Below are 63,983 nucleotides of genomic sequence, written 5' to 3' on the forward strand. Positions count from 1 at the left end.
AACACAGACGTTTTGGGTCTGATCCCGTACCCCAAAAGTGAAACATGCCCCTGTAAAACACTCATTTTAAAATATTTTAATATTTAAACACGAATTTGGACATCGTTAAAACTGTTTCAAGCAATTTTTACATATACCGGTATGAAAAAATTTACCACTTTATACCACCAATTAGTCTCAATAAAGTTACTTAATGGTTTATCGTTGTAACAAATGTCCAATTCGTATTTAATAAATATTAAAATAATTTTGATACAGTGTTTACAGACGCGTATCACGTTAGGGGCAGGATGTAACCCGCCAGCATCTGTGCTTGAGCCTGCCAGGGCTCGCGCTGGCAGGAGCCAATGAGCAAATTGGCTCCAAAATTATTAAATTGGCTCAAGAAAATCATGATTGGCTCCAACTTACGAAAAGTATGACTTTTGGAATATCCAGTCTAAATTTAGCATTTGCTATTTTAAGAATGGAAAAGTACACATTTGGTTTCCCATTTACATCTTCCGCTTTACCGCTTCTAATCACAAAACACTGCGACACAGTCTGCTTTTTGTGGGGTCATTGACTGGTCTATATTTGTTACTTCCCTTCCAAATAAAATATCGTTATAAACAGTAACACAGTCTAATACACTGACCTCATGGTATGTTTACATGTTTATCAGCTGATAAATATGACACTAATTGGTGTGAATTGTTGAATGTGCACTGGATAATTGGTCTTTATATTCGATATGAAACAATAACTAGCGGCATCTTAAGATTATCGCCAATCATATCAACAGCTTGGTTATGAAATGGACGACTTTACGGTAAGTTTGCAATATATAATTTTATTGTTGTTGATAAAAAGATCAAAGGAAATTATGAGTTATAGAATAGAAGTTTTTTTTTTTTAAATTGCAAATTAAATCTGACCTAATAATGCTCCAAAAAGCATAAATTTGACAAAAGTATATTTGACAATTAGTATTCCTGAAAAAAAAAATTGACCTTACTTTGTACATAACTCTATTGGAGCATTCATTACAAATGGCATACATGGCTGTGAAATGTTTATGGAAAATTCAAGCAGCATTCAACATATTTTTAGGAAACTTATGCTAATTACTTTACTCTTATAATGAATATTTGGTTTTTTTTTTCCTGAATTAATGTTTAGTTTAGACCTTTTCAATATTTTTTCTTCATTAAATACATTAATTATTCTTCTTACTCTCAAATGTTTTCTGTTTTTAATATAATTTCAGATACAGATAGTCCTCAAAACCAAATCTTTGGCATTAACCAAAGCAAGCTGAAGCAGCACATTGGAATGTGGTTCTGAATGTCACTGTCATGCCACAACTTAGATTTTTATGAAAACATTGCTGACCAAATTAGCCTGGAAAATGTTATTCTTATAGCTACTGAGCTGCAAGCTTTTATGATCAGTTTTAAAGTGGATTAAAATGTAGCTACCAAAATAAAAGTTGGATATACATGTAGTTTATGGTTTTTTTCTCTAAATATCTCATGCCTTTTTAAGGTGTTCCATATATGAACTAATGCTATAAATTAGTCTGACAACTGAATTCTGGTTATTTGACTGTACCATTGCCTTCTTGAAAATAAAATACAGGCACGCAATTTTTGCCGCGAAAAATTGGCTCAAAGAAAAAATCTGCCAGTGCTAGCCCTGCCCTGCCTTATAACGTGTTGCAGCTATAGATCTGTTTGTGCAGCTTAAGTCAGAAATTGATGGCATAATAAACACTTGATTAGTCATATATAAGTGAACATTATTGGGTAAAGATTGAAAATAAAAGAACTTGAAAACAAAAATTTCTTTTTTTAGGCAATAAAATGTGTTTTTTTCCAAGTTTTTGCCCCAGGGCCCCTCATTTTAGTGTACGAACACATAGTATCAAAAAAATAAAACTTTTGGTACATCAAACCCGGGGTTTTTGTCTTTGCACTTAAGCAATAGGCGCTTTTTTTGGCTTTGTAAAATTTTGAGATCACATGTTTTTTGTGCCAAAAATTTGCTTTTGGTTTTAAAATTTTTTGAAATTGGTAAACCCCTTTTTCCATTTTTTCATATTGTCAATTTTACATCTATCATGTGACCTTTGCCCATGATCATACCTTTTGGGTAAAAATGGACAAAGCCTTTGGAATTTTTGTGTAGCATGCCCCTATTTAATTTTATTTGAAGTTACAGAGTTGCAAAAAAGAAAAAGAGAATGACAAAAAACAAAGGCTTCTCAGTACAATACATTGGTGACCTTAACATTTCAGTATATAACGGGCACAGCTTCTTCATGTACATGTACTTTGTATGCATGCTTTGTGACGCAAAGTTTATGCAAAGTTGCAGTAAGATGCATGAATCAGCAAAAGTAACAGAGATATGACAGAAAAAAACAAGTTACCAAGAAACCAATACATTGGTGGGTAGAACAGCATCCCTATTCTCTGAATAGTGGAGCTAAAACTGAAACTCAAGATAATTAAAAAAACAACTACTTTCTGAAACTGAATTTATTTTTTTCGAAATTGATTAAAATGTATCCATCTGTCTTTCTACCTATATTCTAGGTAATGATGGATTGATCCTAATTGTCACAAGTTATAATTAACAAAACTTTATAAACATAATAACATGATATAGGTTCATGAGCTTGAAATAAAGACTACAAAGACTTTAGCATAAAAATATATATATTTAAGCAAATAAGCAATTAGCAAATAAGCAAATTGGCAAATCAGCAAATAAGCAATTCAATTCAATTCAATTATTTTATTAGCATATAAACATAAACATGTTCATCGCCATACATTCAATTGCGGCGGTTACATACAACATGAGAAGAGCATGAGTATTAATACATCTATATCATGTGTATATTAGTAGTATTATTCTATCAACATATATTAACATTAATACATCAATAGCATGTGTACATAGTAGTATCGTTATATCGACATATATCCCACACAATGTGTATATAAAACATAAACCAGTAACGAAAAAAACACAACACCAAAAACCAAAAAATAACAGGAAAAAATTGATTTGATACACTGACCTACATTATCGTGTTGATTGTCGATTGGTGGATACTTTACTGTCATATGCATGATATACATGTTAGTTTTGATTTTGCACGTGAATTCAGTGCCATATAATGGTATCATTTTTTTCTTGTTATAAAAAGGCCAATGTATGAGATCAATTAGTTTCATGTGGCTACATTGTAAAATACAAATACATGATCATTGAAATAGGTAACTAACACATATTTCTAAATAAAGTATATCATCCGGTACGTTTCTTATTTGCTATATAAATAAATTTTGCAAGTTTACACAGAATACTTGTTTGATTTGAAGCTAACAATCCTTTAAATTTTTTGTAAAGATGGCCAATTGCAATAATATTTTGGAAGGCATTCTTTTCTTTCATCTCTATAAAACGGACAGACCAATACAAAGTGATATTCGTCTTCTACTACCTTCATATTACAATACACACATTTTCTATTACAACGTTCTATATTTCGAAATCTACCTTCCTCAATAGCTAATTTATGTGCTGAACAGCGTAATCTTGAGAGAGCAATACGATGATTATTATTAACAACACAAGATAAATATTTTTCCTGACATATGTTTGTTTTAATTTTCTTATATGTACTTAGTTTAAGCATATTATCTAACATACTATAAAAAAACTTGATAATATTGATCATATAATCTCTCAACAACTTTATCTATTTGAACTCTAGTGACAGACATATCATTCCATAAATAACTAAAACCTAGTTCATCAAGCAGATTTTTCACACCCGAAGCCCAAGATCCCAATGAATTAGTATTAACTTGATTGATGAAGCATTTATATATCAATGTATCTTGGGAGTTCAAAATTCTATACCAATATTTCAATATTCTCCCTTTACGAACCACAATCTAATGGAACTTTACCCAGTTCACCAAGAACAGCTATATTTGTAGTTTGAGACCTTACACATAATAATTGTTTACAAAATTTAATATATACCCTCTCAATATCAAGGGCCTTATGGAATCCCCATATTTCGCATCCATAATTTAATATTGGTAAAATCATTGAATCAAATAGTTTAATCTTCTCGTTAACACCAAGTGGTACAACATCAAATAAGGAGTTCAATGTAAATATGGCACGAAGTGCTTGTTCTGATAAAGCTTTTTGAGCATTATAAAATTTACCATTTCCTGTCAAAACTACACCTAAATAACAAAATTTACTAACAACATTTAACCTTACATCATCATAATATAAATCAACTTGCTCAAACCTATTTCCTAATTTAAAAATCATAGCAACTGTTTTTGTAGTATTTACAGTGACATTCCACTTTAAACAATATGACTTTAATTTATTCAATAATATTTGCAAGCCATTTGACGAATATGAAAACAACACAGTATCATCTGCGAACATCAGCATAAATATTTGCAATTCTTCTAAAGTTATTGTATCAGCCCTATTATCAGCAATATACCTTTCCATGTCATTTACAAGAAAAGCATTGATGCAAAGCATCAAAGGGCGACGCCAAAAGAATTTGATCCAGATTTGCACCTAAATACTTAACAAAAGATGTGTACTTTATAGCAGTACCATTACATGTGACCTGGAGGCTAGGGCCAGGTTAAGTTGAAACTTAAACCAAAAAAGAATATACTCTGTCTTGCCAAGATGCAAAGGCAATTTGTAGTCAATTAAGCAATCTTATAAGACTCATGTTATAAGAAAGAATTTCTTCAGATTTAATTTATGAGACACAAGGATTCCTGAGTCATCAGCATATAATCACAGGCACGAGTATCGGACCTGGGAAGACAAAATATGACCAGATGACCAGATTGATAAAAAAAAAACTGTGTTTATAAAAACCAAAACAAAAAATGTAAATAATGATCCCCTTTAAAAATATACTTTCAACTTGAAGTATATTTTTAAAGGGGGTCATTATTTACATTTTATTTTGGTTGTTGACACTTTTAAGATGAACACAGGTTTTTTTATCAATTTGGCCTTATTTTTTCATCCAAGGTCTGATACTTGTGCCTGTGCATTATAATAAAAGCTTATTGCTTAGGGTTGAAGACATGTAATTGACATATATTAGACATAAAAGAGGACCTAAAATGAACATCAGGGGGACAGCATAGGTACTCAGAGCAGTAGTAGAATAAGTACCAGCCACATCAACCAGCTACTATCAGAGATAAGACTTAAACCATGTAAGAATGTCATTATATATGGCAGATGCTTGAAGTTTCATGAAGAAGAAGAAAAACAACTTCTTCATGTGCAGGATAGTGTGTTCAACTGTATCAAATGCCCTTTGTAGATCTAAAAGTATCATGCAATACTGCCTTTGTCCATTTCAAATAATGCAATCTGTTAAATGAATCAAACATGTGTCAATTGAAAAACCACTTCTAAACCCTGACTGAAACTGCCTGACCATGACTCAAACCCATGACTTTCAGAAGACCAACTGAGCTATCCGTCCTGCTACACATTTTCTCTTTAATAATGAAACAGTTCTAAACCACAACATATTTCCCCAATATATCGATTTGTGTTCGTGAATTTCTTATGTTACAGAGCATAGGAAATTGAACTCATGCTTATATGCAGTCATAGGATGAGAAAAACTTTGAGCTTGACCAGAACTCATTAACCTGTGACCAACATAAGAAGAAATTTTATGAAGGCTGATTTGTATTTTGCATCAAGGGCACTGGGCAAAAACATGAAAATGCAACAAACAAACCACTTTGTGGTAGATTGTATTTTCATGTTTTCATCTGGCGCCCAGTTACTTTTTGTACTATGTTGGTTTTCATGTGGCACAAATCACCCACTATAAATTTAGTGCACAAATTTATTCAAGGGCAAGTAAAAATCTACTCTATGTACAGTCTGTTGTCGGGTTGACTCAGGAGACCTGGAGGTTGAGACCGGTGTCTCTTCATTACAAATAGATAAGACAGAAGCTGTCCTTTTCAAACTATGCACATGTTAGAAAAAAATAGAATAACTATTCAGAATATGATTTTTTGAGACTTTATTAATTATATTGCTTGATCCAAGTTTAAGGACATTTTCAATCAATACATGTTTTATCATTTATAACTTTAAATGAAAGTCTCATCCCTTTAATAATAATGATATAACTGTATCTCTTTAAATGCAGAAAAATTATAAGTCTCAACATATCAATATACTACTGTCTAAGATATACATGTACATGCACATAACATTAATAATTCCCAGTTTATATTAAATAAATATGAAATCCTAACATTAACATTAACATGCTTTTGATGACCTTACAACTGGTGAATTATATACAACAAAAATAGTATTATAAGTAATACCTAAGATAGACAGAAAAGAACAAATAATTTAGTAAACATAAGTTACTTCCCCTTAAAATAAAGAAAACCTGAAACCTAAAAGAACACGATAAACAGCAAAATTATGAAATAAAACAGTATAAAAAGCAAGGGAGACAATGTTTCGCCTTGCTTAACGCCCATATAACTATCAAAATAATCAGTAACATTACCTCGCACCCTTACACAAATTTTCACAGAGTTATACATAGACTTTAACATAGTAATAAATTTAGAAGAAAAATTATATTGCATTAGTTTATACCAAATACCATTCCTATATACCATATCAAAAGCTTTTTTAAAGTCTACAAATGCACAGTACAATTTTTTACGTTCCTGGTGGATTATTTTATCAATTAATGTCTGCAATACAAAAATACAATCAATTGTGCTTCGTTTTTGTCTAAAACCAAATTGACAATCTGTTAATATGTTATTTTCTTCGGCAAATTTTCGGGCTCTATTATCTAACAAATATGAAAATATTTTTGAAAAGATGCTTGTTAACATTATTCCCCTATAATTGTCAACATTGCTAAGATCACCTTTCTTTGGAACAGGTACTAATATTCCCTTTGTCCTAGTCCAATATATTAGACGTTACAGGCTTGTTATAGTTTTTGTCGGTCAAGCCTGACGTCTAATAGTTATTGCTCAAAAACGCATAGCATCATAAAAAATTCCAAAAATGTCTATTGTCCTGCCTTGCAAGCTTTATTCAAAAGATTATCATATTTTCTTTCAATTTCATGCTCAATCATACACAAAAACTGTCAAACGATGTACTTATCAATTTAAAATAAAATATAAACATCAATCTGTTTTTGTCTATCAGCCATACTGGTTAAACAAGGTGCTTTACAGATTGATTCCAAATTTTTGAACGGAAAAATATATTCAAACACACTGACGGTGCATGGGCAATTATTTCGTTAAAAAAATATTCCGCTAGATTGTTCTGACTCAGTTAAACGCTTGCATTTGAATTAGCCAATCAGATTTCGCGCACTTTACGGCCGCCATTTGTTTATCGGCTGTAAAAGGAATTGAAATACATGAGAGGATTTAATCATGATTTTTCGGATGTGACAGTTTAATTATTTTGACAAAAGGTATTTATTTTTTAGTTTTGTTCATAAATAGGTCAAAAAATATGTAAATACACGCTGTCTTCATTGTTTTTCTTTCCGCCCGATTTTCTGGCGGAACATGCTATGGGTTTTTGAGCAATTTCGATATGACGTTGCTTTGCCCAGAAGCAAAAATATCTCAAAGCGACGTCATATTTATAGGACTACTTTGTCCATGATTCGGGATAAACACCCTTACTATATAAAAAGTTAAAAAGTTTACATAATATTGGTGCAAATTGGCAAATCAGCAATTAGCAAATAAGCAATTAAGTAGTTGGCAAATAAGCAAAGTGGCATATCCCTACCGGCATTCCATATTTAGTGCATGAGATTTTGTAAAATTGTAAAAAAAAATCTTACATCCCGTGCTACTTTCACTTTGTGCTATAAAGGTATAATAAATTCCGTAAGTACGGTATTTGCCGGGTTTAGGTGTAATGCCACTAAATGATATATTAGTTATGTTACACGTTTTCATTATGTTTACTATAAATTTCGATCTTCAGCACTGATATAGTCAAATCAATTTCAATAGATATTAGCATACATGTACGTAACCCGGGGTTCTATGATATTACGGTACTTAACGTTTATCAGAAAATTTTTCAATATAGAAATCGTACATCATGGAGCTGTAGTGTATGTGTCATACATGAATGAGATTTTTCATCTATTTAATAAGTGATCCTTTTCCAAGACTGTCTGTCTTAAATTTATTTCTGAAGATCCAATTTAAATGTCATTTTTAACAATTTCCACTGTCTGCCAATTGGGGTGATTTCAGAGGAGGTTGCTATGGTATCACGGTTATCCACAAAAATGAAGATATTGAGTACAGTACACGAGTCATAATCTTCAAATTAAGTTATGAAAATCTTACAACAGTTAACTTACATACTAAATGATTCATGCTCTATGAACAGTCAATGCGCCAGAATATTGTATTATAACATATTTCAATTGACTATGTAAAAACAATTAAGGGAAATAGTAGTCAAATATGAAGATTTTAGAAAATATAGCTTTCTTACAAAGAATTTATTCATTATTCACACGCTAAATTATTGGCAGATGCTGTGACAGTTTTAAGAAAAGTATCATCAACATGTGTTGCTTTAACATGCAGTCACAGAAAATGTAATACCGTGATATCATATAGATACCGTGATATGATGGAATCTGAGTATAAGCTTTGCATGTTTAACTGTTTGACATAAACCACGGATTTATATTACACATATACATCCGTGACATAAACAGAAGGAAAGGAAACTTTGGGAAGACTGTTTAATATTTTCTTTTGCCCAGGTACAATGAAATAATATTAACAGGTACTGATGTAATTATATCATCGATTGCATAAATGAATCAATTAAAATAATGCAGATATATAATTACTTAAAAAGAAAAAAGATTGAAAGACACGACTCAACATATATTATGTGTTATATATTTAGTTATCATCTAGATTACATTTATTTTAATCAAATGGTATCTAATATCTATCCCTATAAACTTGAAATGAATAAAACGATTTCCTGAAATTACATTCATGTAGAATCAGTATTAAATTTATTGAACTCGTTAAATAAAACAAACGACAGATATTTTATTCAACCAGTTCAATAAATTTAGTATTAAATCTACACTCATCCAATACTGGTTGGAGAGATAACTCCGACGCATAGATAACCCCGACACTTGATAAATATAATTGTTATAACTTTGTTTTTCAACAAACAAGCACATGGTCACCTAAAAGTATAGGAGCAGGACAGAATGGATGATTTTTTTTATAATTTGGTAAACTTTTTAATGTTTTTCAAATAACCTAAATTTTTCGTAGGCAAAACTGCTTCAAAACGTTCTTTTTACGAAATTACAATTAGGTAGTTAGAATTGTATTGACCACAGGTCAATGACTTGGGAAAGATTTTTGAAAAACTGTTAAAATATTCACAAAACATAGATAAAACATATAAGATGTAAAAATAAATTATTGATGCAGATTTTCCAGTCATTTTTTACTTAAAAAATTAAGTGTCGACTTTATCTACTGTTGTGGGGTTAAAAGACCATGTTTTGTATACCTCATTCAGGACCTTAAAGAAGTACCAGATTCCATTTTCATACATAACTTTTGTAGTGTAATGTAAAGTCTTTGAACTGAACTTTGTTTAGGTGGTTCAATATTTAAAACATACAGGAAGATAATTAAGATATTGCAAAAAATATGTGATTTAGTGTCGGAGTTATCTCTCCAACCAGTACCCTCTATATTTATTAAACTCCTGTTTATGTGACAAATTAAATTTCCACATTTATATGCAGATGTATTCCATGCAATATCTTATGGGGTATATATGTATGTGTCTCGGTTAATTAGATTCGCTAGGGCATATGTAGCCTTGTAAACGATTTTAACAAACGGAGTATTTTTATTACTAACAAGCTTCTCAAACAGGACTACCGCTATTATAAATTAAGGAAATATTTTACTGAATTTTAGATTCGTAATTTCGATTTATTTCAAAATAATATAGCGATTTGAAGATATCGCTAATGTTTGTAAGAACTTGCCCAGCAAACACAAGACGTCATACTGACGTCAGATTTAAGTCAGGTTCTGACGTCGGATGACGGTCGGAAAAACGGTTGGATTTGAAAGTTTTTTTGACGTAATAATCTGACGTCAGGTAGACGTCAGAATCTAACCATTATTTAGCCTTTTTCTGACCAAAATCTGACCATTATCTAACCATTTTCCGACCTCAATCTGACCATTTTCCGACCTAAATCTAACCAGTTTCTAACCATTTTCCGACCTCAATCAGACCATTTTCCGACCTAAATATTACCCCTTTTCTGCCCTAAATCTGATCATTTTCTGACCTTCATTTTATCATTCCCCTAATCTTTTTTGTTTCACCACGTCATAAATATTTTCTTGCTAATCCTGATTTGATCGAATTTAATTTAACTCATTCTATTAAGTAACTTTCCCTCAAATGAAATGTATAACAGAAAACTAAAAGCAAAAATATGTTTCATGCTCTTTTAATTTAAAATAAAAGTTGCAATTTTAAGCTGATATATACAATTTAAGTAAATTCTGCAAGGTTAAATAATTTTCATAAATTAAACAAAATAAAACATAAAATAAGTTAATTACAAAACAAAAAGTATTACAAAAACAATGACATAAATGAAACTAAGAAAACATGTACAAATATTAAAGAACAAAACAATGTATGCACATTTCTATCAAAGTTTGCCTTATCAAATAAAATAATGAAAATATTATAATTTTAAGAAAAGTTAAAAGATTCTAATAATAATGTTTCAAGCAATTTATGACAGATTTTCAGTAGATCTACTTTAACAATATTTCTACAGCATTTCTAAAACATTTAGTGCCATTTTGCATATTTTGACCTCCTTTGATTATTGTCAGTAATGTGTAAATTGCTGCCGTTTAGTTACTTCACAAAATAGATAAATACAGAATCCCTAAAGAAAGCCCAACACGGCAAAATTGAAAAACAAAGTTATACTTTTAGATATCCATGAGAATTAGCACGAATTTTGAGGTGTGATGCTTTAATTTATGACCTTCTTCAGCACCCTTCGTCTGTCCGGAGGATATGTGGCGTTTGTAGCGCCCAATAGCGTATGTGACATCATTTTCACTGAAAAAAAGAAGTTTATGAAACATGTAAAAATAACAAGCAAAAATGTTTTCATGGTTATCTTAACTTAATGAACAATTTTGCCAACTTTTTATAAGAGAGCTTTAACAAAAATTAAAAGTAAACATAAATGCTGAACATTTAAAAAGCCGCTTTTAAACTCCAGTTTAGTATGGATTAAAGTATGTAATAGAATTTACAAAAATCTTACTTTCATATGTTTCTTTTAAAATATTCACGTGTTTCCGTCCCTCCGACCTTTGAGAGCATGTCAAACACTTTAACTACCTGAAAAGAAAATTATATTATAACTTATGTACTGTATATATTCTACGTTTGAAATAGAACAGTTAAGGAAGTCTTAAATATTTCATAGTTTTAAATTAAAGATTTAATGCCGAAATGTCTGGAACCAAAACGTCTTTGGTAATTTGGGACCGGAACGTTTTGGGTTATTTGGGACCGAAACGTCCCTGTCCGAAATGCTCGAAATCGTACAAATTCATTCTCAATTCTCAGATTTTAACTGACAAAAACATCACAGTTTAAGAAAAATATGAAAACTAAGCATTCTCTTTGGTAGTACTGAAAGGCATATTATAAACTCTTCACAAGCAGAGTTAAAACATGTCAATTTTAAAAAGATTTATTATTAGACATTATCGCGAATTTGTGTGACATTTTACTTCAACTGTTCAAATAATGATAATTAAATTTAAGAGTGCTTGCAATCATGCAATTATTTATCAAATACAAAGTAGAAATAAATCTAAATAAATTGAACTGACCTTTTTGTTCAAGAAAGTCTATCACTTATCAATGCATCCCGATTCCTGACCGACAGCCAAAACGTAACGCCTACGAATTTGAATTTCCATCCACGTGACTTTAGATTCGAATTATAGGTTAATTATGTTTCCTTTCCCTTTTCTGTCACTATGATTAAATGTTAAAGCACTATTAAAAACTCGTAATTTTGATACATATAATGTACCACAAATGATAATATTACAACGTTAAATGATTGGAACTTGTAAACAGGTCTGTGGCTATAAATAGATTTCATAACAATAACACATGTAACTTGCCTATATACAGCACCACCTATATGTTTTATTAGGTTGCAGCGCCGCGATCTTGGTCTGTATTTATATAAGAACACTTCATTTGTAATCCAAAATAACATTTGAAAAAATGTTTAAATGATTACAACAGCGAATAAGGATTATTTTTTGTTATTTTTTTTACCTACCGTCAGGACACTGACCAGAACCAGACGTTAGTACGACGTAAAAAAGAAACGTTTATTAGACATCGGTATTTTAACGTCAGATTTACGTCGTATTTTGGTCGCCGACGTCGTGACCAAAATCTAACATTAATCCGACGTTATTTTAACGTCATGTGTTTGCTGGGTGGGCCCAACCCGTTTGCTTTTGCTGTTTAGAATACATATGGATTTTGTATCTGTATTGTATATACATGTATATAGCAATAAAAATACATGTATGATTAAATTAAACGGACGAAGCGGGAGACTATAATAGCAGCTCTTAAAACCCATCCTAATTTTCGTCGTCTGCCAAGGTTCTTCGCCATTGTTGGTGTTATTCATGCTGCTCTGTCTTCCTGTAAGACAATTACTGCTTTTGTCAATTTTTGTGCTTTAGTTTGGATCTTAGTAATGAAAATAATATAAAACATTAAATAAGAAAAAGATATAAGAAAATGTAAATAAAAGTAACTGTACTGTAAATTAATTTTTAAAATTAATATTTGTAGGTAGCTAAATCTACAGATCTAAATTTATATAAGATTACTAAATTGAAAATAGTTGTTGGATAAATCAGTGTCTTTTAAAAGACCCTTGGTAATTTTAGTTAAGCATTTTACTTACTAGAAGAGTAAAACATTTAATCTAATATTGAAAATAGGCTGGAAATTTCTGAAATGGATCCATATGGGACACCTTTGATCTGTTCTGTTCTGATTAAAGGTGTATTTAAATTGCGGGCACATATCTATTTTCATCAAGAGCCCCATTTCCAATCCTCAGTTATATATTCAAAAAATGATCTGGTCTAAAAGTTGATGTGCAAGAAGTTGCAACGTTTGTTAAAAATTCTGTCTGTTATGTATTGCTTAATTTTTAATAATGGGAAGAATGCTGACCCGAGATATCTTTTTTCTATGGGATCTCTTTCTATGACCATTTACTTTATTTCTAAACGCATGACGAAGACCAAAGAAGCTGCTTATGTTTTCTAAGGAGGTACAAAGACAAAAAAAGCTGTTCGTGTACATTGTAAAAATTGAAAATAATCAAAGATAAGGAGTGATGTTTATTTATTATAATTTCATCATAATAGTATGCCACTCCTTTATTTTACTACTTTTAGAATTCAAATAAGCTTCCAGGATTCAGTTGTGAATTATACTCGAAGTCAATGTGGAAATAGACGACATACGGCCGAAAGAAAGGAAGATGGAGAAGAAAAAAGAAAGTGACAAGCTTTTAAAAGAATGTTAACACAATGCAATATGTCGCCTTTTCTAAGCCTAGAAGTATTTATTTTGTGATTTTGAAGGAAGCAGTTTGTTTGAAAGACCAGACATACTTACTACTTTACAGCAGACGACAATTAAATACTTTCTTGATAAAGTGCATATAAGCTCTGATTATTCACGAAGTCTTCCATTGCATACCTTGCAGGAATTTAACGTACTTTTGATCGATTACGTTATCCAATGTTCACATTTGTAACAGTATGCACAAATGTAGTTTTACATGAGAAGATAAAGCCTGAATTGTTTTGGTTGCATTGTAGTTTAAGAATGAAGACCATATAATGTTTTAGTTTACAATGAACTAAAAATTATCAATTTTAACTTTACAATGATTTCCCAATGGTTGTTTTGACTGGATGTACTTTGTTACATTCCACTTCTAATGCCTTAGAAATATATCAATCAATACTATTTTACATGTTTTCATTATAGTGTATTCACACATAACATAATTTGTTTTACATAACCGTTTACTTTGTATAGAAAACCAAATGATTCTATCTGTTATTGCAAAAACGTATATATATGTACAAATGTAATAACGCCTTTTGATAACTTTATTGACGCCATGACACGCCATATATTGACGATTCTATGATAACCGCTGAATAAAATCGCAAATCGTGGGCTAAGTGCAAAACAGAAGTGCAAGACAGTAGTTACTTGAGACATTGTGAGCATTTGTATTTAGATATACATTTTAAATGTTTTGGAAATTTTTACTGGACAATTTTTGCATATGTATAATTTTGAGAGATATTGAGAAGCTTTTTTATATCTTTAAACGTTTTATCATTCGGAAGCCAAAGCGCAGAAAACTTAATCATAGCGACAGATATTAACTGACAACAACAACAACAACAAAACAAAAACAATTATTGCTAGCACTGGTCAATTGGTTAATATTAGATACAAGTGATGAGAACTGTGTGAGTACCATATGTGGTTTTCACTTTTTATTAAATTATCATAACCACTTAATAGTACGTTAATTATAGGAATGTTACATGCTATTATGCGTTTCTGTTTAATTGAAGACTTCTATATATAATTGATATTTCTATATTGCAATTCCACTTTAATTTCAAATTGTGATTCTTTTTTTTTTCATTATCATTTCATAATATAAACAGACACCATTAAAATTTACAATTTTCTTGAAATACAATACCATAATGTATAACATAAGTTAAATCGATGTGAACACTATAGATACATGAACTTTTCCCATGTCATTTGCTACGTGCCTACGCTTTATAAAACAATTCACTGAGACAAAGATTAAATTCAGACGGTTTATACATTATAGAATTAGATTATTTGCAATCTTGTTTATGCACTACAAATTGAACATACATACTCGCTAAGTAAACTATTTTACTCTTAATTATCATTATTTGGACTTAAAAGGTAAACACAAAGGGCAAAGATTAATTTTTATGGTCATAAAAGGAATTTTAAAGGCCATTTGTGAGTGTTGTTGAACTACATTTTAAGCATACAAGGTTGTTCAGATGAGTGATATAGTCGCAAATGTGGCTAATGTAACAAAGAACGTGTTAATAAAAGTAGCAATTACCAAACAGTTTATTTCATTATCACGTCTTTATAATTATATAAATTTACATTTGATATATTATTCCAAAATATCTCAGTGGATCATAAGCTATTGAATGTTGAACTCAAGACAAAAATCTGGTTTATATATTTTTAATTGTAGCTAAGTTCAAACTAAAATGTCACCAAATATTTTCATAAATGACGGAGTAAGATATTTTCTTGTGAAACAGTTCACTCAAACTTGTTATATGTTTCATAGTTAACGGTAGTTTTGACCAAGCTGATCATTATTCATATTTACATACCATTATAATCAAAAATACAATCAAAAACATAGGCATGCCCTCACAAAACTTAGACTTTATCTCATAAGTTAAATATAGAAAAAGGGAGACATAGAAATATTAGTAGGGAGGAGAGAAATGTTTAATGTGTTCAAGAAATGACTTAGAAGATGAATATCATTTTTTGCTTGTACGAGTATGTGACGCTTATAAAAGTTTAAGGAAAAAATATTTATCAGAAATATATACAAAAAGACCGAGTATAAGTTTGCTAAAAACCGAGAATAAATACATTATGCATAGACTTTCCATTTTTATTGTGAAGGCTTTTCAATTAGGGGATTCTAACACAAATACTCAAAATTAAATATCATTATACAGATGTGTACTCTCTCATGTGCAACAAATTAAAAAATACATTTATATCTAACCATAATGATGTATATAATTCAATCCATGGTTTTTGTATGCTTCTTATTTATTTGTAAGTATTGTATATGTATGTACTTAATGGTTGATGATGATAAGCTGTAATGCTTAAATCTAAAAAAAAAAATGTTCTGTTCTGTTCTGTTCTGTATAATCAAGCGCGCCTCAGAATTTATTTTAAGTGTTGTAGGATTTTAATTTATTTTCGATTAATTGTTGTAATGTTACAAATTACTTTCGATCAGTTGTTGTAGTCTCAGTGTCGACGAACTGACGTATTCGACCAATATTCGACAAACTGACGTATTCGACCAATATTCGACAAACTGTCGTATTCGACCAATATTCGACGAACTGACGTATTCGACCAATATTCGACAAACTGTCGTATTCGACCAATATTCGACGAACTGACGTATTCGACCAATATTCGACAAACTGACGTATTCGACCAATATTCGACAAACTGACGTATTCGACCAATATTCGACAAACTGCATATTCGACCAATATTCGACAAACTGTCGTATTCGACGAGATGTCTTTCGACGAAATGACGTGCAGAATTACAGTTTTGCACATTCTAACATAAAATTATCTAATAATTTTGAATGAATTTGAGTTTGAAATAACAACAAGTATAATAATCAGATGAATTTGAGACATGTAGTTGTATCAAGTTACAAATGCACATACCTAATTTTTTTCACGGTGTATAGTATTATTGCATTTTTTAATTTTCAAAAAATCTTTTTTTTTTTTTATAGATTCTCTAAAAACACAAAAAACTAATATATTAACAAGTTTTCAAGTTTTTTTTTCAAGTTTTTATTTCAACTAGGCCCATATATGGGCATCAGTTTTATACACAGTAAAATTTCACAAACAAATGAGCATTAACAAAATAATACAGATGTGTAAATAAAGCTTGAGACAAAATAATTTGCATGATAAATACAAAAATAAGACTAGAGATACTTAAATTATGAATGACTTTACAAATGAGTGACTAGAATGAGACATAATGCAACCGCACAATGAAAGTTCCTGACCAAAACGCAAATGAAGTGATGCAGCGACATGGTGTAACCACAACATGGGGCCCATGAAGCCCCACACTGCAACCACACCACGCCGGTACAATTAGTTCCACAAAAATTAAATAGGAAGTGTCACAATGCGATTACAAATGTCATGAGACCTTAAAGATGAAAAAATAACAAAAAATTAAATAAAATACATAAAAATAGATAAAAGTAAATAATGAAAATAAAGACAATACTTGGCAATAGATACTGACTAGAAGGTGGTAAACATTATTTCACAATAGACATTATTCTTTGTGTAAAAACAGACAGTTTGATTAATACAGTTCTATCAGTATTTTGAAATAATTGCTGTAAATTAAACATGTTACCTCTTCGTAAATTAGTGGGCAAGTACTTTCTACGATAAATGTTAAAATAAGGACATTGAAAAATATAATGAAACTCATCACCTAATAAAGAATTATTTGGACAGAGATGGCAATATCTTAAATCATGATCCAAATTTATATAACGACCCTTTTCAATAGGGAGTTTATGGTTACTACATCTAAACCTACACAGCGATAAGGCTAGATTTCTAGGTAAAAGTTTAAAATAGGGTTCTAACTCAAATGAGGATTTAAAAATTCTGTAAGTGATACATTTGCTAGAGTTAAACACCTGTTCATGCCACATTTGAACATATTGGTCTTTGATTCTAGATTTGACAATATTTTTAAAATAAGAAGGTGATAACACAGATTGGTTTATCCAGTATTCAGCAAAACCAAGCTCTTGCAATGATTTTTTAACATAAACTATCCATGGGGAGTGATATACGTTTTGACGGTCCAATTCAAACATTAGTTTGTACATAATATTACATACTTTATCAGGTTTCGAATTAATGATTTTGCACCAAAAATTTAGGACTCTACATTTTATGACACAATCAATTGGAAGAGTACCAAGCTCCCCAAATACCATAACACTAGGAGTGGACTTTTTGACATTCATTATGAGTTTAAGATATTTCAACTGAAATTGCTTTACAATATCAATGTTACCTACACCCCACACTTCTACACCATATAACAAAATAGGAGTGACCATGGAGTCAAAAAGTTGTAACTGTAAATCTATATCAAGACAAAGAGTTCTGGATTTTTTAAGTACAGCAAACATAGCTTTTCTAGCTTGGTCACACAGGTATTTAGTAGTTTTATTGAACTTACCATTATAATTAAACTTAACACCTAAGTAGCTAAAATCCTCAACAATATCAAGTATGGCATTGTTAAAGTAAAAAGAAGGAGTATTTCTACATTTCCCTTTTGAAAAAATCACCACTTTAGTTTTGGCTGTATTTACTTGAAGTTTCCATAACTCGCAATAAGTAGACATAGCATCTAGTGCTAATTGAAAATCAGATGCAGATTCTGCAAAAATTACAGTATCATCAGCATAAAGCAGTAAAAACAATTTAAAGTAAACCTCTACTATATCATCACTTAGTACATTTTTAATAGACTGCGAAAGTAAATCTAAACCTTTATACGTATTTGAGATATGTTCTACAAGATCATTCAGGAAGACAGAAAAAAGAATGGGTGATATGTTTTCACCTTGACGGACACCTGTTGCACTTGTAAAATATGTTGATAAACCCTGAGTGCTTTTTACCCAGGATTTAGCTTTGTCGTAAATACTATAAATTACCCTTAGCATTTTACCATCTACATTGTGCTTTAAAAGTTTCATCCATAAAAAAGTTCTATTTACAGAATCGAAAGCTTTTTTATAATCCACAAATGCACAATATAATTTCTTATTCTTACTTAGATAAAAATCAACTAACCAATTGATACATTACCTTTTAAATGTGGACGGAAGTTAGTGCTTTTGCATAATGTGCATTAATTATATTAAGAGAACTTGACAAAAATTACGAAAAGGCGCATGAAAATACCGGCATGGTTCTAGATCTAATTGATAGTACCATTTCATTAAGATTTTTGAAAGTAATGGACTACTTTACACTACTTTAATATATTTGAAAATTTGACTTCTGGAAATGGAGACCTTTAAATCAAACACATCACATTTTTAATGATATGACAAATTACCATTATACTAAATGTGTGTTTTTATCAGAGCAAAGCAGGGCTAAAATTCAGTTTCTTCTTGTTTTTATTTGATATATTTGAATTATATATACATGTATATGTTAAGAACAGCATAGCCTTCATTGTACATCAACACTTCAGACATTCAATCAAAATTTTGTGATAAAATACTTAAACACCTGACACACGTTTATGTTTTTATATTATAGTCAACTCAATGGCTTTATACTAAACACTATACAGTGTATGTACCGGGTAAACAAATTCTGACGGAAGGAAATCCCTCAATAACAACGTTAAAAAAACTATTACCGGGTAATTGAAATTGCAGACTCGGAATGGTCTTACAAATAACAATGTATTCTTAAAACGTGTAAAAGCAGCAGTCTGTCCAGAAACGATGCGGTAGCTGAGCTGTGCATAGATAAATTCAATGTGGCTTATTGCCGTGATCCGGAGGGTGAACAACCACCACCACAACATGAAGACCAGCATACTAGTATATATGATACATTTAATAACCAAAATATATATATTGTGTGACAATGTGCCGAAATAAAGCGGCGGGGATAGCTAATCTTTTAAACGAATATTTTATAGAAGCAAGTGATATTTTGTCTGGACATATAACAGAGCTATTTAACAATATTTTAGAATCTGGCATTTTTCCCGAAATCTGGACAATAGGTTGTATTATACTATTACATAAAAGGGAAATAAAGAAAATGTACAAAATTACAGAGGAATAACTTTATTAAGTCATCTTGGTTAATTGTTTACTAGTATTTTAAATCAAAGAATAACTAAATGGTGTGATGAAAATTATATTATCTCTGATGCTCAGTTTGGTTTTAAAAAAAGGTAGTTCGACTACAGAAGCTGTTTTTATATTGCATTCTATAATTGAAAAATATTTGAACCAGAATAAAAGATTGTATTGTGCTTTTATTGATTTATGTACGAGTATACAGGAGATGCACTTTGGTTTAAGATGTATTATGCTGGTTTGAATGGTAAATTATTAAGAATAATAAGAAGTATGTATAGCTCTGTTAAATCTTGTGTGAAGTCCTGTGGTAACTATTCTGATGTTTTTGATATTTCGATTGGATTATGTCAAGGGGAGATAATTTCCCCAATTATGTTTTCCTTGTTTATTGAAGATCTAGAACTTTATTTGCAAAATAACTTAAATTCTGGTATAGATCTTCAAGATATTTGCCTAATTTTACTTTTGTTTGCTGATGATATGGTATTAATTGATAAAAATCCTCTAGATCTCCAAAATTCATTAAATAAACTTCATGAATACTGTAATAAATGGGGATTAGAAGTTAATGTAAACAAAACTAAAATCGTAGTTTTTCGTAAGAGAGGTGGTTTAAGAGCAGGAGAAAACTGGTTATATGGTCAAGATAATATAGAAATTGCAAATGATTTAATTATCTAGGTGTCACATTGAATTATACAGGAAATTTTAACTTAAATACTCAAACTTTGTATGGTAAAAGTTGAAAAGCCCTAAACAATTTAGTGGCAAATTTGAAAAAATATGAAACAAAACCAAAAATAGCCCTACAGTTGTTCGACTCTTTTATTAGTTCTATTTAAATGTATGCAAGTGAAGTATGGGGTTTTACAAATCAAAAAAGTTAGAAAATATTCATTTGAAATTTTGTAAAACTATTCTTGGTGTTAGAAAATCTACTAGTAACGTAGCTGTGTATGGTGAACTTGGAAGATATCCGTTGTATGTAAACAGATATGTCCGAATTGTAAAATTTTGGTTTAAGATAATAAGTTCAAGTAACATTATTATTAATACAATTGTTAATTCATGTATGTCTGATATAAATATAGGGTATACAAACCGGTTTGCAAATGTACAAAGTCTTTTAGAAAAATACGTTTGTTTGATGTATGGTTGAACCTTATAAAGCGTTAATCAAAATTGTTTTATTGTCGTTTTTAAAAAATAGATTAATAGATGAATATTTACAAGAATGGAGAGCTAGTATAAATTGTAATGATGTATTATTTTTATATAAATCAGTGAAGGACAGTTTTAATGTGTCACCTTATTCAGAAAATATTGTATCAAGAAGACTAAGAATAGCTTTGACAAAACTGCGTATTTCAGCTCATAATCTTAGAATACAGACAGGTAGATATTCACGTGAAATAGTAGAGCGTAATTTAATTAAGATATTGTTTAATTTGCAATACAAATGAAATTGAGGATGAGTTCCATTTTGTGTTTAAGTGTGCTGCATATGAAAATTTAAGAAATATATATATTAAGAATTATTATAGTAATAGACCAAGTATGTTTAAGTTTACTCAATCAAAGTGATAAAAATGAAGAAACAATAATTATGCTTTGTCAATATATTAATGAAGCATTCAAATTACGATACCAGATTATTAATGCTTAGATATGTATTTCAACCTACTTTTATGTATACCTAACAGGTCCAATCTAATGAAAGGTTTTAATGTGTATAGACTACTGTGTATGTAATAGCCATAATGCTTTAATATTTGTGTCATCTCTATTTTGTTTCGTCCATCCAATATATTATGTTTACTTTCATGTCATTGTATTTTTCATGTCATTATATATGTATGCTTGTATATATGTTAATCACGAGAAACTTGTAGTTTAAGTGAAATAAACGTTCTTCATAACTAACTTTGTTGTTCGTAGTGTTGCTAATAGACCGTTATCGATAAAACAGATTGTCAATATTCATTAAGAATCTCGTGTTTTCTACGCTGTTCTGTGCTATATGCCTCAAGTACAACAGAAACAACCTGTAGCTCGCTACAGCAATTGATCTCAGACAAAACGGAAAATATAAAACGTAAAATCAGGATTTATGTGTCTGATTTAAATATGGAAAACAGAAGATACTGTAAGTTTAAAACTGTATTATCATTTAGTATAACATTAGAAAGTGTTATTTATTCAGCATGTTAGATTGTTAATAATCTAATAATCATTTTAACTTATAAACATACAACATGATTTCAGTATGAAGGCTGATAGAAAAGTTAACAATATAAAGGTTGAAGTAATGCCTAGATGTGTGAAAAATGTTTTTTTACTATGTCATATGTACAACTGTGATACCATACTTTAATAAAATTTAAAATCATTTTAATATAACAATATTCTTGTTATTTTCAGACCATTTGTACATATTTGATTATATCGCCACCATACTAACTTTTGTGATGACGTGCATTTAAATAGAAGTACTATGTTGAAATTCATTGGTATAATATACATGACAAATAGGTTTATTTGACTTTCATGTAAGTTCACTGGTTTTTGCATTTTCATTGAGAAAATGGTACCAAATTATTCTTGTTTAAGATGGAGAATGAATAACATAAGGTGTCACATTATGCAACAAGAAATGTTGGTTAAGAAAATTTAATAAAGGTTTTATATTTCTATCATAAAGCAATTTAACATATATTTCAGTCCATAATTACAAAAGTACCTTACTAGAGACTTCTAATATATCGCCCAAAACGACAAAACTGAAAAGGCAAGAAAATCTGTATATATAACTGATCCACAATTATTTTTTAAATTTTCAGATTAAAGGATTGATTTTACCAATTTATTTCCCGGAGAAAAACAAAATATGGCAAAGGTAATTAAACTATTTTTACATCTTAGAATTTACCGGTATACTTATAATATATGATAATAAAGTTTCAAAGTTTTATTCAACATTCCATTAGGCTAAAAAGCCCATGAGGATAAACATAGCACAAATATCTACATACAACGAACAGTGCATGAATTTAACAAAAAGCAATGTGACACCCATACATTCCCAAAAAAGAATCTATATGGGAGGAGGTAACATATATAAACTTGTATTTAATTTAGATACATATAAAAGAAATGTAATTTTATACATATAATGACTGCACGTATAAATCATTTTACATCTTAACATATTGCTCTGTAATATATATACATCATTATTTTCTCTACCCTACCTTACACGAAAATGAAATGCAAGGTAATGATATACATGTATATATCCTTTCATAATACAGGTTGAAAAATATTTTTACCAATAAACATCTTCTAACCTTTAGAAAAATGCGAAAACAAAGGTTATAAGACAAAGGTAAATAATCTCACAGACGCTTGGGGTTTGGAGCTCAAAACGCCTTTAAAATCCAAATAAAATGCATATTTGTCAATCCCAGGACATGTACTGATCATATATATCAAAAAATCTTAATATATGCCGTTTTGAAAAAAAATCAATATTTCAACATCTATAATAATACACAAGATAAAAATGTTCGCCGGAAAAAATCCGCACCCCTACCGTCATAATCACCATGTATTTTAATCCATTTCCCAATATTTTCACATAATCCTTTGGTCCATCGACACAGTAAGATATAATTCTTCACGATTGATGGTCAATTTTAAACTTCAACGGTAAATATAAACAACGCAACAGCCGAAATAAACATCAATATTCTCGCCCGTTTTTTTCAACGAAAAAAAACTTTCGATAAATTCAATGGACAAGCCGGCTATGAACGAACTATCCGATTATGTGGGTTCCCAAAACTTAAAAGCGCTGCGCATTTTGCACACGGCAAAGCTTGGGGCCACATAATCGGATAGCTTCGTTCATAGCCGTCTGGTCCATTGAATTTATCGAAAGTTTTTGTCGTTGAAAAAAAAAACGGCGAGAGAATATTGATGTTTATTTTCGGCTGTTGCGTTGTTTATATTACCGTTGAAGTTTAAAATTGACCATGCATCGTGAAGAATTATATCTTCTGTGGTCGATGGACCAAAGGATTATGTGAAAATATTGGAAATGGATTAAAATACATGGTGATTATGACGGTAGGGGTGCGGATTTTTTCCGGCGAACATTTTTATTTCTTGTGTGTATTATTATAGATGTTGAAATATGATTTTTTTTCAAAACGGCATATATTAAGATTTTTTGATATATATGATCAGTACATGTCCTGGGATTGACAAATATGCATTTTATTTGGATTTTAAAGGCGTTTTGAGCTCCAAACCCCAAGCGTCTGTGAATAGTCTTACATGAATAATTTTTACAAACATTAATTATATTCTACCATGTGTATATTAAATTCATTTTCTTTATTAGTTACTGAAAAAATATTCATTTCTGAGTATGAAAGCCTTGTGAATAAATAACCCTAATTTTTGTACAACTTTTTTGTCTTCAGATTTTAACAATTCAATAAACTTTATCATATTTGGGCGTTTCCAGAACTTTTTATTAATATATTGTTTTCTTAGATCAATAAATAAGGGACATTCCATGATAAAATGATACTCATCTTCCAGGGAATTACAAACACTACATTTTCTTTCATTAACTGGTGTTTTTGATTGGCCTTGTCCACCTTCCTGCTTCTATATTTAATCTATGAGATGATACTCTTAATCTGGTCATTGATTGACAAAATTTGTTAACATTGAAAAATTCTAAATAAGGCTGAAATTGAAAACAAGCTATGTTTCTATAAAATAAGGCTCTGCTTGATTCATTAATTCTACTATACCAGTTTTGTATAAATTGATCATTTATTCTTTGTTTTACAAAATACAAAAATAAATCAAAGTTGCCAACACTTTGCTGTAGCCAAGCATCAAAAGAAACCAAGAGTACATAGTAATTCTTTTAATGATGAACACCAGTTTAATCTATTTGGAAAATTCTCATAATCATTCTTTTAACATATGATAAACTCTATGAACATATTTGTTTTCATGTGAATGAATAATTTTTATCCAAAATTTGATAATATTTAAAAAATGTGTACATTTTAAGCTTGTTCTACCTAATTCCCCGTATACAAAATCATTTTGTGTTGTTTTCTTTACCGCTAAGATTCTTTTACAAAACTGAAGGTGAATTCTTTCAATTGCCACATTATTAGTAAAACCACATACTTCGCTGCAGTAATTTAAAATAGGGGTAACAAGTTTGTCAAATAAATCCAATTTATGTTTAGGAGATATAAAAGTGAATTTATACAAATATCTATTTAATCTAAATATCGCTTTTTGTGCTTGACCTGCTAATGTATCTTGTGCTGTTGAAAGTGATCCACCACATGTAAACACGATACCTAAATACGAAAATTTATTTACAATTTCTACTTGCTCACCATCGAAATAGAACTCTAAATTTCTTGGTAAAATTACCGCCCTTTTTGAAAATCATTACTTTAGTTTTTGAAACATTAACTTTCATCTTCCAAGTTTTACAATAATCATTTAGTAGATTCATACACTTTTGTAATTCTTCAGCTGTGAATTTGCAAATATAACAATGTCATCAGCATATTAACAATAAAAATATCTTAAACATATTAACATCAATACCATTTTCTCCATTTTGCAGAAAAATGTCTTCTATATCATTTATAAATAATGAAAATAAAAAAGGAGATAAACATTCTCCCTGTCTAACGCCTAATGTACATGTGAATTCATCACTTAACTCACTTTAAATATTTAACTCTTGACTTAACAGACTTATACATCTAAAATTCTACCCCTGATTCCTAATTTAATCATTTTATACCATAAGTTATCTCTTGTAACATAATCAAAAGCTTTGCTAAAATCTACAAACAATGTATACAGTTTTTTACCTTGATTTAATACATGATTTATTAACCCACTCAAAACAAAAACATTATCAGTAGTACTCATATTAGAACGAAATCCAGCTTGGGCTTCGACATACACATTATACTTTTCCGCCCAACATTTTAGCCTGTTATTTAAAATACGAGTAAAGAGTTTACCCAAACAACTAAGTAATGTAACACCTCTATAATTATCTACATTATTAATACTGCCCTTTTTATGCAAAGGAATAATATAACCTTGAGACCATTTTTCTGGAAAATATCCTAATTCAAAAATTTAATTGAATAAAATAGATAACACGGGAGCAAGTATTTCTTTACCAGCAATAAAAAATTCGTTTAAAATATGATCCGGACCACCCGATCTATTATTTTTAAGTTATTTCATTCCTAAATAAATTTCATCTATTGAAATGATGGCATTTAATTCTTCGAACATAATTTTAAACTCATTATCACGATATCTTTCATTAAAATATAAAATATCTTCGTCAGGATTAAAAAATACATCATTTGGATTATTAACAGCTTTAAAATAATTCTCAAAAGACGATAATTGTATATTTGATCTTTTTATACCTGCAGACTCTTTCAACATAGACCAATAAAGACGTGCATTTTTAAATCTGCTATCTAAAAGCTTACATGTTTTCTCCTTATCATAATTGTATCTTTCTTTCTCAAACATGATTTATATTCTTTTCTAGCAGTTACCATATTTTTCTCTATTCTCATCCGAATGAAATAATCTATATTCATTAAGAGTATGCAAAAATTTATTTCTCTTTTCATAACACTCTTCATTAAACCATGGACTATCATTCTCACAATTATAAACAATCTCGTCCGACTGTGGTTTTCATTTCTTTTTTAAAATAGGTGATGCTACTTTATCTAATATATTTTCAAAATTAGTAAGACAATTATCAATACTATCATACGTACAACAATTTGAAATTTCATTTGACAACAAATCAATACTTTGTGATACTTCATTATCACTCAAACTATCAATAAATTCCATTTTCAAACTATTTTTCCATATGTATTTTGATTCAACAAAATTTTGTACTTGATTGTGTATTTTAACATTCTGTAATGTACAAATTCTATTAAATTTAAAGCAACATGATAAAATACAGTGATCCGATAAAAATATTTGGATCATCAACTTTGAAAACTGTCAATTAACGTAAACATTTCTTTCCTGCATAATACATAATCTATCAAACTGCAACCCCGATGATTAACAAATGTATATTTGCTTAAATTTAAATCTTCATCTATTCGACCATTTAAAATTCTTAAAACCAGTCTGTCGGCAAAAATCTAATAATAGCCGTCCATTATTATTAACATGACCTTGATCTTGAGACGACCGCGGCATTTCTGTATCAACTATATAATCTTCTGGTAGCATAGTCATGTGATCGCATATGTCATGTGACACTTAGTCGGGAAGGGTAGATGTTCGCGAGTTAAAATCACCAAATAAGGCCAAATAGCAATCATTTTCACAGTTATTTTCTCCATATACTACGGAATCTAATAATCGATCAAAAATACAGTTTTCGACTACCGATTGTCGGCTGCTGTCGTCGGGCAAAACGTAACATAACCCGACCAAAAGATCTTTTTCAATAATATATGTGCTACGATGAATAGACTTACACCGGAATAAAAGTATTTTGTTTTTTCCCACGGGGGGGGGGGGGGGATAATATCAAACTTTTACAGTTAAAGCTTCGGATCGAAATTGCTTATCTATTGAGAACGGCAGTGCACCGTGAAGTTAAAACGGTAAAAGATTATTTGTACCGGGGGATTATCTTGGAAAAAACATCACTTGCACAATCATGATTTTATGTTTTGTGATAAATGTGTCGTTTTCCTGTAGTATTTACTGCTATTTGAGAGTAATTCAAATTTAAAAGGATTGAGGCCCCAGTTAAAAATCGTTTAATGCCCCATGATTCAGGGGCCTATTGTTTTTGTCTGTCTGTCTGTTAAGTCATGTTTAAAGTTCGGGCGTGGCAAGAACCAAAGCATGTCCGGGGAGTCAAACTTGGCATGGACGAAAAATTATGCATGACTTTATTGTGGAAGATGTAGACAGTGGCTAAGAAACACACTTAAAATCTCCTACATACGACATACATAACTGTTGTGTTTAGTTTTCTTCTACATAAAAATGTACATGTTTTAATTTGAGCAAACCATTTTTAGCTCATCTGTCACAAAGTGACAGGGTGAGCTTTTGTGATCGCTTTTCGTCCGGCGTCCGTCCGTCCGTCGTCCGTCCGGCGTCCGTAAACTTTTACTTTAAATGACATCTCCTCATAAACCACTAAGCCAATTTCATCCAAACTTCACAGGAATGTTCCTTTGGTGGTCACCTTTGAAAATTGTTCAAAGAATTTAATTCCATGCAGAACTCTGGTTGCCATGGCAACCAAAAGAAAAAACTTAAAACATCTACTTCTACAAAACCCAAAGAGCTAGAGCTTAGATTTTTTGCATGAAACATCTTCTTGTGAGTGTCTACCAAGTTTGTTCAAATAAAAGCCATTGGGTCGAAATTGGCTCCGCCCCAGGGGGTCATTGATTTTCCCTATATGCATATTGTAAAAACTTAAAAATCTTCTTTTAAAGAACCCAAAGAGCTAGAGCTAAGATATTTAGCATGAAACATCTTCTAATGGGTGTCTACCAAGTTTGTTCAAATAAAAGCCCTGGGGTCAAAATTGGCCCCGCCCCAGGGGGTCATTGATTTTCCCTATGTACATATAGTAAAATTTTAAAAAATCTTCTTTTAAAGAACCAAAAGAGCTAGAGCTAAGATATTTAGCATGAAACATCTTCTAATAGATGTCTACCAAGTTTGTTCAAATAAAAGCCCTGGGGTCAAAATTGGCCCCGCCCCAGGGGGTCATTGATTTTCCCTATATACATATAGTAAAAACTTAAAAAAATCTTCTTTTAAAGAACCAAAAAAGCTAGAGCTAAGATATTTAGCATGGAACATCTTCTAATGGATGTCTACCAAGATTGTTCAAATAAAAGCCCTGGGGTCAAAGTTGGCCCCACCCCAGGGGGTCATTGATTTTCCATTTATACATATAGTAAAAACTTAAAAAATCTTCTTTTAAAGAACCCAAAGAGCTAGAGCTCAGATATTTAGCATGAAACATCTTCTAATGGGTGTCTACCAAGTTTGTTCAAATAAAAGGCCCGGGGTCAAAATTTGCCCGGCCCTGGGGGTCATTGATTTTCCAAATTTCCTTATATGTGTATAGGAAAAACTTAAAAAATCTTCTTTGGAAAAAACCAAATAGCTAGAGTTTAGATATTAAGCATGAAACATCTTCTAGTGATTGTCTACAAAGTTTATTCAAATAAAAGCCCTGGGGTCAAAATTGGCCCCACTCCGGAGGTCATTCATTTTCGCTATATGTGTAAAACTATAGCAAAAATTGAAAAAATCTTCTTTGAAAAAACTCAAATAGCAAGAGTTTAGATATTAAGCACAAAGCATCTTCTAGTGAGTGTCTTCAAAGTTTGTTCAAATAAAAGCCCTGGAGTCAAAATTGGCCCCGCCCCGGGGGACATTGATTTTCCTTTTACGAGTATAGCAAAAACTTAAAAATCTTCTTTTAAAAAACCAAATAGCTAGAGTTTAGATATTAAGCATGAAACATTTTCTAGTAAGTGTCTACAAAGATTGTTCAAATAAAAGCCCTGGGGTCAAAACTGGCCCTGCCCCAGGTGTGTCATTGTTTTTAACTATATGTGTAAAGAAAAAACTTTAAAAAATCTTCTTTTAAAAATCCCAACGAGTTAGACCTTTGATGTTTAGCATAAAACATCTTCTAATGGTTGTCTACAAAGTTTGTTCAAATAAAAGCCCCGGGCTTTAAACTGGCCCTGCTCCGGGGTCCTATGTACAGGTGAGCGACTTCAGGGCCATCATGGCCCTCTTGTTTGTGATTTCCATTGTACATGACACACCATAAACCTTTCTGTTGATAAAATAGATATAAACTTTTGGTTAAACCATATGTCGGGGCCTTGCTCTTTATTGGTATAAGGGATTACTCGGTTAACAGTTCGTTTCCGCCCATTTACAGTTGTAAGTCATGATGTATAGAACCACAATGATGTCTTTAAATTCAGTGAAATGATTACAATTTATGACCTATACTGTGTCAATGTGACGTAAAACCCAATTAAAACAAAAAAAAAACAAACAAAGAAAAACAACAATATATGATAATATGTATAATACTTTACATGTATGTGCTGCAATAAAATATGTTTTAACTTTTATAATAATAATATTTTTGATAAATTCATTCTGTATTCTAAATGTGATTATACGTGTACATGAATATGTAAAGATGAGCTATAATGAAAAAAGAGGACCGAGTATCTAAAATGTTTTATTTCACCTTTAATCAAAGTCGATATAGGAAAAATATTTTTTTCAGTATCGTACGATGGAGGCAACTCGGAACATGCGTTTCCGTGTCCAGGCAACTAATAATGAAACCTTTGTGGCAATTTTAGACACACATGAAACGGAATATGACAATGACGGAGCTGTTTATTACGTTGTGGTAGTTGTTCTTATATATGGACTGTCTATCATTATGATGATTGCTTCACATATCAGGAGAAACAATCAAGATGGGCAGTTGAGATCCTACTTGAAAGAAATGGCAATTCTTAGAAAGAAGAATAGGCGTGAAAAGTTACTGGAGAAAATGACGGATCTAGCACATAAGTCGGGCCCGTTTCAGGGCCAAAAGCAAGAGGAAACGTCCTTTCATAACTTTAAAAAAGACAATGCAGCCCTATATGGTCGCCTACCAACGGAAGTTGATGACGAATCACGTGATCTGTTGTTGTCAAAAACAAGTACAAGTGATTATGAAGACTCCGTTTTCAGCACAGAAACATCAAAGTTGGAATCACCAGCCACACCAAAGATATCACCATCTAGTATTTTAACACCTAAACTTGTTCGTGCAGACGGAAAACCTTTCATTCCGATACAAGTGATAAATGAAAACACAGTTTTGTAATTTTCAGATATATTTTCCGAAAGGAATTTCACCACCTTCAATATACTGACTTTAAAGCAGCATGCCTCCGGTTTCATGCTAATTTTCATAAAAAAATGAAAATGTATTTAAAAGTAGGGTGTTGTGAAGTAAATATAGAAAGAAATTCACACATTTCAAATAAAAAAAACAACATTACAAATGGCATTTACAACCCACGTAAATTACCAAAATTATCAAAATATGCAAAAATTCACCTACGTTTGTAACGCAGTAGAAATATAATAATTAATACTGCAAAGCCAGTCATTAATCGCACATAACATGTACATTATTAACTGAATCTTAAATACTTTTACTTTTCATAAAATCTTAGTACATTTTTCTCAATTTTGATTTTCTCGAATACAATAATTATACTCATCTGGAGACATGTAGCTTTAAGGGTGACCTTTATTTCTACAATAGAGGAGTATGATAAATGTGAGCTGAACATGATATTTCTCAGTTAATCATTGTCTATGTTACTGCCTATGTTGTAATAGAAACGACAAAGCTAATACAGTGTGAACTGATATCAGAGAATGTATGGAATCACATAGTTCATACCAATTTGTTATTGTTGTATTTTTTCATTGGTTTATAAACTATTATCAAATGCTTACTAAAAATATTGTCTATTAATCTTGTGTTATTCACACCAAAAATAAATGTGCTCTTAAGTCTTGAATTATTCTCCACTATATTAACAAAACTTGTAGGTCCACTTTGTTACTAAAACAGAAGAAATGAATATAATATTTGAACAGGTAAGATCGGATTTTGCATGTTTTGGAAGAAAATCAACATACAGTTTATGACATTGTAACTACGTCATGAAATGCTAAAATAGTAAGTATATTGTTTTTGTGCATCTGAAGCGAAATAACTAACTATATCGTGTATGTAACCAATTACTAAATGACTTGTTAACGTAATCATACCCTCAAGAGTTACAGTCATATTTATGTAGATACAGTGAATAGATTAATTTCTACTGAGATCTATATAACCTGAATGAGTGCCAGTTTTTACAATAAGGATATAAGGATAGACATTCATATTTTGTTAATTTTAAGCTTTAAATTGCTACTTGGGTATTATTATTGATCCAACAAAATATAATATTGCAACAATTATGTGCTTCTTTTTTTAATAAAATTAGATACTGTCAAAAAAGTATTAAAAGCCAAATAAGCGTATAGTACTTAAAAACGTTAACAGTAAAAACAAATAAAGTTGACATATGTATGAAAGGTAAGTGTTTGACACAACAACAATACTAATAAATAATAATAATAATAAAGTATAGAAGAAACTTTATAAATCACATATTATCCATGGGTATTACACCAATAAAAGCTACAATCAATTAAATCACAGCTGGTTTGAGAGCAAATTATTGAATATATATGTATACACAGATATATAATTTCTTTAGATAAAAAGCCAAAATAATAATACTTAAACATTTTAATCATTTTGGGAGAGATAATAAAAATGTCCAAACCTTATCTAATTGTCGATGAAAAAGTTTTGGATGCTGACAAGCTATTAGTTTTGTGTGTTTTGATTTTTTTCTCTTTTTTTCCTCAAAGGCTTTATAAACTTTTTGCAAGATTTCAAATATCTTTTTTGTTTCCACTATTTAATAATTGCAAAAAAAACCATGATAACTTGGGCGCCTGCAAAAAAATTTTTTTTTTATGTTTGTTTCTTAGTTCAAAAAAATCTAGACATTAAATTACAAAGTGAAATTCATTTTCTAGATAATGACATCTATGGCATTTGACGACCCCATCTACCAGTTTCGACAGCTAAGCTATGCGATGATAAAAAATGGAAGAAAAAAGCGCAAAACTCACATCTAACAATAAGAACGCGAGAAAGTAAAATTTGCAAAAAAATTCAGTGTGCTTTATTCTTCAATAAGAACCAACCTGCGATACTGGCCCGTAGGTTGAAAATATAAATGGGAGGTTTCATAAAGATGTTTTATAAATTGCAGGTTTCATAAAGATGGTTCGTGTAAAATCTCGAATAATTACAGGTAGCGGTGTCTAGTAAATGACATTGAATTCATACACCGTCTACAAACAACCAATGGATATACTTGTAACGGTCTTTATACACCACAACAGCAGGTGTCGAGTGATGTGTGACAGCCGTAAAAAGTTGCCCCGTACTTCACTTCAGTGTTGTTATATTTTTCTGGTTCTTCGGGATTATTCAGTCCACTTTTAAGTGTTGAAAATTGAGTACCGCTCACGCCGGTGTTAGGTGACGTGAAGGATGTTGCACCTTTACATAATCCCTCATGTACAGAGTCAATCAAATCGAGTCTGCAATTTTCGTGTAATTTTGGTGTTTTTAATGCTTCCGAAGGATCACTTTTTCCAGATATTTATACATCACAACAGCAGGTGTTTAGTGATGTGTGGCAGCTGTAAAAAGTAACCCCGTACTTCACTTCAGTGTTGTTATATTTTTCTGGTCCTTCGGGATCATTAAGTCCAGCACTTTTAAGTGTTGAGAATTGAGTACCGCTCAAGCTGATGTTAGGGGACGTGAAGGATGTTGCACCTTTACATAATCCCTCATATACAGACAAAATCAAAGCGAGTCTGCAATTTTCGTGTAATATTGCTGTTTTTTATGCTTCCGAGGGATCACTTTTTTCCAGATATTTAATCATACGCTATACGTATATCCTCTTGATCTTGATACTCTGAATTTTTTCTTCCAAAATTGAATTTTTTCTTGCTTGTACAGAGATATTCATATAGAAAAGCGTTTGAAACAGCTGCATTTAAGTTTGTCATCAGTAACGGAATATGAAATATGATTAAAATCTTAGAACAAGGTTAAAATGTGTTAGTTGTAAAGGCGGATCGTTTGAATGCTATAATTGAAAATACAAGGAAACGTTAAAGAACATTTAGTACGCAAAAAAGCTTAATTTACGTTTTATTAAGCAGCACAATTTTCTTAAATATTTGTTATGTATAGCTTCAAAATGTGATTCTGTTATAAGAGGAAAAACTAAAACCAAAATGGAATGCTAGACCAAGCACTGCAATTAAATTAAAACATTCGAGAATTTGGACATCAAAAAGCCATTAGTGCCCGAACTGTGCCTTTTATCTGTGCTCTACATAAAGCACACTTTGAAAGAGCTGGTACACACTGAGAGCAACACATCATATGCCCACAGGGAAGGGTAATGATACAAGCTATCGCATCAAGACAGATCTTGCACGTTACAGGCCCTTTTAACTCTCTGTTTGCTTCTGCCATTTCCTCGATTGAACCCAAAACATCTTCTTCTGTTTCTTCATCACCTGATTCGTCTTCATGTTTATCGTCTTTCCTTTCAAGTGGAAATGACAAGATTGATCCATCACATATTTCTTCAATATCTTGTACGGTTTTAACAAGTTCAACAGCCGTGAACCTTTTGTTTAAATCTTTTGCTATCAAAGATTTTATTGCCCTTTTAAGAACATCTTCATTTGAACAATATTCTCGAGCAACATTCACAGCATCTTTATTTCTTTGAATTGCAAGTTGTACAGTATCAATAACTTCGTCCGAATCGTCAACATCAGATCCAGAATCATAAGCCTGCTCTCCCAAAACATGTCTTATAAAACTTTTACCTTTACACTGGATCACGTGACCGCATGTAGGACTTGCTAGTATATGCTGTTTCCAGGGACAAGCTCCTTCCGGCCAGTCACGAAGCCCAATACTACAGTAATAACACCTCACAGAGTCATCAACCCCTGTATAGGCAAAACCAGCATCAACGAGTTGCTCTTTCGTTTGCGTTTTATTTGGTGGCCAGTTTTTGAAGGAAACGAGTCTTGATTGGACAGTACTGTATTCCCTGTAATTAGGTTTGCCAGTCCATATCCCTAAATTGTCGCATTCTGACACGCAATTTCTGCTTTGGCGTGATTCTTTGCACCAGGAATCACCTGCGATCTGGCCGTTATTATGATTTCGTCTGCATGGTTTACGAAAATATTCCCGGAGATATTCTGAAGTATTTGGTCGTGGTAATACATCGGCCATCTGATATCCTGCAAAAAGTAGAATTTGCAATACTGTAAAAATCATAATTTTAAATTCATTTTATGTTATTTCTTTTTAAATTATCATTCTAACCCGCTTTAAACTATTCCCCGTTTGAACATACTGCATAATCGAGCGCATTATTCCACGATATATGAGCATTTTAGAACCGAAATAGACATTAATTTATATTCTGCTGTGGTACAATAATGTAAGATTATCGTTCAAATAATTGTAGCTTTAATCACTAAGGTACGGAAGAGTATACAGATTCCCCGTATATATTTCATATGCCTTAAAGCAAAAAGCCTTTGATAATACATATCTTTAAACATTTGACAGGTTAAATTATATATGAAATAGATCTTAAAGAGTTTTATCTGTAATTATACACACTAAAATCACATATATACATAGTTTCTTCGATGACAGTTGGAAATTTAAGAGAACTGGATGTTCCTCTTAACATACAGTAGATGTGTACTTAAGCCTTAATCATATGAACCTCATGAAAAATATGCATTAAATCATAAATTAAATTAGAATTACTTGGTATAATAAGTCGCTTCTATTATAATAATATCTAATGGCCCTTTTCTCGTTTTGATTTTAAAACCATGTAAATAGAAATGACTGATATGCTTAAACAGTAACTCACAAATCATTGAGTATTTATTTTATTGCTGTAATTCATAAATAAAAATATTTGATTAAAAATTAATTTATTATTAAATTATTTCATTCAATTATAGTAAATTTTATTGGTAGAAGTTTTAAAACCAAGTATAAAATAATAATATAGTAGCGTTTTTTTTCTTGCTCTGATATAAAATAATCTTATATAGAATAGGAATTTTATATCTCTAGCAAGCATCACAGTATGTTCTGTAGTTTTTCATCTAAAGATGGATAATAATTATGAAAAAGATGTAAGAAATTTTTATAGTAGGCCCTATAAGTTACTCAAAGTTTCAACTCCAGTTCTATAGTAATAATGTATAACGGTTATTGTATAGTTAAACATGTATTATAAAATGCTGGCAATGAACTCGTGTACCGTAAGTGTGTTATCATAACGATCAACTTATCTTAGGATTCACCCATTAAATAAAAAGTAATTATATAAGTTCTTAAGAAAGTTTTATGTTAAAAATACGTATCTTTAACAGTATAGTAGCTAAAGAAGAAAAAAAGATCAATATGAACTATTTAATAACATTTAAAAAAACAACATTACGATCTATGCTGTAATCATGTACCGTTTTATTTAAAACAGGCATATAATATATATAAGAGGGGTCAGTATGCTCTTCGTTGTTGATTGATTGTTTTATTATAAACTTTTAAAACTTTGTATATTCTGTATCGTATTTAGTCTCCGTTTATTGATTGAACAAATACGTCATATATTTATAAACAGATGTTCGCAAATCAATCTTTATACCTCTTGAAAATAATGATTAATCCTAGATTATCAAGTCATAAAAAATATTTCCTAAACCAGTTATCAGTTTAACTATTTTGAGTGACGTTACTTTATTTACATATATTGTTTGATTTTGCTCACCTGTGAATTCAAACTATTAGGTTAGCTAAGCTACTATAAATAGTAACATAAACATAACTGATCGCATATCTTCCTCAATTTATACAAGTAAAATATTCAGTTGAATTTTTTACTGTTTCATAGTAATTATATGACTAAGTGGTTTGTATTTTGAAGAATGTGACACAATGTTTATAAATTGATTAAAAATTATGTAATTCGAACTTTTTTATTTTAAGAAACTCAAACAGCCTTAATTGCATTTGCTTTTAAACTAGTTATCTATTCATGCTCGAAATTGCTCATCTCGAAACAAATAATTGATAATTGTCAAACTTAACATTACGTTATATGTAAATCAACGTTATAATATAAAATATTCAAACCGTTTTCTTAAATCCTGACACTATCTTTATTCAGGGTTTTCCGTGCCTATTTATAAATCTCACGTAATTATCCATTATTGACAGTATATCTTTAACAACGAACCATAGAGTTAAAAAAAATTGGAGCATAGCCAAAACTTGCTAGTTGTTATACATTAAGGACTTTATCATAAAATAATTTATTGTAAACACTCTTATTATACAACTTAATTAGTCGAGAACATTTTAAAATTAATATAATATTAAACGTATACAAAATTAAATGTTGAACAAAAACATATTAAAAGATAATGGTTTATAAAATGATAAACATGTTCAATTTTTTCATATCAACCAATGGAATGTATACTTGAGTATAAATTTAAATAATTACATATAATGAATCGTATAAAATTTTAACATTCTATTCAATACAATTTCTTTCATTGACATATCTTTTTTACATTGTTCATTTACATTTTTGTACAAGTGATTCGGAGCAAGCTACACAAGGTAAACGTAATTTGATATGACGTGGCTTTTCAGATGATCCATTAGGTTATTCAACTGAGATACACTTACTGAAAAATATATATTGTCGTTGTAGCTTTGGTATGTTATTACCACAGCAAATGTTTCTACGCTATTATTTCCACTTAAATGGTTCGTGAAAACACTCGATTACCTTCCCATCACTTCACATCCGTTACCCAAGGGTCAATGAAAACTACGAAATATGTTTTGGCGCACGTTTATTTACATTTTAGGTATTCAGAAAAAAACATATTGATACAAACAATCTGTCAACATGAGAGAGAAAAATAAATAGCATCCATGCTGACTCAAATTTCATAGGATAAATTCAGTTTCAGTTTGTTTTGATGTGATTGATTTTATAAGGTATATTTATAGCTTGCATAGTAGTTGCTAGCACAAACACACACGCACACACGCGCACGCACGCACCAATCCCTCTGCACCACCATCTGACGTACATGGCCGCTCAAAGCCCAATGTCCTTTACAACCAGTCTGCATCAATATAAACAAATTTGCTTTTTACTGAATTTTACTTCAGATGAACTAGTAATTCTTTAAAATCTGAACATTTAATAAATTGGCGTAGTTCAATTTGTTGTAAATGTACGTCAGAACATTGCAATCATTCAAAGCACTGCCATTGATAAGAATTCATGCACTTGTTAAGAAAAGAGCCACTTTGGCATAGCGGCCCATTATATGGTACAATGTACAGTTAAAAGCAAAGACTTAAATCTTAAAAGTACTGATACCATACTGCTACCAACATAAAATGATACATAACAGAAGGATAAATGATTCGTTACTCAGACCGAAAGGTACTTTGCAAAAGCCGATTAAAATATAATTATCAATATCTCCTATCGTATCTCCTATTATTGTTGTATCTAGTTTTAATATGAACTTAACAAATGGATGAATTAGATATTATAAGGAATTTATAAATGTACAGTTAAACAGATTGTGCGACTGTCTAGGCACGTATTTGAAAACGTGTAATTTATATCTTAAAATTGCCTCCATATCTATCTGCTGGTAGTTTTGGAACCTTAAATGAATTGAATTTTTATAGTGTATTACCCACATGTTTATCGAGTTTGCAAAGAACGCTAGAATTTTTGTCTAACTGAAAGTAAATTGTTTAGATAAAACGTTTTTTATATAACTATTCGTATTAAAATGTTTCACAAATGAAAAGGATTTTACACTTTTTAAGTATTGTTATTTTACAAAGACCAAATCTTTATAGGGCAATTCCCTGGTGATTTGAATCCTGTTTCTGGTGTATTTGTAATATCTTTTCATAAAATTGTCGCTAACTTGATAACTTCCTTACATTATACATTTATGATTTAAATTAGAATGAAATTAATAAACCAAATGTGGTATTTAGGCAAAGGCTGTAAGGAAGTATAGAGTATGTTACATTATATAAAACTCCGTATTACATTGTTTTATATCTCGTAGGCCGACAAATTATGATAATGGTTATTTTATTTGTTTTCTTCCATAACTCTCAGATCCTCTAGGAAAGATGCACGGCCTTGATCAAGCTAGCTTGATAACTTCCTTACATTAAACATTAACCGTCTGTCAAGATAAAAACAAAATTGATAATACGAATGTGGTTTATATTTAAAGACTTTAATCAAGCAAATGAATATGTATGCCACGTATCAAATAACATCGCCAAGACATATTTAGTAAATAATTCACAGAAATGCATGATGAGTTTAATTTTAATAAATTCTTTACATGATGTACTGTAAACTCTTTTGTCTCTGAAAATATAGACAAAGATGCGGCACGCTAAAACTATTTGTCTTCATCTGCCGTCTAACACGATGATATCTTTAAACGGTCGTCTTATAAATGTCAAGAAGATATGAATTTTTTTTATAATTGAGTCATGGTCACGTACACATTTAAAAATGATAAAAATTTGTAAACATTTCCGTAAAAGTAACTAAGTTGCAAAGTAGTGAACTCGTAAGTATCCGATCGGTTTAGAAAATAAATTATATTGAAATACGATAATATAACCAGAACAAGTTTGTAAAACCAGATTGTAAGACAGTTTTGCTTTAAACAACTACAAAACAAAATTACAATGTGTTAAATTGTATAGAACTAAACATTTGTTTGCTTTATATATCATCGGTTGCAATAGTGTTACATCATTAAATATTTTTAGGATGATCAAAGGTTTGCTGTAAATTAACCGACAGGGATAAAATAGTAGCCATTGTTCTTTAGGAATGTCAAAATTTGTGTTTTGATGTGCTTTATGTTATTTTGTTACGTCCAAACTATAGCACGCATCTTTGTTCATTCATAATGTTGATTTAACCCGGACAAACTGGTATAATATATATGAAAGTCAGTTGTATTTGTTCTTTACTTTTATAACTTCTGTGTTTAAAAGATTAGACTGGGAAAAGGCAGTTAAACTTTTCTGTTTAGGCCTTCTTAATCTACTTACTCCGACAAAGCATTTTTACACTGCATTTAAATCTAATAACATTTTATAGTGAACATTTTATTACACATAAACACTTACTGAGTTTATTTTACACAAGAACTTACTGAAATATAAATTTTTTCTCACTAACCAGATAGAAAAATCCGTTAATGATACTAAAAATAGCGGTGTTGGAAAATCTTATCTCACATAGGCTTATCTCACACTCAACGTGCAGCACTTCTAAAAACGTATTCCTACACATACACGATTCACTCCTATTTTAACAAAAATGAAACGTCAAAAGTTCAAAATGTATTAAAAACACGGAATCAAAATAGATTGATATTAACTTTCACACTGGAATGAGTCCTACTCTACCTAGGTCCGCCCTTTTCAATATCGAAAATAGCACACTTTAAAATATCGCAAAATTCTTCGTTAAATTCGATATTTTGACACTTTTCCTGAAGAACATCCATGTTGTCTGTTATGATAACGATGCTTCTTGGTGACGAATCTCATTTTGATATATTTAAATTGAATATTCGGCCAAAATAACCGAATAAGTAGAAAAATCTTTGCAAACGGTAAACGCTTTTTGGCCACAGGCGGCAGTATCAGTGTTTGGACGCCCCACCCCTATCTGCCCCTGGACCCCTACTACAACCCTGAAAAAAAAAAATCAACACTCTAAGGCTTACTATAAGGTACCAAATACAAAACCACCGATGAAATTATATAAAAAAAAAATTTCCACTATCAAAATTATAGTTATAGAAAGGTGAAAAGCCTACTATATGTTCATTTGCCAAACAATGTGGAACACGGGAAATCGTCGTTTCGGTGACTGAGGCGCATTTCGGCAGGATTTCGCTGCATCATTCATCAACATTAATAAAAAGAACTAAAATTCCACAGCTTATCTAATTCAAATCTAACGAATATCACTATCATTCCGATTTTTTCTGTTTCACGGTATTTTTTGAATTGTCGTAGCCATTTTGCAGTCTGATACCTGGGTTAAAATACGCGATCTGATTGGACGAGCCAAATTTGACGTCCAATCAGATCGCGTATAACACAGGGGTCAGAATCCAAAATGGCAGCGACAAGTCAAAAATTACCGTGAAATAGAAATAATCGATAGAATATTGATATTCGTTAAACTTGAATTAAGTAAGCTGTGGAATTCAAGGTCTTTTTATTGATGTAAATGAATGATGCAGCAAAATGGCTTCGGAATGCGCCTCAGTCGCCGAATGGACGATTTCCCGAGTTCCACATTGTTTGGCAAATGAACATATAGTAGGCTTTTCACCCTTCTATAACTATAATTTTGATAGTGGAAATTTTTTTTTATATAATTTCATCGGTGGTTTTGTATTTGGTACCTAAAAGTAAGCCTTAGAGTGTTGAATTTTTTTTCAGGGTTGTAGTAGGGGTCCAGGGGCAGCTAGGGGTGGGGTGTCCAAACACTGATACTGCCGCCTGTGTTTTTGGCAACCATTTAAGTATGGACTGAATTTCTTATAAACACTTAATTATATTATGACACTTTGCGACTTTAATATTGATGTGTTTTATTATGATAACCTTGCTTTTTTATGAGGGATCTCCTACAATTTATTTTCATTGAATTTTTCACACATAAACTTGGTCAGTAGATTTTTTTGCGGACGTACGTCAGGCGCCTAAGCCCCGCCCCGCTTTTCAAAACTAGGGCGTAGCAAGTAAATCTAGTTTCACTGATATTTTTGTGTCCAGGTGCGTGAAAAAAATAATCAATCATTAGGTTAGATAGAGGATAGGGAAATCCCAACCCTCGGGCAATCGGTTCCATCGGGAACTCGTCAAGGCTCGTTCCCGATAGAACCGATCACCCTCGGGTTGGGATTTCCCTATCCTATATCTAACCCAATGATAGATTCTATTAGTCTAGAATAACGAGACCACCAATGTTAGGTATTCACTGTTGTAATTAATTTAGTGTTTTGTAACCTAATGTTGTTACCTAAAAATATAGTGGTCTTGTGCCTATATAATAAAAACTAGTACAACAACAACAACACGTGTTTCTCAATTCAGAGTAAAACGAATGTACAATCCCCTTAGAACCTTATTGACCCCTGAATTCTACAGTGGCGACGAGGAAAACGTTATAGCAAATTATCTGCTAAATGGTTTTGTGGTTCTAAGAACATTATATGCAACGAAATAACTGAACTTTGTTGTATCCGAAATTGATTATCCGAAATCATGTCATCCTTAATTGGCAAAATTGATCCATTCGACTTTAGTGGCGAATCCTGGACTTGTTATATGGAAAGACTAGATCAATATTTCATAATTAATGATGTTGCTGATGACAAAAGGGTACCAGCTCTCCTGGCCCTGGTAGGGTCTAAAACTTACTCAACTTTGAGAGATTTGACATCTCCAGCTTTACCAAAGGACAAGTCATACGCTGAGTTAACAACACTATTATCGAGCCACTTCAATCCTGCTCCACTTGTTATTGCTGAAAGGTTCCGTTTCTGGAAGCGCGACCAAAGGGCGGACGAAAGTATTAGTGATTTTAATGTGAATTTACGAAAGCTTTCACAACATTGTAAATTTGGAGAGGGATTAAATGATGCACTTCGAGATAGACTAGTTTGTGGGTTGACAAATGTAAATATTCAGAAACGACTCTTGAGTGAGAAAGATTTAACGTACGAGAGGGCTCTTCAGTTATCTATCTCTATGGAATGTGCACAAAAGGACGTTAAAGAGTTGCATCAAACAGCAGGCGGCGCTGCATCTATGCATAAAGTGGCATCTAGTTTTAACAAGAAACCTGTACAAATAAAAAAGGACCTGATTCAAAGGGAATGTTACAGATGTAATCGTAAAAACCACACCCCAGATGCTTGTCGTTTTAAAGATGCGATCTGTAACTTTTGTGGTAAAAAGGGACATATTTCGCCTGCATGTAGGACAAACAAGTTTGACAATGTTCCGAAAAAGCAAAAAGGACATAACAGTAAAAATAAAAAAGGGCAAGTTCATGGTATAGAGGAAGATGATTTAGATCTTGGACATTGCTTATTTCAAATGGATCACAATGATCAGGGAAATTATAAGAAAGTTATCTGGGTAACTCCTACTGTGAATGGACAAATCTTGAAAATGGAACTAGACACAGGTTCGGGTGTGTCGGTAATATCTAAGGAGGATTGTTTTAGACTCTGGCCAAGTGCGGAATTGGAAAAAACTGATATACAACTGAAAACCTATTCTGGGGAAGTGTTGAAACCAGTTGGATGCTTGAAATGTACAGTAGAACAAAATGGGCAATGTGAAATGTTGAACTTGTATGTAGTGGAACATGGTAGTAGACCGTTGTTCGGACGCGAGTGGTTACGGAGGTTACAGTTGAATTGGCATGAAATTAAGTCACTCAATTCAGAAGTGAATAGCATTGATGTCAATGAAAAAGTTAAGAACATGAAATCTAGATATGCCAATGTTTTCAAGAGTACTTAAGGCAAAGTAAATGGCTACACATGTACTTTAAATTGAAGCCGATTTCAAATCCAAAATTTATCAAAACTAGGACTGTGGCATTTGCAGTTAAGCCTAAAATTGAAGTTGAGTTAGAACGTTTATTAAGTGAATGTGTTCTTGAAAAAGTTACTCACAGTGAATGGGCTACTCCTATAGTACCAGTTCCTAAGTCAAATGGGGACATTAGGATATGTGGTGATTTTAAAGTCACCATCAATCCAGTCTTAGAAGTCGACCAGCATCCTCTTCCACAAATTGAACATATCTTTGCATCTCTAGGGAAAGGCAAGAAATTCTCTAAAATTGACTTAAAAAACGCGTACTTGCAACTTGAAGTTGATGATGAAAGTAAGAAGCTCTTAACGATATCAACTCATAAAGGTTTATTCCGGTACAACCGTCTTGTATTCGGTGTGGCCTCCGCGCCAGCTATATTTCAACGGTTAATTGAGCAGATCATGGAAGACATTCCTAATGTTCAAGTTATTCTTGATGATATGATCATAACGGGATCTGATGACAAGGAACATCTTGAAATCCTTGAACAAGTATTAAAGAGGTTAGACGAGTATGGTCTTCGCGTAAATGTAGAGAAATGTAAGTTTATGGAGCCAAAAGTTGAATTTTGTGGGCATGAAATTGATGCGGATGGACTCCACAAGACAGATGCAAAAATTGCTGCAATTGTAAATGCACCTGAAATTAAGAATGTGAAAGATCTGAGATCATTTTTAGGTCTAGTACAGTATTATGCCAAATTCCTTGAAAATCTCTCAACAATACTACATCCATTACACCAATTACTACAGAAAAATGCACGTTGGAAATGGACAAGTGATTGTGATAAGGCAGTTCAGACAGTCAAGAAAATGATCACGTCAGATCTTGTGTTGGTCAATTATGATCCAGACTTGCCAGTTATTTTAGCTTGTGACGCGAGTTCTTTTGGCCTTGGTGCTGTACTAAGTCATAGACTGCCGAATGGAACAGAACGACCAATTGCATTTGCGTCTCGTAGTCTCTCATCCGCGGAGAGAAACTATAGTCAAATAGATAAAGAGGGCTTATCGATAGTTTGGGGAATTAAGAAATTTCATCCATATGTATTTGGTCGAGAGTTTCTGTTGATTACGGATAATAAACCTCTCTTGTCAATTTTTGGTCCGAAGAAAGGCATTTGTTCGACTACAGCTGCTCGACTGCAACGATATGCCTTATTTCTCAGCGGATACCGTTTCGAAATTCAGTATAAGTACACAAAGCATCACGGTAACTGTGACGGATTATCTAGATTGCCATTGCAGTATGTTGAAAGTCATCAGTTAGATGAAACTGACATATTTTACAGTCATCAGTTTGATAAATTACCTATTACAAGCAATCAAGTTGCTTTAGCAACACAAAGAGACTTAGTTCTGTCAAAAGTGTATGAACATGTAATCAAAGGACATGAAATAAGTGAAATGTCAAGAGTGTATGAACCTTACAAAACTAGATTCAAAGAACTTTCTGTATACCAAGGTTGCCTAATGTGGGGTATACGATTAGTCATTCCACAAACATTAAGACAAGCTGTTCTTAATGAGCTACATGTTGGACATGTTGGTATAGTTAAAATGAAGTCCCTTGCTCGTAGCTATGTGTATTGGCCCGGAATAGACACTGATCTAGAGAGCATCGCACAGTCATGTTCTGGGTGCATGATGTCAAAGTCCAGTCCACCGGAAGCACCAATACATCCGTGGGAATATCCTAGTAGACCATGGTCTCGAGTTCATGTTGATTTCGCAGGTCCATTTATGGGATACATGTTTTTTGTGTTAGTCGACGCTTATTCAAAGTGGCCAATAGTTAAAATTATGCAAACAACAACCACTTCGAAGACAATAGAGATTTTGCGATCAATATTTGCAGATTTAGGTATTTGCGATGAACTAGTGAGCGACAATGGACCTCAGTTCATTAGAGATGAATTTCAGAAATTCTTAAGTCAGAATGGTGTTAAACATATTAGAGGAGCACCATATCATCCAAAAACAAATGGATTGGCGGAGCGATTTGTGCAAACATTTAAACAAGCATTAAAAGCTTCTAAAAATGACTCTGGAACTTTACAGACAAAATTATCTAGATTTTTAATGCAGTATAGAAATAGTGAGCATAGCACAACAAAGGAGACACCTGCAAAACTGATGTTTGGGCGTACACTTACTACTCGTTTCGATAAATTCAGACCAAGTTTACAAAATCGGGTTGAGAAAGCGCAATCGAAAATGGTAAGATCTACATCTGATAGAAATTATTTAGTGGAGGATACTGTTATGATACGTGATTATCGTGAAAAGTATGAAAAATGGATTCCAGGAGTAATTAAAACGCAAACTGGTCCGGTCTCATATAGAGTAGAAATTAGTCCTGGTGTATCATGGAAACGGCACGCAGATCAGATTCGAGCAGCTGATGTTTATCCGTCAAGGTTACAGTCACAAGATCCTAATTTGGTAGTTACTGAACGACCATCTGAGATTCCGGCTGAAGTTGTTAAGCAACCAACAAAGATACCAGTTGTTCCTGAAACTTCTGCAAATCTGCCTGTTCCTGAGCTTCGACGTTCAAGTCGCACAATAAAGAAACCTGATAAGTTAAATTTGTGAATCAAATCAGTGTTAAAGGGGCATAATAATCCCCTAAGTGTGAATTGTGTGCTAATGAAAGAATCATGTCAGCAGATATTTTTATTTTAATCAAGTTTAATGTTCATAAAAAATGGTGTACATTTAGTAAAAAGGAAGTTTTGTACTGAAGTCTATTGGAGATACTGATCTTTAGTGAATACATATATTTAGTTGCTACTTTAGTTTCCTGGATAACAATGATTATACAATCAAAGCTTTTGTTTAAAACGTTTTTTTTTTTTTTTTTCTTTTAGTGTTGTACCTAATTTTGTAATTTTTGCTGTAATTGTTATAGAGTTCTGTTACTTGTACAAAGTTAAGCACATGTGTTTATACAAATGATACAGTGTTAATTTGGTTAGAACTATTGAACACTTACTTTCAGTTAATTAACAAGAGTGACATTTATCAAGCAGTAAATGATAACTGTTAAATAAGTATGGGGGTGTGTTAGGTATTCACTGTTGTAATTAATTTAGTGTTTTATGACCTAATGTTGTTACCTAAAAATATAGTGGTCTTGTACCTATATAATAAAAACTAGTACAACAACAACAACACGTGTTTCTCAATTCAGAGTAAAACGAATGTACAATCCCCTTAGAACCTTATTGACCCCTGAATTCTACAACCAATAACGTTCACGATCCTGTAAGTTTACTCATGCACATGAAAATATCGAAAAACACATCAAAAATAAGGTACCATCAGTTTATGTTTAATAAATGTCCAATATATTATATGATCATTAATGTGTTCAATAAATATAATGTAAATAATTTTCAAATATTTTTGCATAGTAATCAAATATTCATAATATAATTACCTACCGACTGCGTAGATGGTGATGTTAGTAAGTTCCAAACCGAACAGTGTTCTATTCTTTGAAGATTAATAAACTGTTACCATTGATTATTCTGTCAACTGTAACAAAAGTTGTTTTACATAAGAAGGGTTACTTACGATTTTCTTTTTCAGATTTGCAGGGGTTTTCAGTATTTCCCTTTGTACGTGTTACAAATCCGTGGATTTATCATACCAACTTAAAAACTTCCTTTTCAAATTTCGTTTTGATTAAACTTTCATTGTTTAAGTCATCATAAAAATTATTATATAGTATATGGGAGATTTTTGTCAATGAATATCAAAACTTTTTGTTTTCCACAAATCTTTTTGCAACGCTTAACAACCAACCAAAGCAGCGATTTAATGAATGTTTTACCATGCTTCTGTATTTTTCTGTGTAATGTTTGTATGTTTGATAATCATATAAATGCAGTTAAATTACACGTACACATTGGCTTACGTCAGTCTACAACAAGTGTTTAACTCCCTTCAATGCAACTGGTTTAGACATTCATCGCAACATATCGGATTTCATACTGTTAATGTTTTGGATTACAGAAAATGTATTACATTATTGATTCGAAAGACTGGACACGTGCACGAAAATCTCAGTTTGTGTAATTATTTTATCAGCAGAGGAGAATGTTAGGTGTACAAATTGAATATGTATGTTACAAACATGGACTAAGGAAAAAAACTAGATTTTAAACAAAAACAAACACAGATGCTATTCCTGATTTTCAACATGTCGTCCATGGCAGGCAGTTAGTGCTTAATGGTATCTTAAATATGAAAACATGTGCTTAAGTAGGTCTATGGTTATTGTGTACAATTCTGTTTAAGACGTTAAGATTTAATCAATATCCATATAGCTGGTAATTACAGCAAATATTTACAAACCAGGAATTTAATGCTGAAAAATCTAATGCTTAAAAACTTTCAAGATACTCATTAAGCGAGTGAAATAAAACCACTGGGTTTTCTTTGTAAAGATATTACCAAACTAACCACAATATGGAAGACAATTGTAACGTGCGTTTTTGTATAATGAAACATTACGGAACAGTCCATCTTATTACCCCTCACTTTTTTCGTAATTTTAATTTCCCATAGGCCTCTGGGAGTTATTCTTACTGTTAATGCAAGTGTACCACGTGACTAAGACTTTTGTACTGTTACATAGGTAACAGTATTTTTAACAGTATAAAATCTGGTCACGTGGTCTATTTTCTAAATAAAATGAAATAAAATGGCCGCCATTTCTCTCGATTCGTTTTTATTTTCGACGATAGGGCCTAGGGCATCACCAAAGTTACTATGGCTCTCATAAAATTTAGTTCTTCGCACCATAGAGTTATTTTCGCGTATACAATATCTTTTTGTTGACTAGTCAAAAGTAAACATCCGTTTTCAACGGATGTTATTGTAATGTGAATAATTTTGTGTCAAACTGGAACATGCAGACGATTAAAGCATGCAACGAAGATAATTAGTGAAAAGTTACAGATAGAGTTGGTGGACAGACATAGGATACCATCGTTATTTTGTAAATGCACTTTGTCAAAAACAATGCGAAGAATATTCTGGATACAGAAGGATCAGATTTCACAGATCATAACCTTATAAATGGGTTAGTGTTTTGTTTTTTTAAATAAAACACAGCTTATTGTATGTTTATGACTGGTAAATATCATCACTTAATCGCTTAAAGAATAAAAGAAAAACAGCTTATCAAGTAGGCCTACAGTACACTTAAAACTTGCAAGGTAAGGACAATTTAGTTATTGCTACTCTTGGTTTATTTTTGTTACAGTTAGAGTTTAGTTTACAAATTCAGATCATCACGGTATTTGTTCGGGATAATAAAATAAAAAACACATGGGTTTGTGGGTAACAGTAAAAATATCATCCCTCGTAAAACACTGTTACCCTCGGCTACGCCTCGGGTAACAGTATTTTGCTCGGGATGATATTTTTACTGTTACCCACAAACCCGTGTGTTATTTATATATTAACACCATATAGGTATATATTGCACATCCTATTGATAGTACGTTTGACTGATAATTGTAAAAGTAAGTAATAAAAATCGCAATAGCTCCCTCGGTAGAGTTCAAAAGGAAGCTACTCCGTGACAGAAGGGTAACAGGCTCCAAAATTTGTCTAGGTTAGTATTTTTGTTGTTTTTTTAAATTTCCTTTTTCCCTCCTTCATTTAATTGATTAATATATGTTATTTTTTAATCGAAGTATTTTCATTTCATTTATTCCACTATCTTTTTTTATTAATCATTTCTTTCTTATTATAGATGTATGAATATTTTGACAAATTTTATGAGAAACAAAAATACAATATCGTTAAGTAACTATGCGTAATCATATATTTATTTTGTCAGACAGAAGGTAAAACAGAATTAAAGAAACTGTTTTCTATTATTATAAACAGTCTTTAAGATGAGATTTTGTATTGATGCTCTATTCGCCGGGTTTCGAACCCACTTATTGAATTCATAAGCTATATTAATAAGCGGCCTTACTTACTGTGCTATAGTGCCAAACAAAGATAATATCTCATAAAATATAATTTGTATAACTTTTAAGAATTATTTGGTTAATCACTTGCAGTTTACCTATGTTTACCTGAGTTAGTTGTAAATTGACTGTGCTTGTATTTTTAGAACAGACTGCTTGTATTTTTAGAACAGATGAAAGTTCTGTTTATCGTGCTCGGACTTTACAGCTCGAATTCGCTATTCCTTTCAATATCTGTTTACATCAATATTGACACATAGAAGTGCCGATAATTCTTATATTAAAACATACTATTTATCTCCTAAATCTGTTTCCTACTAATTTCTACTCATTTTGTTGCCTTTAGCATAAAAGCGTAGTGGTAGAATGTTCGCTATGTGAGTGTAAAAACCTTGGTTAGAATCCTGGAAAAGACATTTTTTTATTTCTTTCTTTTTTTTGTTTTTAGCTTTTTTTACAACAAATTAAATTTTAGTTCCCCGTGAATTTCATTAACACTATGCTATTTGAGATCAGTATACACACATTCGCATTTAACAGCTTAAGTATAAGACAACACAGTACGTCATGATTAGTGTGATGAATGAGCAATAAAAGAAGATATATTCTGTATATATAAATGTTCCAAAATTATAAAAATGTGGCGAATGGGATTTAGAGTTTCAAACAGAATAAAATTAATTATACTTTTCAATCTGTTCAACGACAATTTAAATCAAACACATTTACATACAATTGTGCTTAATCTTCATAAGTTTAAATACTGCAAAACGTTTTAAAAGGTCAAATAAAAAGATACGTGGCACATTTTAGAAATTATATTCTGAAAGTAACAACAATACTCAAGAAATTTGCTCAATTCTAGATTTAAACAGTGTCTTTATCCACTTATATTCTTCTATATTGCAATAAAAATGCAAAATGTAATAATTAAAGAACTTGAACAACCCATTATATCATGATGGTACCGGTCATTAATGTAAACGTTATCGTGTTCGACTTATACATCAGCTATAAGTTTGACAACACCATATATCCATAAAACATGAATAAATTAATAATTATCTAAATTATATCGTTCAAGCAAGAACAAATAATTACATAGATAACATTTATGAAAATACAAGTAACTGGTTAATCTATTGCAAAACACATTTAAAGATATTATATACGAATATATGAAAATGTTGCCTAACCGCAAATATGAGACAATGTGAAACTTACGTTTCGATATCCCGGAAGCCAATAGTGAAACGATTGTGGTCACATGACTAGTCAATTTCATTCAAGAAGTTTTGGTTGGGGGAATTGTGTTTTACACAATTTGTGGCAATATTCTTAGAACCCAACCTTTGAAAAATTTTCGGGATATGTGTGTAAATAATTTTATATACATTTTTCAGAAATGTTTGCTTGCTCTATATACAACTTTATGTTATATTATAACTTTCATATCAGCATTGTTTTATATGTTTTTACGTCATTTATTATTAAATGGCCATTTCACAATTTTATGTTCGTTTGATAACTTTCATATCAACATTGTATTATATGTTCTTCCGTCATTTATTATTAAATGGCCATTTCAATTTCAAAGTGTAGTTGTTATTCTTGAAAATTATCAAACAGAGAAAACTTCTTCAGGCAAAGATACACCAAATTGAAATGTTGACATAAAACTTAATTTATTGCAAAATTAATGTTTTTATGGTCACTTACAAGCTTGATGGTGGATTTCATTAGGTCTTTAGTCATAGGTCGAAATATTTCGGGTTCGAAAAAGCCGTACTAGTTAGTACAATAAGATTATCGTTATGAGTAAGTACAATGTGATAATTTGGGGGCAGGGGACCTAAAATGAACAATTTTGTATTTCAGTGTGACCAGAAACACAATTCCAAATAATTCAAAATCTGTTTCACAGGCAAATTACCAGTTGCACAGCATTATTCAATGATATATGACATACATTGAAGAAAATAGTAGTTTGCATGTATTGCTCCTTCAAAAAATGACTGACAGCAATTTATATTTACCCCCACCCAGCCAAAATCACACCTAAAATATACCAATATGGGCAATCGTCATGAAGATGCAGCATACTCCAGAATCCGCCTGATTCCTTTAAAAATATCAGTAACACGCAGTGCAAGCTATGGCATTTTCAGAAATGACCAATAAAGTGTCTGTCATTCGTTTAGATTTTTCACAAAATTTATCTGAAATTTCTATCTTGTTTGGCGCCAACTGTCAAAGCTTGATTTTTAACTTTTTCACCTCCATTCGGAGAGTCAGAAATACATACAAAGCTACCAAAATGCATAATTTCGGGTAAAAACCCAAAAATACTTCTCATTTCCTACACACAAACAAGAAAGAATTACAATGACAGAAAAATATCAGAAGTTATCAGTACCTTCAAAATACCATGTCTGAGTTATTAAAAAATTTGACCGGGGCCATCATTCGAATATGTCCCCTGCCCCCTTTATGCTGATTAAGTCCGCCATTTTAGAAGAAGAAAACATTCATAACAATTTTCAATAACCCACCATCCCACCCACATTCAGTATTCAATTTTTGACAAGCTTATGAACATCAATAAGGTTTTGTGTTTGTATATAATTTTATATACAAATCATTTTTCTTTACACTTCAAGATATGTGTGTATATAATTTCATACACAGTTTTAGGCAATATTCTTAAGTTGGGCAATATTCTTAGAACCCAACCTTTGATAATTTATCGGGATATGTGTGTATATAATTTTATATACATTTTTCAGAAATGTTTGCTTGCTCTATATACAACTTTATGTTATATTATAACTTTCATATCAGCATTGTTTTATATGTTTTTACGTCATTTATTATTAAATGGCCATTTCACAATTTTATGTTCGTTTGATAACTTTCATATCAACATTGTATTATATGTTCTTCCGTCATTTATTATTAAATGGCCATCTCAATTTCAAAGTATAGTTGTTATTCTTGAAAATTATCAAACAGAGAAACCTTCTTCAGGCAAAGATACAACAAATTGAAATGTTGACATAAAATAGAATATGATAATAAATTTGGAACACGTACCGCAGTCTCTTGCTTTTTACGGCGATACCTGTTTCACAAATAAGAAGAAATAATTTAAATAAACACCTGGGAACATACTTTTAAGAATCTTTCGAAAAGAAATATAGATATGGGAAATTGCTGGAAAACGACCGATTTCGTTTATAAATTTACTTTTACATTTCTAAATGAAACACACAAAAAACATCTAAAAGACTGTATCACCGCCCATAAACGGTTGCTGACCATGATTCATTCGACCTTTTTACGAACAAAACAAGAACAAGTTATTCAGTATTTTCAATTTCAAGTATTCTACATCTCCAGACATTTACTACTTTACCAACCACAGTTTGCATCAAGTTCATTATCAGATCATATGACTGCCGCAGTGACAAATAAAACCACGTAGTCAGTAACACAATGTTAAAATAAATGGATTTTCAACTTTTCATTACTTCCTTGTATTTGTTTACTCTTTATTCTAAAATATAACATTACTTTGTCAATTTAAAACGATACTGAATGCCTATAATATGGTATTTGTTGTTGAGAGACAAGCAAATTTGCATTGCATAAATTTAATTATAACATGTGTGCTATTTAGATATCAGTATTATTTAATTGTAACATTTTATCCACATTTTATCCATTTCATCTTGGAATAAGAAAATATGTTGTAAAATCAGAAAACGTGTCTTACACGTAAAAAAAAAACATACTATTACTAGGGCCTATTTTTGTATGTAGATGGTAATGTTGAAATATTTCTTCTGTAAGATATGTATTTTCTAATATATTTGCAGTCAATTGTTTCTAAAGAACTGACTGTAAAAATGTACACGATTTGAAACATCCATTCGTATAGTAAGGCCCATCATTACAATGTCCTATTATTGATCGTTATTGTTAGGTTTGCCATTGACTTAAAAAACATAAATAAATAAATAAAATAATATAGGCAATGTCAAAAGGTTGACTGAGTAATTAGTCAGAATTATAAAATTAATACATTGGACTAGGCTGGTCATAAATCCTACAGTACTGAACTTAATTACTTGCGCTTGTCAAAAATACATAGTTAGAAAAAGTTTAAACGTGACTTTATGAATAGAACGTCTTTTTATATCCTTTATAAAGTAAACAAGTTCAAAAACAATGTCAAAGATTCGGTTAGACTGTTTCCAATATTTTACGGCTAATCTTATTATTCGACCTCCAATGGCATTGACAATACAGACTGGTTTATTGTATTCTCTAAAAGAGATTATCATGTAATTGCAATGTAATCTTATTGATATTTTGAAAACTCGTCTTCTTTATTGAAAGAAGTAACTAATGCTTTTATTTCAAGGATGATTTTCGGAATTATGTTATTCTTGAAAAATATTTAAAAAGGTTCATAAACGCTTCTTAAAATATGATTAAAACATATTCCACTTCAATACAAACAAACAAACAAACAAACAAACAAACAAACAAACAAACAAACAAACAAAAAACATATACATGTACACACATGTAAAGACAGTTTTAATTCAATGGTTTAATATATTTTGAAAAAGGTTTGACATTAATTTTAATATATTTATTTTTGTTGATGGAAAATGTAGTGCAATATTCATCTAGTTTATTTTGAGAAGCTGTTCCATATTCATGACTATATATTTTGATAATTTATTAACGTCAGATGTGGTGTTGAATTGACAGGTTATATCAAACTACACAACAAGAAGATCGAACTAATATGCTTCCATGATTTCAATATGTTCACTGTCCGATTTGTGATTCTTTTAGTATTTAAGAACTAATAAAAATAATCTAACAAATTAAATCATAGTGATAATGTATAATGAAATAAGAATCGTTGTTTTTATTGTTTTATGTGTTGAAAGAAAATTGCATTGAAACAACCAGTGTACCTGTTAAAGTAATGTTTTGGCTAAACGCAGCATTTCTGTATTGCATTTTGTTTGACGATGGTACAGCTCTATGCCCTGATCAATGTAGCAAATAACCACAAAATCAAATGTGTCAAACACTTTTGTCCCTACAACTATTTCACAGACCAATTTTAAACGAACAACGAATAAAAATATATTTGTACATTTATGTTTAGATTGATACTGTAACGGAGATAAGTGTGGCACACTACAAATGTTTATAAATATTTTGTGTAGACATATTATATATTCCTGAACAAATTCTAGACGTTTTTTTGAAATGCATGTCGTATATTCTTATTCATATAAAATAGAGAATAACGGAATTCTTAAAGAACGCCCAAAACGACAAAATTAAAATGTTGTAGACTCTGTTCGATTGAGCCTGTCAATGGACGGTACTGGAAAGTGCAAGTTATCATACCAGCTAAAAAGGACCAGCTTAAGCTGTATTCAACATTTAAACATGAACATGTTTGAGAAATATCCGCAGATGTGTTCATACGGCGATTATCATGGAACCTTTAAAGTAAAATTTGCGTGCCATTCCATGAAAAGCGATGTATTGTCCCCAAGTAAATGAATGCGTCTTTCTGTTCATGGACGGTACTGGAAAGTGCAAGTTACCGTCCACGTCAACAAGCACCAGCGTAAGCAGCATTCAACATTTAAACAAGAATATTGTGAAATTTTGAATTGAGAAGTATCCGAATACAGCGATTATCATGGAACCGTAAAGTAAAACCTTCGTGCCATTCCATGAAAAGCGACGTATGGTCCCCAAGTAAAAGAATGTTAATTGGAACAATGCCTAGAATAAAGTAGAAATATGACATGACATGATTATACACTATTAATATATTTCATGCATCTTTAAATAACGTCAATAATAATACTATGGTTTCATATTGAATTCTCTTTTAAGACAAAAAACAAAATTAGATGGAAAATATCTAAAGGCAATTGAAGTTTTATGCAATCAGTATGGAGAAATTACGATTGTTCAAAGTTTTATCCCTCGAGGAATATCTCCATGTTTTCAAATCGTTTTAATTAAAATCTTAACCGCTTTACTGTAACACAATAAATTTATAAACTGAGGCGTTTATTGCATTTCAGTGCAAAACTCCAGATATATTAAGAGGAGTTAAAAACAAATGTAGGAGAGAATGCATGTTTTCAAGTCATTTCACTAAATAGCGAACATTATTAGTACCAATGTGGGTTGGTAAAAAATTAAAATAAAATATATAAAACAACATTACGCAATTTGTGATTAAAGGGTATGTAAAACGTATGATTTCACATGTTTTTGTCGTAATCGTAGTATTTGCGTACCATGTATTACGGACGTGACTTTAATGTTTTAACTTTAATAGAAATCTCTAATATAAGAATATGTAAAGCTTTTAAATAGAAATTTTTAATGTTTATGTATACAATGTAGTCATACGAAAAGGAAAAGGATGGACAGAAACACATTTTATAAAAATAAAAAAAACAACTATGATATCAATTTACATTTTTAACGTTTCAGTAATATAGGGAATTAGGGATGCGAAGTGAAATATGCAGATCTAACTGTTTTTTTGTATTCATACATTTATTGTTTGTACGTAAAACGGATTACAACAAAATTCAATTAAAATTGGTTAAAATAGTGCTCTAGTCAATATTGATAATAGTAAATCAACTCAGAACGATAATATATTATTTGTAATTCATATCGAAATTTTACTTCTTTAGTGCCCAATTAAAACATAAACACAATACATTATTATTTCTTATCTCCTATACATTTTAAATTCTGGTTTTATTTTGACCATACATGTATATCCAATATCTTAATTTGATCTTACACCAAAACCAAAACTTTACTGTTAAAATTATCATTACTGTTAGGCGCATTTCTATGACTTAGAATGAGCAATCAATGTACGACAAAGCAAATCAATCAGTGTGATAATTAAACAGCTAAATAATGCTTGTTTATTGTTATATAAAATGTAAAATATTATAATATGAATGTATTATCAAAACACTTTAAGTTAAAAACTCCGAGCCATTCATGCTGAGTAGAATATATATAATCTTCAATTTTTAACATGATGTCCTGCTAAATTTATTTTCTCTGAAAATATAGTCAAGGATACGACATGCTTACAACAGCAGACTATTACAATGAAATATTTATAAGACCGTCGTAAATGTCAAGAAGATAACATTTATGACAAGATGACATTTAAAATTTCTAAATATAAATAATAAAAAACATGCATTTGAACTAACTGAGCTATGATACAGTTGCATCTTACAGTGATCCATAATCTAATTCCTAGTCACAATTTTAAAATTGCTCCTTAATATTCTTATGATAACGCTTTATTTACTGTAAAACACTTATTATTCGCGAGAAATTTATTTTCGCTAATATTCGCGAGTTTTCTAAGAAGCGAATTCATATTTCTCGCGAATATTTTACTTTGTCTATACACTTGTCCGAAAATGAACACTATCCGAAAATGCGTACACATGGATATATATCTGCGGGAAAGTATCGAAACCAGTTCTAGTTACATCATGTAGCTATTCAAGTGTTTCAGAATAACTGTTTTGGTATTTGGTACAAATGCTTTAGCACCTGCGAGTTGTTTGTAACATTTCTATTTATGTGTCCTATTGTATTAAACTACAGTTTAAGCCGGAGGGTTAACATAATTGTTTACTTAAGGATAGGCAAATTACAGTACCGTTTAATTGATTTTCGTCTGCTTGCCTTTGAATGGCTAAACAGTGAAACTTTAACACTTTGCATTACGTGTAACAATGCTAGAGGCACTGAGTATAATCAGGGACAATACATGACAAATACAGCGAACACATATCAAATAATTATCAAACTTTATTGACATATTTTTAGACAAACGGTTTCACTTAACAAGAAGATTAGCAAGCTATCAGAAAAATCGATACGGATATATTTGCATTCGTCGCATAATAAACGACGCAATGTTAGTGAACGGACAGGACAGAAAATATCCGAATGACATCGGGTTTCCGGTTTCACATTTTTCGGGAAAACGCGAATTCATGTTGACGCGAAATAATTATTTTGGACATTTTGCCTCAAATTCGCGAAATAAGGTTCTCGCGAAAAATAAGTGTTTTACAGTATTTATTCATTCATTTATTTATTTATTTTTTTATTTATTTTCCGATACAAATACCACGTCTGTCTCTTGATATGAAATGTAACAAATTACATTTCATTGTTTTCATATTCTGTAGAAATAAATGTTTGTTCAAAAACATGTGTCAGAATAATTATAAACTTATATGACATCACAGTGCGCTTATGCTTTTCAATATTCATGTATATTTGCTTCTTATATACCGGTATTCAAACATCTGTGAAGGACAGTCTGTGAATAAATCAAGACGTTTGAAATTAAAATCTAAACATTTTGTAAGATTCATTTATACAGCAAGGACAATCATTACCGTTTCAAATGATTGATCTTTATTGATAGGTCAGTCACTGACTGACTGACTGGACTGACTTGGAATGTTCAAAGATGTTCATGAATAATTTAGGCGTTATCAAAAAAAAGAAAATGTAAAAAGTATACAAAATTATAAATTAAATTAAACTAGCTTTGAAAGTGTGGTCAAATGACCTCAGACACTAAATTTAATTACTTGCAATAGATTGTATGGGATATTAGAATGACAAGGAAGTTTTTAGGTACTGAACAATGAATATAACATCTTTTCCCATTTCTTCATGTCATATTATTTCAAAGTATGACACATTACAAATGTTAATCATTATATAAAGCAGTCCTACTTTATATTTCTGAACAATTTGTATTGTTATTCAATTAAGTCTTGTCAAGAAAAGCAATACCTAGTATTAAGTAGAAACATGTCACTACATGATAATACAGTTCTAATAGATTTCAATATTATGATTAACGCTTCTTCAAATAGCATGTTCGTTAGAAACATTGCAATGGTTTCATTAAATAAAATTAAAGACAAAAAGAAAAATTAAATAAAAAAAAATAGTCCAAGGCAATTGAAGTTTTATGCAATCAGAAATTACGATTGATCAAAGTTTTACCCCTCGAGGAATATCTCCGTGTTTTCAAAACGTTTTAATCAAAATCTAAACTTGTTAACTGTAACACAATAACATTATGTGTCGATGCCATAAAATCTGAGCTGTTTATTGAAGTGGAAAGTGACACTGAAGAAATTTAGAGGAGAAAAAAAAAACAAATGCAGATCTGAATGCATGAACTGCACAGAATAACAAATTTGTTACATGTACATTACATGTGCTGTGATTAAAGGGTATGTGAAACATATGTATTCACATGTATTTGTTGCAAGCGTAATAACGTTTAAAATCTGTTAGACATAAAAATTTTAATTTTATTTCATTTTATCTATTTAAATTAGTGATCATTTAATCTACGACCATATAATTGGCATTTGTACCTATCCTCCTAGCATACCTTGTAGCAATATAGAGACCATATGTTGATCATTCTTGCATAAAACTATTTTAGCTTTGTTATGAAATGATGTTGACTCACAGACACTCGTAGGTCAGACCCTTTGTTAATCCGCCTTCTATTATTCTCAGTAAAGAGCGTCCATGGCCGATTCTTAAAAAATTCGTATGCTTAAATGCATGTTCATTTAAAATCATCTATTGCGTTGTAATTGCTTTGTTATGATACAGCTGTAAGTTCTGACAAAATATGCAAAATACGAACATATTTTAATGACAATCGATGTAACGTAACTATCAACAAAGTGAATGAAATAAACAATCATGGCTTAATACTCATCACAAACGTTAAATGATACATAATTTTCTGTTGTCTGTGAATTCTTGTATTTCTCAGATGTTTCAAAATTTAATTCTTGTTATTTGATAATAACCTTCTAGCGTAATACAAATTAAATATATGGGACTGGAGTGAATCAGTTTGATAATTATAAATAATTGACGTCTTAGAAGTAAGAGAGAAATAAAGAATCTAAAATCAATATTTAAGAGAGAAACACATAAAAAGCAATGTTTGATTTCAGATTTATAAATATTTGAAAACAGCAAGAAAAAGAAACATTATAATAATGCGGCTTGTTTGCAATAATAGGCAGACTCAGCATCCACGGTAATAGCGATAGGTACTGGTTCCGGCCTAGTCAAATTTCATACTCTTAGTTCTATAGTAAATCAATCACATTTGAGGCTTTTCAGAATTCTCCATTCTGTTGTAACACTGTTTAGATTAACCACTTTAAAAACTCGTGACAGCTGGCAGGTAGTACATCTTTAACCCTTCCGCCTTGTCGAATAAACAATAAACCCAACTTTTAAAGTCATCATGTAACACACAAAAACTACACAGACGCAATAAATATACTAAAGATAACTTAAATTTAAATTATACAATTTCAAATTGAAAATTTCTAAGCTTCCTATATAATTTGGAATTTCACATAAGTACCTTGGTCTTACATAGATTTAGAATTAAGTAATGTATGTACATGCATTGTGTTTTGAATATGTATTTTGTTTGAATGAACATTGTTTTTGTTGTTGTGTTTTCATGTATATATTATGCATATTGTGTCTTCATGTATGTTATTTGAAAATTTCACTTTATAACCATGTTGTAAATTATGTATATTTTATGTATATTTATGTTTTGAGGCCCACATGGAAGATTGGAAAACTAATGTATAGCCTTAGTAAATAAAGACTTTACTTACTTACTTACTTACTTACTTACTTACCTACCTACCTACCTACCTACCTACCTACCTACCTACCTACGTACGTACGTACGTAGTACGTACGTACCTACCTACTTACCTACTTACTTACTTACTTACTCACTCACTCACTCACTCACTCACTCACTCACTCACTCACTCACTTACTTACTTACTTACTTAAATTGTACCACTTCAAAATTTCAAATATCAGTATATTTGACTGATATAGCACAATTTTCCATGGGTAGAATTGAATGATATGATTTATTTAAAGACTTCTTATTTGGTATTTGATGGCAAAAAATAATCTAAAACACGCATATACGAGGTCATATGTCTCGGACCATTTATCCTTAATTCTTTTCTTAGTTTCAAAGGTTTCGGAAACCATAAAATGTTTATAAACTATCATTTTGTATTGACATTAGATTACATAGTGTACTAGCGGACATACTCGTAGGATGTATGTGAGCAGAAAAACAGGATGAAAATACTGATTGTAAAGGATTATTGTACTGTTAACGCAGAATTTATTCTTTGTTTAAATATATTATGGTCTTAAAGTGTTCTGCATAAAATATGATACTTAGTAAACAAGATCAACAAGAAAAGGCGGCGCTCAATGAACGCAACCTCCATACGACCCAGCAACAAGAACCAGCGGCAAGGGCACAGGCGGACCCCAAACAAAAACAGGACAGGGCACAAGACAATAGTACGGACGGGCTAATCACCAAAATGATAAATAATTCGTATCCGATAAGGAATTCAAAGAAAAAAATAAATAATTGAATAAAATTGTATAAGTGTGATCCTTCGGAAAAAATAAGACAACAGTGATAAATTAAAAGTATTTAAACGATTTAACTGTACAGAAACAGAAATATCATTTAAGCAGAATCTTTTCTTTGTTAATCAAAATTTTAAACATTGTAATACATTATAGTCATGAAATGTTCTGTATAAGTGTGATCCTTTAAATATATAATAACAAAGGTTTCAAATGTTTCAAATTTTGGCCATATTTACAATAACAAAAGAATAACAAAAAAGTAAATTTAGAAGATACAGTCGATTCTATCATAAGTTTTTAAACGATTTACTGTAAAGAAATATCATTTCAGTAAAATGTTCACTTTGTTTAAGTTGCAACCATTGTCATACGTTGTTGTCATAAAATGCTCTGAATAAGTGTGATTCTTCGAAAGCAAAAACGAATAAGCGGTAAGTTTTAATCATAGAGTCGATTATATCGTAAGTTTAGATCCTCTTCTAAAATACCACTTTGTTTAATTATGACTATTGACCTCTTCAGATTTCAAAAATTGGGACGTTGATGTCAAATTGAAGGTAAATTGATCCAAACCCCTCTATTTAAATGTCGGTTAAGAGTATTACAACATTCAAAACAAGAACACCGCTAGGCGGAGCATTATATGCCCGAAAAATGTTGTTTTTTTGTAAAGATGTCGGAAAGACGCCAGGGGTATAATATAATTCAATATAAGCAATTTTGTTAGGCATATAATAAATCAAATGGATATAAGTGATCATCCTATGAAGTTTTAACAATATTAAGGTCATTTGATATTGGTCTTTGACCTTGTGACCCCAAAATAGATATGGATTTTTTATTCAATATAGGCAATTATCCTTTGAGTTTAAAAACTGTAAGCCAAATGGAACTTATGTTATGCTCCAGAAACCACAATTTTCAGTGTAAAAGTCATTGTTACCCTGACCTTTGACCTTATGACCCTAAAATCAACAGCGATCATGTATTGGGCATGGCTGTTCATCCTATTAAATTTAACAGCTGTAGGATGATAAATACTTAAGTTATTGAGCGGAAACTGTTTTCAGTTTTAAGGTAATAGTGACCTTGAAGTTTGACCTTGTGATCCCAAACTCAATAGGTTTTTCTACTCAATATGGACAATCATCCTATGATGTTTGAATAATGTGGGCTTAATTGAACTTAAGTTATGCTGCGGAAACCCAATTGCTAACAGACGGACGGAAGCCAGGGGGTATGACATAATATGCCCGAAATTCTTTCGGGCATATGATCACGCCATTTGATTTCTGCTAAGTGGGCGTATTAACCACGACTCATTTTGCTTTTGCCCTGCTTGGGCGATCAAAAGTCATTACTGAAAAGAAAAGGATAAAGAAGATTAGAAATTGTCGCTTTGGCTGAAATTCAAATCCAACTTTCACCTCCCCTCACGAGCTATGTTACCGACATAGGTCGATCGAAATAAAAGTAATTTTAGACGATTAACACGTAAAATATATCTCTTAATTGATATGCCGCAGAAACTATCATTATGTGAAAATAAACATAACATTTGGTGAGTTCAATAAAAACATATATTAGAAATAATTTTGTAGGACGTGTTTATTTATTTGAAACATATTGAATACGAATGGAATTAATCTGTTTTTACATTGCTTTAAATGTATTGTGCTTTAAAGTAACAGTTTATGTAACCAAGGATATGTATTTATCAATATACAACTTAAATATGAACATCTTAATTATTCCGAACACGGTCATTCGGTAAACGAGATAAAACAAAAGCATGGCCTGTTTTCCAAGATAGTCCAGTCATAAAATCACATAAAAAGTGCAAATTGTATAATCTAAATTTCTCTCTGGAAACCATCCTATTGATTCAAATGCCAGGTTAAAGTAAATTCAAGTTGTAAGATAAGAAAATGGATTTTTTAGTTTCTGTATTATACAATATGCGGTAATCGGCGTTCTTTTTTTACAGACATGTATCATCTATGATAAAAAGAGCACGTTTTGATGATACGTAACGTGAAATGTAGCACCGTCCCGTTTAGCGTAACTGAACGAATAAGCATTTACTCGGAAGTCGCAGTTCATCATGTTGTGATTGATAATGAAATCCTTTAGGGGGTCATCCACAGACATCCTGTAAAGCCTCTTTTGAAATGTAAATTGAACATTGTTTGAGTACTCACAGAGAAGATATCTAAAAATTTACACACCAGTGGTAAAGACAGTATGAATACATAATATCATTAATAATGGCAGTTTTTTATGAAAGGGACCAATAATATGGAATGAGGGTTGCAAAACATAGTTTGTGTATTCTCTTAGTCAAATGAGATAAAAATCAGTAAAAATCCTAGATTTCAATAATTTTCAGAAAAAGGGTTTTTTACCAAAAGATGAGCATAGTTAATCTTAAACATATAAAAAGGTGTCTCGTAAATATTTAAGATGACCAGTTTATAAAATCATATTAAGATACTCAACTGGTCGTGAAGAAAGCGCGCGTTCCACGGAAAACTGATCCCGGTATACACATCCTTTATGTCGATTTTGAAAATCTGAAATATATTAATATTGCAACGAATCAATTTTATTCTTAACTTAATTTGTTTTCTTGACAATAAAAATAGATGTTATGATTCTAAACCTAGAAATTTGAATGAGAAAAAAGATGTCACGAAAATACACAATCATTTGTATTTTACATTTTTTAATAAAGT

The 63,983-nt window shown here is 31.2% G+C and overlaps 2 protein-coding genes and 1 long non-coding RNA gene across 3 annotated transcripts; 2 read left to right on the top strand and 1 right to left on the bottom strand.

Annotated features, from left to right (window-relative positions):
- Positions 1–22,313: 22,313 nt before the first annotated feature.
- Positions 22,314–30,799, top strand: LOC132756313 (uncharacterized). Its single transcript, XR_009629313.1, has 3 exons — positions 22,314–22,578; positions 22,870–22,925; positions 30,441–30,799. It is a non-coding gene; the product is annotated as an uncharacterized LOC132756313 (long non-coding RNA).
- Positions 30,800–32,744: 1,945 nt separating this feature from the next.
- LOC132756312 (baculoviral IAP repeat-containing protein 7-like) lies at positions 32,745–37,158 on the bottom strand. The gene is made up of 2 exons (XM_060747348.1): positions 37,065–37,158; positions 32,745–35,140 (listed from the first exon to the last, which is right to left on the bottom strand). The coding sequence occupies exon 2, from the start codon at positions 35,130–35,132 to the stop codon at positions 34,164–34,166; it is 969 nt and encodes a 322-aa protein (XP_060603331.1). The 5' UTR covers positions 35,133–35,140; positions 37,065–37,158; the 3' UTR covers positions 32,745–34,163.
- A 6,433-nt stretch (positions 37,159–43,591) lies between these two features.
- On the top strand, positions 43,592–46,246 carry LOC132756314 (uncharacterized protein K02A2.6-like). Its single transcript, XM_060747349.1, has one exon. It carries the CDS (start codon positions 43,592–43,594, stop codon positions 46,244–46,246), a length of 2,655 nt encoding a protein of 884 aa, XP_060603332.1.
- Positions 46,247–63,983: the final 17,737 nt, after the last annotated feature.

Source organism: Ruditapes philippinarum, unplaced genomic scaffold, assembly GCF_026571515.1.
Source record: "Ruditapes philippinarum isolate M1 unplaced genomic scaffold, ASM2657151v2 ctg12207_1_1_1_1, whole genome shotgun sequence".
Lineage (NCBI taxonomy): Eukaryota > Metazoa > Mollusca > Bivalvia > Venerida > Veneridae > Ruditapes > Ruditapes philippinarum.

Bases quoted from the DNA above. Each gene is read 5' to 3' on its own strand.
- LOC132756312 (XM_060747348.1), bottom strand. From the start codon at position 35,132: ATGGCCGATGTATTACCACGACCAAATACTTCAGAATATCTCCGGGAA.
- LOC132756314 (XM_060747349.1), top strand. From the start codon at position 43,592: ATGTACTTTAAATTGAAGCCGATTTCAAATCCAAAATTTATCAAAACT.